Source organism: Eretmochelys imbricata, chromosome 15, assembly GCF_965152235.1.
Source record: "Eretmochelys imbricata isolate rEreImb1 chromosome 15, rEreImb1.hap1, whole genome shotgun sequence".
In the NCBI taxonomy this organism is placed as follows: Eukaryota; Metazoa; Chordata; order Testudines; family Cheloniidae; genus Eretmochelys; species Eretmochelys imbricata.
The window spans coordinates 11,711,403-11,783,491 of record NC_135586.1 but is presented as its reverse complement, the minus strand read 5'-3'; the positions used below and the strand labels follow the sequence as shown (position 1 = coordinate 11,783,491).

The following is a 72,089-nucleotide window of genomic DNA, read 5'->3' as shown; positions in this document are numbered from 1 at the left end:
AACAATAAATGATAAAACACAAACCAAAAGAGAAGTTTACTAATGATGAATTAGATTACCTGAAGCCCACAGATTACCTCCATATCAGAGAGGTAAAGAGCTAATACTTTGAACCATCATCCCATGGGAGGAAATTCCATTTTTAAAGGCTATTCAGAATGGGAAGTGACAGGGCTTATTCTGAGGAGTGACAGTAGAAATGGCGTGGAAACAGGGGCATCTCCACTAAGCCTCTTCTGACCATCCCTCTGCAGTACTATATTCTATCATGGTGGAGGACTCATCAGTGACATCATCCCTCTTTGTACACAGTGGTCTATGTACAGCGGATAAGGGACAAACCAAGCTGAAAACATGCAGCTATTTAACTCCCATATGCAAGAAGCCATGCAGCAGGCTGGTATATTCCCTTCTCTCCATCCCCTGGTTGGGTTGTTATCCGTTTTTAATAATATGGACATTTATTTAAGGAAACTTTACCCTGGGATGGTACTGAATGTGACATATCACTGGTACTAAATCAGGAAGTGTCTGGAAGTGGACAAGATAGGCGTTCACAGGCTTCCAATGGGTTTTGCTGAGATGGCTCTAATAATACGGCAGCTGGAGGACAGCAGATGTGGAGCACTTATTGTCTCTTCTCTAGTGCTAGGTCTTTACACCTTTGTGCACTCTTGTTTATTTTGAGCAATATTTTAATTTGACTAATTTGAGCAATTTCATAGAAGGGGAGCAACAGTGATGACGGTTTGAAAATTAAACCTGTGTGAGGGATTTTAAAAAATAGAAATGTACAGTTTAGAGAGAATGGAAGACAGTAACCCCTGTCTAAAAGGATGTCAAAAAGAAGGTAGGGCTCCTTATCCTTATCAGCTCAGAGGAGCAAATCAAGAAGCAACAAGCTTAATTATGCACAGGAAAAGCTTTATAATTATGTCACAGTTAAGATCTGGACAATAGGTGAGGTTATTTCCTTGCAGGGAGAGAAATGAATGGATATGAACACAAAATACTGTATTCCTAATCTAATTTTCAACCAAGTATCTATTGCTGAATAGAGCTATTGGAAGACAAAAACAGAGTCCAGCTTATAATGCACAAATGTAGCACAACTGAATTCAAAACAAGCAGCTATTTTCAAACCTTCAGCCAATTTGTGGTCTCTGCCTATCTATGCATTTATAACGTGCCCATCCCCATGGTATCTGAGCATTACCAGGATTATAAAAGCAAACAGTACAAAGATTATATTCTGCCCAGGTGATGTCCTGAGAAAATAAGTGAGATAAAGCTGGTCTTTGTTTAGTTTATTAATTCATTATTATTTTAGTTTTCATCATTTGCCATCTTCAGAGGTTACTGTGAGAAAGCTAACAACAAAGATATGGAACTGGCATTTCCATTTCAGAGCGCTAAATTTTACAAGACTGTGTTCTAACTCCTCCCTAAGAGATTAAAAATCCCTGCCCAAGAGTACATGCCTGGAATAGCAACACCTTCAATAACCAAAGGGACAAAGCAGCTGCGTTTTTCTAAGGGCGGTGCAGAGGTGTCACCCTCCTTGTCTGTTTCACATTGCAACACAAAACCTATTTAAACTCAATGACGCTCCCTCTTAAAAACAAGAACATGAGTGTCTTCTGTTACCAGTACATCACGTTTCAGAACGCTCAACAATTAACCCAACGGGACACGGAACTAGGTGTATCTGCAGTGCTTGATAATACTTTCCCTGGGTTCCCTTCCCAACCTAAAATATGTTTCCTGATGAAGTATTATAGTAATAAATGGGAATTTGCCACTTCTGTCACAATTACAAGAACAACTAAATAATGGAACAGACTACCAAGAATGGATGCAGAATCACCATTACATCACTCACAACTAAGTCTATGAGGGATGTTTTAGGAATAATTAAGTCTCCACTGATACAATACTGGGTAACATACTCCAGTAGATGATTTTCTTGAGGTCCCTTCAACCTAAATGATTCCCTGATTGTTCAGGTTATAATAACACCACCATTTACTGGTGGTTGGATTTTGTTTGAAATAAACAATCAATCATTCTAAAACAATGGATGGCTCAGCTCCTGTGGAGATGCTTCGATTGCTCTAGAGCCATAAGCACTATCATATTATTGATTACATTTGATTAAAGAAATTTCAGAGGAAAATGGAAAATATAATCTTCTAATGTATGAGTCTGATATCTATTAGTTCCTGTACAGAATCCTTGAAACATTTCAGCCAGCCTCTTATTTGCGCTTTGTTTTGAAAATTAAAATATAAAAATCTGAACACCACAGCCATCTCCTTGATGTGCAGCATTTTGAAACCTATGGGAAAGCTCTGAGCTACAGCAAACCCTTGGGGTGGGGGGAAAGGTGGGATAGTGAGAGAACTAGAGGAAAGACTATTAGATGAGTATGAATTAGAACAGGTAGTGGGCACATTTAATACACATTACTTAATGGTTCCAGCAGGTTAAAGGCCCCAGAAACATCCCCCAAGGATCATCCCCAACATAAGGGAGATCCATCACAGCATAGAGCCGGCAGAATGGCCCCAAATCACCTATCACTCCAGAGGTAGAAGAGTCCACAAATAGACAATATATAAAATGATCAAGCCACAAGTTTTATTAGCTTGTCAGTAGGACTTCTTAGAAGAGACAGATGGATGGATTGAATTTGAAAACAAGAACAGCAGACCTATCCAAACCAAAAGAAGGAAGGAACAGAAAGACCCAGATAGGAGCACCACAAAAGGGAAGAAATCTTATTTTTCTTCTTTTGGATTAGAAATAAGGATCACATTTGAGCGACTGAGAATTTGGAATAATGAATAGGAAGGAACCTTTGTGTACTGAATGAAAATGTTATTAGCTGAATCTGGAAATAAACATAAGCAAACTTACCCCATACACTGTCCAGATATTTCTTTCAGCTCGTCCCCAATTTCCTTACACATCCAGAACAGAACAATAAATGTTTTTTCACACTAAGTGTAGTTTAGCATGTAATAGGGTGATATATAAAGTATCAGTCATGAAGTCTCACTGAAAGAAAGAAATTATATCTATTTCTATATATTCAGTACAATTTACAGACAATGCTAGATTTGTAAAGGTAACCACCTGCTCTTATCTCAGAGAAAAATACTAATCTAGTCTGCTAGCTAAAACTCTGATTGTTTTGCAGACCACAGACTATCCCAACTCTCTGGGCATGGATACCCTTCTTACCAGGTGATGATGTGACAGAAACCAGAATAGCTACCTGTTCTGGTGACCACAGAGGATGTGGACATAACATGAAGTTTCCAAAAATACTAATGATCATAAGAATCCTCAAGTTTCAGAGTAACAGCCGTGTTAGTCTGTATTCGCAAAAAGAAAAGGAGTACTTGTGGCACCTTAGAGACTAACCAATTTATTTGAGCATAAGCTTTCGTGAGCTACAGCTCACTTCATCAGATGCATACTGTGGAAAGTGTAGAAGATCTTTTTATACACACAAAGCATGAGAAAATACCTCCCCCCACCCCACTCTCCTGCTGGTAATAGCTTATCTAAATTGAAAAGAAAAGGAGTACTTGTGGCACTTTAGAGACTAACCAATTTATCTGAGCATAAGCTTTAATTGGTTAGTCTCTAAGGTGCTAGAAGTACTCCTTTTCTTTTTGCGAATACAGACTAACACGGCTGTTACTCTGAAACTTATCTAAAGTGATCACTCTCCTTACAATGTGTATGATAATCAAGGTGGGCCATTTCCAGCACAAATCCAGGGTTTAACAAGAACGTCGGGGGGGGGGGGGGGTAGGGGGGGAGGAAAAAACAAGGGGAAATAGGTTACCTTGCATAATGACTTAGCCACTCCCAGTCTCTATTCAAGCCTAAGTTAATTGTATCCAATTTGCAAATGAATTCCAATTCAGCAGTCTCTCGCTGGATTTGAAGTTTTTTGTTGTAATATCGCAACTTTCATGTCTGTAATCGCGTGACCAGAGAGATTGAACTGTTCTCCAACTGGTTTATGAATGTTATAATTCTTGACATCTGATTTGTGTCCATTTATTCTTTTACGTAGAGACTGTCCAGTTTGACCAATGTACATGGCAGAGGGGCATTGCTGGCACATGATGGCAGATATCACATTGGTGGATGTGCAGGTGAACGAGCCTCTGATAGTGTGGCTGATATTAGGCCCCGTGATGGTGTCCCCTGAATAGATATGTGGGCACAGTTGGCAACGGGCTTTGTTGCAAGGATAGGTTCCTGGGTTAGTGGTTCTGTTGTGTGGTATGTGGTTGCTGGTGAGTATTTGCTTCAGGTTGGGGGGCTGTCTGTAGGCAAGGACTGGCCTATCTCCCAAGATTTGTGAGAGTGTTGGGTCATCCTTCAGGATAGGTTGTAGATCCTTAATAATGCACACTCTCACAAATCTTGGGAGACCTGGTCTGAGTAAAGCAATAGTTAATCTGATTTCTCTGATATGAGTGTGCCCGGTTACAGAGTATGTGTATGAATGCGAGCGTCTGCATGTGTGTTTTAGAGTGGAAGTAGATCTATAAGTGTTGGCATATGGATGGGTAAGTGTCCTTCAGGGACTGGGACTGTGGCATGAGGAAGTTGTTTATGTTCAATGGGTGTGCATTTGACAATACCAGTGTACAGGAAGTACTCCATCTTCCCAAATGAAAGGCAAAGCTTATGATTAGTCTCTCTCTATGGTCCTTTCTACACTAGGGACATTTTTTAAAATGTTTAACTGTTGCTAACACTGAATCAGCTCACCTAGCATTGGCAATGCTGAAAGCCCTAGTGTAGACAGACTGCTGGTGTTTTAAATGCTATATTTAAACTTCTGCTTAGAGCTCTTTTAATTGCAACAGTGGCAGCAGCAGCCACTGGGCCTTCTATGTTAGTGCTCCCAGTGTTGCTGGGAGCTGGTGGAGCTGAACCAGTGTCAACAATGGCAGGAAATGTGGAAAGTGTCCCTAGTATAGACAGAGTCTATGATTTTATTTTATAAAGACGCAATGAGGATCTGACATGTTCTAACACACAACTTTAGTGCTCATGCACAATAAGGAACAAGCCTTCTGGCTGGTAGCCAGGCCCTCCCTTATTCCCACCCACAAATGGGATCAGTTTGTAGAAAGGGAAAGGAACACACAAAGCAGCTATAACCAATGGGATGCACAAATCAGCAGGGAAAAGATGGAATGTATTCAAGAGTACGCCGTTTTTAAGGGCCACATCTTCCTCTAAGTCAGTGGTCCCCAAACTGTGGGGCACACCCCTCTAGGAGGGCATGGAGGAAAGTTCAAGGGGACACAGCAGGACCTAGGCCAGCCCCCATGGGCAGGGGCGAGGGAGTGCCAGCCAGCCTCACTCTGCCTCCAGCTCTGCTCCGGCTCTGCCCCAGCTTTTGGCCCCGGCCCCAGCTCCTGGCCGAGCGACAGCTCTGCCCCCAGCCCTGGCCCCCTTACTCCTGCCCATGCCCCCCCAGAAGCCACAGCCCCACTCCCAGCCCTGGCTCCCAAATGCAACTCCCAGGGTGAGGCCCAGATGTGGGGGGGAGCGTGACGTGAAACGTTTGGGGACCACTGCTCTAAGAACTAACAGCTCAAAACAGACAGCAATCCAGCTTAACTAGCCAAGTAAGAATCCCTCCCTCATGTAGAAAGAACGAGGAGTACTTGTGGAACCTCAGAGACTAACACATTCATTCATTCATGTAGAGACACTGTAGGAGGCTTTTCCAGAAGAAAGGGGATGTGGCTGGAGCAATGCTGCACTTTGGTTATTCCCTACAGCTAGAAATGTGTCTTGTGGCCAAAACCCCCTGAATCTGTTCTATGCTGTACCGGGGTCCAAACAACCCTCTGGATAGCCATAGGATTGGAAGGAAATAAGAGTGGAAATCATTATTGCATCATCCACTCCCTTGCTCCTCACCTATGTCAGGCATTGCTCCAGTGCTGCTGAGGATCTGGCCTGTAGCCTTTTATTTTATTTAAAGTGAACATAGTATGTTGTATTACACCACCATGGGTTCAGCTCCGGATGCTACAGTTTCAAGCTCAACAGAGTGAAATTGCCTCTGGTGCTTCTCTCAAATTTGGAGTCTCTAGGAACACACAAAGTCCAAGGATAATGACCACAGACACAATCATGAGTACAAAGTACTATCTTTGACAACTATGACAAGCTACATTAAAGCAATAAGTAAAGTTACAATTATCCGTACATATAGAAATCCTACAAAAACCTATGCAATAATTATAACTGTAGTCATAATCATACTCATATCCTCAAAGATATTCTTGGGTCAGATGGACCTCTCACTAATTGATCATCAGTAGAGGGATGGTCCCTGCTGGGGTTTCCCCATGGATATTCCCTTGGGTCTTCCCACTCTTATACAACCAGGGAACCCTCTTTTATATTGTAACTCTGACTAATTCTGTAATTATACATCTAACACCTTATGCATATGCATTAAGGTGTCAACCCTCTTTTCCTTATCTGTTCTTCCACACCCCAGGAATATTGGGGTGCCCCATTTTTCACAGGTTGTTTGTAGTTCCTCTTATTCTCATTAGCATCTACACATAACATGTACTCTGCAGTCAAGACAGACATTCAAAGATGTTACAATCAGGTTTTTCGTCATCTTGGACAATACATTGCAATCCATTGCAATCCATTTTTCAGTAATCTCATCTGTTCGCACATTTTATGCGGTAACCTTGTGACCTTGCTGGCATAGGGTTATTCCTAGGCCACCCAACTCATATTAAGGATTCTTAAGTCTATGACATAGTCTGGCTAAGCTAAAATCTGACAGGTCTCAGCCTGTAGGCCTGTGTTTCAGCCATGCTTTACTAACACTATACTTCTATATTCCTACAATTTAAATCTATTTAGCATACATTGATTGTATATGAAAGAGCACATAAATTGACCATAACATCACATAGTTCATTTTATCATCCATTTATCTTTGTGTTAATTGGCTATAGCCCCTAAGTCTATCTAAAGAACGGGTGCCGTTTCCAGTCCTGCAAATAATATCCCTTCTAAGAAAGGACGCCCTCTTGGATCTCAACTTCCTATTGTTGGAGACCCCAGGGTATGGCCACTAGTTAAGTTGAGGGGATGGAAGGCCATAAGGGTCAAGGAAGTCTTCCTGCTGAAGGCCTAAGGGCTTCTTCTCAACCCCCCTTAATAGAATTCAGGCCTGGCTGGTTTGAGTAAGCTCTTTTGCTCTTAAAACAATGTTGCAGCCGCAGATAATGCCTTATAGTGTAAGGTTTGCTGACACCAAGTTAAAGATAATAGGAGATAGTTACAAGGCCAGACAGAATGCGCTGGTTGTTTAAGTTGCTAGGAATGCTTGTTAAAGGTTGCAGGAAATAAACATTGTTGTAACCCATATAAGGAAGGCAGAGTATTTGTGTAAAGTTTTGATTGGCTAACGTGTAGTGCAGTAGCATTAAGAAATATAAAAGTGTGTGTAATGACCTGCTCTGGTGTGCAGGATTTGAGATTCTATTCTCCCTGTACCTTGTTTGCAGCTGCAAATAAACTTTTCTGCTTCTCCACCCCGTTGTGATTATTGAGTGAAGCACACCGGGTAACGAACCCCTGCTGTTGTTTTGCCTCTCGGCACTGGGTGCCGGTAACACTATCCATTACCATGATGTACCTGTTTCTCTCGAAAAGTACTCTCTCCAAAGAGTAATGGTTTTCATTTGTCAGATGTATTGCCCACTTTCCAGATGACTTCCAGAAGAGACCTGTTTTTACGTCAGGACACATATTAAATTAGGCAGTTCACAGTAAACAACAACATTATGTAGAAACAGTAACAAAATTGTGTACAGGAAAACTAAGCCAATTTGGTGGGGCGAGGGGTTGGATGGAGAGGAACCTCCTGAGATTACATCATTTTTGTTTACTAATAACAAAGGGATAAGGCTGCCATATTACCATCATATGGGTTTAAGTAATCCAATTTTCCTCTCTAAACCAAGAGAAGGAAGTTATTGGGCCTTACTGGGAAATAGAAAACAAATTTTCATTAAAGCTTGTACAGGTAACAGGGACATAATAGGCTCACTTGTCTTCAAGGTAAAACCACCAACACAGGAATTCGTATCCAGTTAACTGGGTCAGGCAGCTCATTAACAGCCTGAAAGCTCAGTACCCGGGAAATTTTTGGCCCAAAATTGATGTGACAGGTCATAACTAGACCTGGCCAATCTTCTCTGTAGCAATACTTGTTTTATTACTTCCATTTGATGTAGTAATTATTATGTATTTAGCTGCATCTTAGAACACAATCACTTGTCCTGGAAAACTTACACCCACAAATTTGTTACACCTAACGTAATAGGCTTCCTGAAATTTGCAAAAGCAAAGCCATCCGGAAGAAGTAAGGGCTATTAAACATATCCCCGAAAGTCCAGAGTACAAACACAAAGACGGCCAAATGAGCTGAGTATTAATAGAACAAGGAAGTTAAGTATTTTGTTGACAGCTTCCTAATATACAAGCCCATAAGATAGGAAGATGTTTAGCCACAAATGCTGAGACAATAGCCTTTGCTAATTTCCCAGTTTAAATTTCTATAACAAGGGAAATGGGTATTCCTAGATAGTGTGCTGCATTTCAAAAGGGTATGTAAAATTTTCAACAAGTTAACGCATCATGCCTTTGTTCACAAATTCTAGTTTATGGGCCAAATCTTGCAGGTCTTTCTCAGGGAAAAATCCCATTAAACCAATGGGAGCCTTGTTTAAATAAGGATGGAAAAAAGAATTTAAGGTCTGGCAAACATATTGTATTGATGTTTTATCTGAGCAGAAACTAAGTTGGGACTGAAGGAATCAACCCATACTGCAGTGTCATGGTTTGTTCTTTCTGGGCTTAGTCCTGAAATCCTTACTCACCGTTTGCTTAGTCTATACTCAGGCCAGCACTTTCTGGAGTGATGGGCATTTTATCTGAGCAAGGACAGAGCTAAGGTACTATGGATGTCAGGATTTAACCCGTGAACAGCCCTAGTTTATTGCTTTATGCATTCCAAACACTTTGAGCATCACTTGGAGACCAAGGTTACCTATCCAAGTTATTGCACTATGTAACCTCCTTTAGCCCTGGGGGACAATGGTGAAAAAGAGATTACTTATCTGTACAGTAACTGATGTTCTTCGAGATGTGTAATCCATGTACATATTCCACAGTTGGTGAATGCACATCCAGTGCACACATGTCGGAGAATTTTCTAGTCAGCGATATCTAACGGGACAGCACATGTACCCCTTCCTTTCCTTGTTCACTTCACAAAAGGTACAACAGGCAGAGCTGCCTCATCACAATCAGTTCCTTCACCTCCACAAGAGGCTGACATCAGGACTCTGAAGTAGCCGGGATGGCAGGTGGGCTGTGGAATATGTATACGGACTGCTCATCACAAAGAATAACATCAGTTCCTGTATGACTAAGTGACCTCTTCTTCTCTGAATGTTTATCTGTGTACATATTCCACAGTTGGTGACTCCCATGCAGTAGTCATCACTGGGGGCAGGTACAGGGAGTCTCTGTAAATACAGACTGTAACACAGCTCTTCCAAATCTTGCATAGTCCCTGGCTACATTCACCAGCTTGTAGTGCTTCATGAATGTATGACCAGGTCACTGTTTTCCAAATATCCTCAACTGGCAAGTTTGTTGCAGAGGCCACGAAGGTGGAGTGTGCCCTGGTGGAGGCAGCTGTCATTCTGTCGGGCAGCTGCCTACCTGCTATCCAGTTACATGACCTGATGCATTCAGTAATCCAGTTGGATATTCTTTACGTAGACATGGGCCATCCTTTGAGTCTCTCTGTGTAAGCAAGAAACCACCTGGGAGATTTTTTTTTTGAAGGCCTTGTCCAGTCCAGGTAGAATATGGCCCAGTGGATGCCCACCGGGTGCAGCCTCTGCTCCACTCTCCCAGTGTGAAGCTTGGAGAAGAACACAAGCAGGTGGATGACCTTGTTGGTGTGGAATTTGGACACCACCTGGGGAAGAAATCTGGGATGTGATCTCATAGAAACTTCGGAGACTCTTTGGACACTATGAATGACTGTATAACGTGGCTCAGCCATCAGAGCCTGCAGTTCCTGGCCCTCCTGACAGATGTAATTGCCAAGAAAAAGGCCACTTTCATGGCTAGATAGGGCAGTGAGCCCACAGCTAGAGGTGCAGAGGGGGCATCCATCAGCTTTGAGAGGATAAGTTTAAAGTCCCACCCTGGGGCCATGTCCCCGACTGGTGGGTACAGTATTGAGATGCCTTTCAGGAACCCCTTTGCCATCAGGTGGGAGAAGACTAAGGACTGGTCACTCGGTGGGTGGATCATGGAAATGGCCACCAGGTGAACCCACAATGAACTCAGAGAGCCCAGAGCTCTTCAGGTGCAGTAAGATCTCCGGTATCCCAGAATGTAAAGGGTATATCTGGTGCTGTTGCACCCAGTGGGTGAACTTCATCCATTTAGAGAGCTAGGTGAACCGAGAGAAATCCTTCCTGCTACTAATAAGGATCTGATGAACGGTTGCTCTCCACTAGCGTCAACCAGTGAGCAGCCATGCTGTCGAGCCGGGGGAGCTTAAGTTCGGGTGCAAGACTGAGCCCTTGTTCCAAACAAGGTAAGGGATCAAGCATAGACAGATTGGCATTACTCCGGAGAGGTCATGGAGATCCCTCAACCACATTTGCCTCAGCCAACCCAGGGATATCAGGATTAATCTGGCTTTCTCTTGCCTGATCTGCCACAGCACTTTGGGGAGCAGGGGAATGACAGGGAATGCATAGAACAGTCTGTTCGTCCATATAAAGAGAAAAGCATCAGAGAGAGAGAGCTGGGACCGTGTCCCCTCCTGCATGAACAGAAGCGGCAACACTTGTTTTTCTCCATTGTTCCAAAAAAAAGTCCATGTGGGGAACCTCCCTGTCGCTGGACGAAGTCCTGAAGGTATCAGGGTTGGAAGGGACCTCAGGTGGTCATCTAGTCCAACCCCATGCTCAAAGCAGGGCCAATCCCCCAACTCCCTAAATGACCCCCTCAAGGATTGAACTCACAACCCTGGGTTTAGCAGGCCAATGCTCAAACCACTGAGCTAAACCTCCCTGCTCATGCGTCCACCACTCGTGAGTGTTCCAAAAGTATCTGCTCAGGCCATGTCCCTTCACATTGTCCATCCCCAGGACAGGGACTGCTGTCAGGATAATGTGCCCTATGGCAATGTCCGAAAGCTGGCCTCCTGGCACAAGAGCTCAGACTTGCTCCCTCCCTGCCTGTTTAAATAGAAGACTGCTGCCATATTGTCCAGCATTACCAAGGAAGGCCAAATATAAACTTTATATGGACCTGTATTCTAGAATATTTATGTGTAAGGCCGTCTCCATAATTGACCACAAGTCCTGAGCCATGACATTGCCCATATGAACTGCTCCCCCGCCACCCATTTGAACATGGAGGTTTCCGTGATCATGGTTTCTGTGGGCAAATTGGGGCTGTATGGGTCCCCCTTGCAAACAGTGTCTAGTGACTGAAGGACTACCGGGGAAGATGCATCGCTCTGCCTAGGTAATGTCTGTCTTTTGTGTACTACCCAAGACAACATCCCTGAAGTCGTCAGAAGCAGAGCCTTGCCTATGGAATAAGAAATGTACATGCCACCGTAGGACCCAATAGTCTGAGCCAGGATCTTACTCACATCACTGGCTGGAACTGCAGGCAGAAACAGAAAGATTGTAGGTAAGCAGTTGTCTGCATGCTGAGTGCAGCCCCAATAAACTTTATCTGCCATGTAGGTGTTAACATGGACTTTCTCTCATTCAACAAGAGGCCCAGACACATGTGAACAACTAGAGAATAGATGTGATGTAGGCCTGGACTCGAGATACTGAGTGGCACCTGACCAGTCAGTCAGTTGTCTAAGTATGGGAACACTTGGACACCTGACTTTCTCAGGCAGGCTGCCACCATTCATAAAAATAAGGGCCCTACAGAGAAAACTACAGGTAAAATACAGTACTGGTAGCGATTGTCATCCAGCACAAACATCAGGAAGTACTTGTGTGCTGGGTATATCATGATGTGAAAATTTGCATCCTTGAGGTTGAGGGCTGCATACCAGTCCTTCTGGTCTAGGGAGTGATGATGGACACGAGAGAGACCATCTTGAACCTGAGTTTCTTGATACAGGTGTTCAAGGCTCTAAGGTCCAATATTGGTCAAAGCTGCCCAGTCTTCTTGGGAAAAAGGAAATACCTTGAATAGAACCTCCTCTAGACCATCCAAAGAAAAGAGGGGGTGCACTTCTTGTTGAAGCAAGCTCTTGTTGGAAGGGTCCCTGATGAGGGATGGTGAAATTGGGGGGAAGGGAGAGGAACTGAATGGCATAGGCTTTCTTGGCCAAATTCCTAATGGTCTGAGATGATGCTGGACCAGGCCTATTGGATGTAAGCCAGACAGTTGCTGAATGGAAGGAAGGGCAAGGATAGCAGAATTAATAGTGTACCGTCTTCAGGCACTGAATCAGATCTGCTGCCTAGTCAATGCTGAAGCAGGGTGGTGCAACTGAGAGGTAGACCTCCCCTGTGGATTTTATTCTCATGGGCTTCTGCCTGTGGCCCAGGGGCTCAGACAGCCTATACTGGAAGAAAGGCTGCCACTGAGGGTTGGGGACTGAAATGCCTCCTTTTGGAAGCCAGGGCATAGAATGCCAATGATCTGCAGGTGGCCCTCGAATGCTAGAGGGATCTCATTGCTTTGTCAGTCTTCTTGTGGAAGAATGAGCAGCCCTTGAATGGCAGGTCCTCAGTAGTCGCTTGTAACTCTTTCAGTGTGCCTACTGAGGCTAGCAGGGGGAGCTGTATGGTGTGACCACCATTGCCATCACCCTTGGCACAGAGTCTCGGCGTAGGGAGGCTCTGACTGGATGGTGGAACCATCAAAGTCACTGGGACCAGGAACCTGCACTGCATTGGGGTGAACATGGGTCCAGAAGTCACACACAGGTCATTGTGCTGAAGGGACACACTGGAGCCGGTGCTGGAGGCAATAGAATGGCTAGCACCAGGGTCAGACTTATACCCAGTACCACACTTGCCAGTGATCTTTCTGATTGCCTTGATACTGAGGAGGCTAAAACAGCCATGACATGGCTGGACAGGGCCTCTATTGCGGACAGATCTGCTCAGCTGATGTTGGCTCCAAAGTGCTCAGGGAAGTTTTCCTAAGTTTTGAGGCACTCAGTGTCTGACAGCCTGGTAGCTTTATGTGGTCTAGAAGCCAGATCCAGGGAGGGTGATTTTTACCTCTTCTCCTTTTAAGACTTATACTCTGAGACTGATCTGTCCACGCTTCCCAGACAAGGAAGCCACAGGCCTGAGTGACCCTATGTCTGGTTTTTAAGTTGATGCTGGGACAGATTTCAACTGTCTCTGGTCCCCCACAGATCCAGCCATCTGGAATCTGGGGTCAGAGTCTGCTCTCACCACCTACTCCATGAGGAAAGCCTTCTGGTGCACCTACCTCTAGTGTTGTGTCTGCTTCAAGAAGGACCTGCAGATTTCACTGCCTCACATGACAGGCAGTTCTTAAAGGCTGGGGACTTGCTATGGTCAGTATGGTGGCTGATACCACCAGTGACAATGGGGAAAGGAGAGGAAGAAATCTAATTTTAAATGTCTAAGGTATTAAAACAAACTAATATAAAAATGTTTCCAATTGTCTAATTCTTCCCTCCCCCCCCCCCTTTTTTTTTTTTTTTTGGTATTATCATATTCTAAAGGTTCTTCTAGAAATCCTGGCCCTGATCATCCTCCGACTTACACTGACTTTACACTAACATGACTGCACTGACTTCAGCTGAAAGAAAAGGAGTACTTGTGGCACCTTAGAGACTAACCAATTTATTTGAGCATGAGCTTTCGTGAGCTACAGCTCACTTCATCAGTTGCATCCGATGAAGTGAGCTGTAGCTCACGAAAGCTCATGCTCAAATAAATTGGTTAGTCTCTAAGGTGCCACGAGTACTCCTTTTCTTTTTGCGAATACAGACTAACACGGCTGTTACTCTGAGACTTCAGCTGAGTTACTCCTGATTTATAACATACATGGAGAATCAAGCATTCAATACATTACTGATGTGAGAGGAAGAAAGCACACAAAGGCCCCGCTCCCATTTGCTCTATCCCAAACTTAGAGCTAAATGACTTGTAATTTCCCTTTTCACCCTTTCATTCCCCAGGCACATTGTTTCCATTAGCTGGAAGGGTGCAAGACTATTTCATTAGGGTTTTCACAGCACTAAGAGAAAGAATGTTTACAACCATATTTATTTCTTATAAATTATGCTTTTGGAGTTTAATAGCTCATGTTTCCTTGGCAACACTTCATTTGCTGTTTCAATAAATTTTGCATGTGTGTTGGGTAAATCCCAGTTGACAAGGTTAGGGTACATTCGGCACCCAGAGAAGTGGCTCATACTTTGGCCAGCTGAGGGCCACACTGGCAACTTGGCAAGGGGAACAAGAGCCTCATCTAAATTTTTATAAATGGTGCAGATCCCTTTATCTTTAACATAGTGAAGGAGAATGTGGGGACCATCAGTCCCAGCATGCAATGCTCTCTCTTCATCAGAGCTAAACACTGTAGTGTAGAACTCCATAGATCTGATCCCTATCTCACTAGCATTGTTTTTGTAATTCCAAAGACATCCTGATATACCCTATACTGGGTGAAAGCAGAACCAGGTCCCATGAGTCAAATTTGCACTTTAGCCTACTCTGACCTACGGAGAAAAATCAAGCCTTCTAACCTTGCTTAATTTCACTCCGTAGACCTCCTTGTTACTAGTGAACAAGCAAAGGCCTTCCTTGAACAAGATGTTTCTTCAAATTCTGAAAAGCTCATACGGCCTTAGCCTGCATTAATTTAAGTCAAAGGCAAAACACCATAGAGGTCATTGTCAGGCTAATGAAGCATAAGCCTTGGCACAATCATCTGCAGTGTGCCTCTTCAGTGCCTCACCTTTCTGTTTAGCAACAAAGATACAGATACTGAAAAGCTGAGAGGAGACACAGAATCAGGAGTCTGTGTGGGTGTCAGCAACATACCTCTGCTCCCAGTCTGCCCTGTGAATTTTCCTCAACCCTTCTTTGGAAGGAACCAAACTTAAAAGTGAGAGAAGAGTTTAGTTTCCGTGTACTTATGTTCCATGGCATCCCTGCGGACTGTTTATGGGGCCACCAGTTGTCATGATGGTGGTTTAAATGATGGTAGATGAAGGCTGGTGATTGTTTTAGGAATATGGACAGCTACACCTGTCTACCAGAAACTGAACTGAGGCTACCCAATTACCTCACATACAATTTATAAACAATTAATCAGCCATCAAATCACTACCAGCATGGACTGGATTTGACTTAGAGAGTTGAAATGCTACTGCAGAGGTAGAAGACACTTTGAGCCATCCAGGTCCCTTTGTTTCTGTTACGTGTTCCAAAGAACACTTTGTTTCCATGTGCAGTACACCCATCCTAATATAGCATTCTTCCCCTTCATAAGCCCACTACAACACTTCACTAGAACAACAGGTGTGGGGGTAAGGGTGTTCCTTTCTATCTGAGCTGGCTATGTTGCTCTCATACACGAACACAATATCCCTAATATTTTGTTCACTGCAAGGAAAATCATGTAGTTAATCCATCAGAATGACCCCATGAGCATCTTCTGTCTGAAGATATCGGAACTATATAGACACTTGGAAATAAATCTGAGAATGATGTAAAAAAAAAAAAAAAAAAGACTAAACTTGCAGATGGAGAAAGTAGCAAACAAGTTTTGTATGAAATGGCGCTGGAGGCGGGCAGGTAACACTGAAAAAGTCACAGATTTGTGTCATGTTCCTCGGAATAAGTAATCTAATTAAGGGCAGATAAATGCTGAAAAGATAGTTTAGTGGACTTTAACCTCCATATCACAGCACAAAAGACGACGTGGTAAGATGAGGCCCTGAAACATAAACCCTTGTATCAGAGGCCCGGTATGAGACCTAAAGCCTGAACTAAAGTAATGGTCAAGACTTTGCTAACATAAAGCAAAGTTAAACTGTGAGCCAGAGGCAGGCACTACTCACAGAAGTTGGCAAGAAGGTTGACGTTGCAATTATACACTGTCATAAAGATACAGCTAAGGGTAGCATAAAATCCCTCCTTTACCTGTAAAGGGTTAAGAAGCTCAGATAACCTGGTTGGCACCTGACCAAAAGGACCAATAAGGGGAGAAGATACTTTCAAATCTGTGGGGCAAAGTTTTTGTTGGGTGTTTCTTTGTGTTCTCTCTGGGTCAGCGAGGAACCAGGACAGGGAAAATACATCTCCTAAACCCATACCTGAACTAAGCACCTAAGATTACAAATTGTAAGTAAAAGGAAGGAAATGAGTTAGATTATCTTTTGTTTTAGCTTGTGAATTTTCCTTAGGCTAAGAGGGAGGTTTATTCCTGGGTCTTTTTGTAAGTTTAAAGTTTTGCCTAGAGGGGAATCCTCTGTGTTTTGAATCTGATTACCCTGTAAAATTACCTTCCATCCTGATTTTACAGAGGTGCTTCTTTTACCTTTTCTTTATAATAAAGTTCTCCTTTTAAGAACCTAACTGGGGTTTTTAGTGTCCTAAAAACCCAAGTATCTGGTCTGTGCTCACCTTGTTTACTCTCAAGCCTCCCCAGGAAAGGAGGTGAAGGGCTTTGGGGGATATTTTGGGGAAACAGGAACTCCAAGTGGTCCTTTTCCTAAATCTTTGTCTAACTCACTTGGTGGTGGCAGCGATACCGTTCCAAGGACAAGGAAGAATTTGTGCCTTTGGGAAGTTTTTAACCTAAGCGGGTAGAGATAAGCTTAGGGGGTCTTTCATGCAGGTCCCCACATCTGTACCCTAGAGTTCAGAGTGGGGAGGGAACCCTGACATACACATACCTAAAAGGTACTAAGCACTAGTGCCAGGATGGTACTAGAACATTCCGGTATGAACACATTCCACACAGATAACAAGGAACATGCTCACTCCTTCTAAAGATAGCATTAAAAGGGTAACATGATGTACAGAGTTGTTTTGTTCAAACCAACATGTACAAGGTGAGAGGCGGCATCCTAACACGTAGAGGGGTTGCACCTCTATACGTTGGGAGTGATGTGTAAATTGGTCAGTCTCTAAGGTGCCACTAGTACTCCTTTTCTTTTTGTTTGTATCTGTGTATAAAAGCGTAGCCCTGAAGAGTTGTCTTTGTCTGGCCTAGGGGGTAGTGATAAGTACCACCAGACTGACTGACTGAGTCCACTGTTAGGGGCACATATCCATAGTATGTCCTGTAGAGTCTGCGGGAAACTATTACTGTGTTTTGTTTGACAATAAACCTGGCCGGGTGCCTTAATACCTTATCGGAGTCTGCGGTCATTGGGGGTTCTCTCAGGGTCTGTTGTGTCAGCTATCTGCGCAGAGCCAGGGCAGCACACAGAGGGAACACATGCACGCAGCCAACTGTTATCAACGTTGAACAGAGCAAAGCATCACACTGGTGATGTCTGGCAACAGAAGACAAGTGTTGGAACAGGGAGTCTTTCATGTAAGGTGCCAGATAATTAGATCATTTATACTCTCATACTGTAGTTCAAATGGTGTCATTTGATATAACAAGGTATATGAAATATTAAATGAGTGCTGACACATGCCCTGTAGAAACCTGAATAGCAGTTACAGACAGCATTCTACACAGTACCCAAAGTTAACCAAAACTGCCAGGAGCTCTGCCCCAATTCTGGGCTCAGTGGGAGCTCTGAGGAGCTGACTCACAGCACTGCTAATCAGGGAGCAGGAGCTCATTGGCACTAAAGCTTAGCCTATACTTTCTAGGCTTGTTTTCACTAGAAAATTTGGCCACATTTCAGGACTCTCATTAACGAGCCTAAAGTTAAACACGACTTAACGGTCAGCATAGACTAGGGCTGTTGGGTTTCAACTCATGCCAGCAGGTTATGGGTAAACCTTACTGAAACCAGCATTACCTATGACCACCTGACCGCAGTTAGCTACACATGACTTGTCCCGATCTACACTGACTGCAAAGTTATGTTCTACATCATAGTAGTTAAAGCAGCTACTCATGTTTGTGTGCTAAATTGACCTAATTTTCTAGTGAAGAAAAGTCCCCCTCAGTTAGCTGTGGGCTCTTGATTAGGTTTGATTGTGACACAGAGCTGTGGAGGGGCAGGTTCTTGATGACCCTATTGAGGTTGTGTATGTGAATAAATTGTCTAGACTATTTTGTGCTGAGCGCAGGTTATATCTCCTCCCTCCAGCCCACCTCACCCCCAAATACCCCAGAATTAATACTCTGAATAGTGCTTTTCAGTAGGGTCCAGGCAAAAATGGAGAATTACCTCTTGCAAAAAAAGGATGCATCTCTTTTGCAGATGGGGAGGTTATTAGGCTCTTTAATCCTAAAATATGAAGTATGGCCTTCAGTACAGCCAGGATTGGGGAAGGGATACTACACTCACCAACCTATCATGGGTACGGGCAGAGGCTCTCATACCTCTGACAATTCCACATCTATTGGGCTCTACCTATTACAAGCAATTAGTATCCTTCTTCCTGTAATATATACTACTAGATGTATTTGAACAGAATTAACTAGATCCACATGATTCAGTCCTTTATTACTTGCTGAATCCATAGTGTGTGCAGCCTGTTTTTCTGTTAGAGGGAAATGGAAGATGTGAAGGGTTCATATGGCAAAAGCATTCTGTGGGGCTTTTCAGATAGCTACAATGCTAAGCCTTATCTTGTTTACAGAACTCCATACAAGTCATTTGCAGCCACCTCACCCAATTTTGGCAGAGGTAGAATATATACTCAATAAAAGCAGCAAAGAGTCCTGTGGCACCTTATATAGACTAACAGACATATTGGAGCATAAGCTTTCGTGAATACTCACTTCGTCGGATGCACGTAGTGGAAATTTCCAGAGGCAGGTCTAAATATGCAAGCAAGAATCAGGCTAGGGATAACGAGGTTAGTTCAATCATGGAGGATGAGGCCCTCTTCCAGCAGTTGAGGTGTGAACACCAAGGGAGGAGAAACTGCTTTTGTAGTTGGCTAGCCATTCACAATCTTTGTTTAATCCTGAGCTGATGTTATCATCAATGTTATAGTTGACATAACTAGGCTAGATTTGAGAATCACTTTTAGTCCCTCATTGTCTTTTGGCAACCGATTGATTCTTGAAGAGGCCAGGTACAGCCATCTCCACTGTCTTCTAGACACACACTTGTCCCTGCTCAGAACAGTATGGGAATAGAATTGGACATTAACATCTTGGAGGGCCACTGTGATGAGGCTGAATGTCAGACACCCCACTTCTGACCTCCCAGGTTAGGCTCATATAACAAAACTTATTCTGACAGTACCCCAGCCAAAATACATGGAGTGGGAAGCAAAGATGCCCTGTTGTCTGTTAAAGATGTCAAGCATCCGTACTTCTTTGGTACATCTGCTATGAGAATGCCTTTTGGTAAGAGTGCTCAGGAACATGTACACAAGAATCAAGCTCATGCTCAAAGTGACTTCTGCCCTCTCTTACTTTATTTTTGCTGGCAGCAATGTTTAAATCGCTTAGATATAGATTCTGTCAACAGATGGTTCCTCAGAGCCTCCTCTGTAAGCAGAAGACTAGATTCTTAACATTGAAAGGTGACAACAGCTCCAAGATCAAAAGAATGGGAAAATGAAACAAAGAAAAATGGCAGTTTTGGAGACAGCCACTATTAAAGCCTGGACAGTCTCAAATTAAAAACAAATAGTTTATACTTTGGGACTTTTTCCTCAAGAATTGCTTCTGGTGCAACAGAACTGTAAAACTTAACTAGGTTTGTCTGTGCTATGCTATAGACATCTGACTGATCACCTTTTCTTTTTCCTCAAATAGCAGTCCATGGACCCTTTCTTCTCTTCGTTCTTCAGCTTGCTCCCCCTCAAACTTCACTGACTTTTCTCCAGAGAGGGAAACTCTGCTTCGCCATTGTCACTCTGTAATCTATGCTTATCTGTTTGGCTTGGTTACCTGAAACAATCAGAAACTTTAGTCAGAGAAAAAAGGTGTTTAACTGTTGCATTTGAACAAGAGCAATAGTGTAAAGATTATAAAATGAATGGAAACCAGATCTGAGAGACAGGTGGAAAGAAAGGGGATAGAACTTAATAAATATAACAAAACAATTAGCATGGGGAACCTCCTGTATTCAAGATTAACTGAATAGAATAGGTGTGAGTAAATGCAACCTGTACTGAAACAATAGAGGGAGCTTAGGTGAGGAAAAGGAAGAAGAAAAGAAAGCAGAGCTGTTCCAAATGGCGAGTTTGTTTAAATGAAGAACCTGTTTAATCTCTTTCACCACACAAACACAAGGAGCCTGATGGATGCAATCAAGATTGCTGTTATTGTGTCATAACAAGCCTCGCTGAACATCAAACATCAGATCAAATTCATCCATGTCACTAATCCTTTGGCTTCAGTGGAAGTACACCAGGAATCAATCTGGTGCATTAGACTACAGCATGATCAATGTAAAACTGTGAGTGCAGCCCCTTTGAAGCTTGCAGACTGTGGCATCAGTCACAAAGGTTCAACAGGGAACTCTATGTGCATTAAATCAGCCTCTCACAGTTCTGCAGAGGGGCCAGAGCACAGAAAGTTTCCAGTGAAAACAGCACTGATATTGCAGAGGAGTTTCACCAGATGGATTCATAAATAATCAGCTGCAATGTTCAGTCCCCATCTTTCCAGGATCCATGAGTAGTTTGATTTCCTGACAGACTCCACACACTGGGTGCATCAGATCATTTGTCTCCTACCTTTCTTTTTCTGAAGTAGGCAGTTTTCTCCTATTGTTTATGGAGCACAACACTGTGCTTAGTACTCTACAAACATATCAGGAGGCATAGTCCTTGCCCCCCAAAAGCTGACTTTGTAAACTTCTTTAACAATTACTTTCACCTACCATTATAATATCAGATACCATGATTAAAATATTCCAAATCAATTCCATTCAGAAGACAGAGAACTGGTCTGGTCCAGGGTATTGGGAGTCGGAAAGCCTGAAGCCTATACCTGACTGTATCACTAATTCACGATATGAACATGGGCAAATGACTTGACTTCTGCACCTTTGTTTCCTCAATTGTAGAAGAGGGATAATGATGCTAACCCTCCTTTGTAAGGCACTTTGCACTCTATATTATTAGATACTAAATTAATCTATATATTGATGACCCTTATGGCTTTTAAAAATCATCCATATAAATATATCAGAGCCTTTCCTGTCCATTGCAAGGCAAACACCTTGCCTTCTTGCATCCTTTCCCCTTTGTGGGTACAACAACTCCCACAAAGCATATTCATCTCACTCTCTCTTTTTCTGATCGTACTTACTGTACCTATTATCCACTATCACTATTTTACCAGGAGATGAGCAGGTCTTGCATTTGCACTTCATGAGGAGGCCAGCCATGAGTTACTGTAACTTCTTCACTGTCATCTTGTCTGGATTCCTCTCCTCCTGTCTCTACACGAGATAAATGAAGACATTAATCTCCTTGGCCCACAGCAGCTTTTTAACTGGCCTCTGTCCTGCGAGCTCCCCTGCCCATCTCCAGAACACTACCTGAGCAGGCTGCACATTCACCTACTGTTCCATCTCTGAACACCCCCCAGAGCCTCTCTTTATGGATATTTCTAAACTGCAGTCATGAAGTATAACATACCAAGCTAGTTTAAATCTGTCTCTTGCTGAGGCTCTGGCTGAAACCTGCTCCTCTATGCACACCCTATTCATGGCCCCCCTAAGTCACGAGACTTTCTCATCAACCTCCTCTCTGCACTGGCCAAAATGGCCATCTACTAATGAAGGAGGATTTAGAGGCTCTCTAACTTGTCTTTGACTGTTGGGCCTTTTTCCATTCCCTGGCCATTTCATGCATCTGGGCAGAGACTCCTCTGGGTAATATTCACTGTCTCCTTGGACTCCTTCATGGAGCAGTGGATATTTCTGGGGATACTGAGCAGTGAATCTCAATCTGCTTCCCCTGTTTCACACCTTTGACCCCACTCCCATTCCCATTTCATGATCTGTTGTCCGTTCAGTTTATTCCTGGCTCCGTGGCCCCTCTCCACATCCTTCCAGGATTTCAGATAGGCTAGCACCTTTCATGATCACTAAATTCACTTACATTGGGGATTATCCCTGCTGACTGTCAGACATTTCCTTCCAGCCCCACACTGTTAGCATACGGTAAGTCAGTTACAGCCCTTCCACCCCAGAGATTGCTGCATTTAAGCATGTATGCATACAGTTCTAAAGCATTTGGAATCCTTATAGATGAATTAACACTCTGGAAATGTAAATTATATTCATACCATATCTGAACAAAGGATATATTTCCGAACCAAATGTTTTAAAAATCCAGATTCAGACTTGGCAAACAGTTATACAAACATCTTTCAAATTTAAAACAGTGTGGCACCTACAGAGCAGTTTCTGTGCCAGTCACTTAAGATGCCCGAAGAACTATCCTTGATTTTATTACTAGCATAAGACTTCAGATCTCATCTACAGAGCACAGTACAGACTCCATGTAAAAACAAACTACTCCACTAGGTGGTAGTATTGCCCAGTAAAAGCTGAGTTGCCCTATGCACAGAAAGAAAAGGAGTACTTGTGGCACCTTAGAGACTAACCAATTTATTTGAGCATAAGCTTTCTAAGGTGCCACAAGTACTCCTTTTCTTTTTGCGAATACAGACTAACACGGCTGCTACTCTGAAAACTACGCACAGAGCTAGCTATCTGCTCAGCATTGCTGCATGCCACTTCTCCTGCTCCTAACTCCCTCCCCTCAGGGTTTTACTGACCCCTGGTCCCTTGTGCTTCTTAATTGCTAGAAAGCAGTGTAATCCCTTATTAGTCTGACATCTCTGGTTATTAGTATCAGATTGTTACTGAGGGGCTGGCTGTCCTGTACCCATTAACAAAAAGAGGACATAGGGAGGAGGGAGACGAGGGATGCAAAGCTGAGCAATAAATCAGGCCTATCTAGAAACTCTACAGAATTCTTTATTATTAGTGATATTGAAATGGAATTACCTCAGCCAGTGAGGAAAGCTGTGCAATTATAGACCCACATCTCCCAATTATGCAAGTCCCTGAAGTCTGATTGGCTGAAGGGGACTGATTTGCATATTGATTGTAAAGTTATTTCTCAACATCCCAATAGGCAAATAGTTCTACTCTTATTGCCTGATGACAATGATCAAGCCAATGAACCTCAAATCCTACCCCAATCACAAGTTTCTATACTACACCTTTCATATCAGGAACCCTGGAATCCTACACAAATCTCAGGGGTTGCAAAATTCTCTTGTTTTGCCTCTCAGATCAGGATTGCCACCAGTGCCCAATGATTTCTCTAATTAATTTCCTGTTCCCAGCTCAAAATGCAATAAAAGTTGTGTGATTTCAGGTTTTTAGCCTAGCACATGAGTTCTCAGCCTAAGGGTCATGACTCAGCCTCTCTGTACAGCTAGATGAGAGGAGGTATCCCAAAACTATGCGGGGAAGGATCCCAACATGTTTTCCCGATGAAACACACTGTGGTATGAAAAAAAATTGAGAATCAATGGCCTGGAGAGATACTAGGAGATAGACACAAGGCTTCAGGGTTCTCTATCAGGACACACAAAAATGCATGCACTTCACTTGTACTTCATTTCTTCTTGTTCACCATATCTGAGGGAGTTTGGTAACTGATTATTTTGGTAGTTATTTAATTGAGATAACCCCTGTCCCTTTATCAAGACCCTCTCCTCTGTTCCTTTTGAGGCTGCGGCTATATGGAACAGGAGATCTGAGTTGCATATACGTATCCTGGCTCCATAGCAGATGCAGAGAAGACAGAAATTATGCTTATTAGCTAATGCTTCTGGCAGATTTCTGCAGCTGCTTAATGCCACTGAAATGCAGTAGCTTGCAAGCTAGTTTCTAACAGAGCTCTGGAAAATTTGCAGACATTAAGAACAGAGACTATTTGTTCTGCTGTTGTGTAGAGTTAGTTACTCCCATGACTGCATGGGGAACAAGAAATTCTTTTGAAATACACAGAGTCTAGAGAAGCAGCTTTCATAACAGTGTATTCATCCACAGGGTTACTGCAGGCAAAACATACGCACTGCTATACCAGAGGTACTCGCATGTACGTTCATACACACACACACCTGCCACGTGATGCCATTCCTACCACACAGCTACATTCCCACACATCCCTACGCACATTCAAGTGCATCAGACACTGTCCTACACGAAATCTCACACACCTCTGCATTTATTCAAATGTACATGCACATAAGCGCACACCCCTACAAACACTCCTACACATATACACATTCACGCATACTCAAGCCAAAGGCACCAGATCTTTTTATGTCCATTAATGTTAGAATTGAAGTCCTTACCCGAAGGACATGGTCCAAGGTTTTCCCAACAAGCTATATATGGTCAATATTGGAAGAAGATCCATTCTAACAGAACATTCAAACAGCATTCTGAGTCACATGCAATTTTGGAGCAACAGGCTCAAGCCACCCATTTTACCTGGACACATCATCCATCTCTCTCCCCATCTGTTCATGACTCCAACATTAGCAGTTTTGTTTTGTGAGACAATGGGTCAGCTTCTCAGGCTTTATAAGGCATTTCTGTCTAATGGAGCAAAAACTGGTTTACATGCCCATCTGAAAAGGGCAGAGAGAAATCCTCAGATGGCATATAGTTTATTCCTTGCCACTTCCCCTGCATAGCCTTTGGCACAGGGGTAATGCTGGAGTGGACTGTACTCCAGTGATTCCTCAGGTGCCATAACAAGTCCCTGTATACTATTGCAGGTAGCTGTACATTATTTACTGCATTTATTGAGGCTGCTCTAAATTATTTTGGGGGCCAGGCAGATCCAAAGATGGCGAAGCACAAAGTCACCTTTCCTAGCCCCCCAAGTCTTGCACCAAGGACAGCTACACCAGACCCAAAGACTGAAGCCAATGTTACCATTGCAGGACAGTATCAACTTAAACATATTTCCTACTTCAGCACAATCATTTATTGGCTGGGTAAATCTATATAATTTATCTAATTTATGTATTTATAATATGGCCATTTATATATCTGAGTGCCTCCCAAACTGCAATGCATTTATCCTCGATTCTTCTGTGCGGTAGAGCAGTTCCACTGTCCCTATTTTACAGATAGAGGAACTGAGGCACACAGAGACTAAGTGACTTTCAAAAAGTCACAGAGGGTGTTATTGGCAGAACAGGAGAATTGAACCCAGGTCTCTGACTAGCACCCCAACCACTGGACAATTCTTCTTCTGTCTTTGGGTCAGATGAAATCTTACTTCTATTTTTGGTCATTTGTTTCTGCAGGAAAGTTCATCTCAGATGCTATATGGGTTGGTCACTGAGATTCCTAGGTTTTTTACACACTGTCCTGCTGGGCTGATTAAGGCAGAAGCCAGGTAGGTTGCCTGAGATAACGCAGTGATTCAGTGCTTCATCCAGGATATCAGAACCCTCCTCTCTCCTTCAAACCTTTTCCCCAGTTACTTGACCATATTGCATTTTAAAGTTGTGAACTCCTGCAACCCGATTCTGCTTGCTTCACCTTTGTGGTATCTTCCGGAAGGGATTTCACCTAGGGCTGGCCATTATTGACCTATAATGGCTGCATCTTCTTTTTTGTTAACATGTTTCACCTTTCAGGTTAGGCATTTCGTGGAGCTGCTGGAATTACTAAGGTATGTTCCCATCATCAGTGATAGACTGGAAACAGGAATGGGGGAGGCAGAAGGGGGGGAAACTCAGATTGCTGGTTGAGGTACAGAACTATATCCCCCTCAGCCGCATGAAGCTCACGCATGTAACATACCATAGACGTCTGTGTGGTCAATGACTGCGCTGGATTATTCATCATGGAAATGAGAGGAACCTGACAGTAAAAGAGGATGGACAGAGCAATAAAGAAAAGAACCCATGCCACCAGGGAACACAACTGGACTATGGCTTATTCTGCTTTTATTATGGCCAAATGCTGCCTATGGTGACAGGCACATTAGGAAATATATGAGAGAGATCAGATAGATAAGAACACAGATAAGCTGAGACCTAGTTGAGCATTCTATATCAAGGTAAACTGAAAACTGAGATTTTTGAATCTTTGGCGGCTTCTTTTTCATTCCCCCACCACACACACCATTCTCCCTCCTCCTTAATGGGAACATTTCCTGATGTGGGTCACATGACAGCCCCCGTTCCCCACCACAATCACCCTAGCAACCGTCTCCAGTACAATGACATCACGCCATCTCCTAGGTAACAGTTCCTAGTACAATGACATCATGACATCACCATAGTGATGCTCCATGAGGCCAGGGAGAAAATATTTTAAGTGGGTGGATTGTGGGAAAGAAAACAGAAAGAGGATTCTGTTGGGGGAAGCTGGATAAAAGATACCTAGGGAATGAAAGATAAAGCATGAAACTGGTAAGGAGAAAGAGAATGGAGGAGAAAGAGGAGAGGGGGATGGGAAATGGAGTGGAAGGTATGGGTGAGGAGGAATCTTAGAACACTTTATGTAAAAAAACAATAAAGACACTCTGATCTACCTTAACCAATAAATTATTTAGGTCAGACTGTGGCTTGAGATATTGGAGCAGAGCGAGGAGGGGCCACACAGCAAGCAGGAGTCTCTACCGGAATTGCCAGAATTCCTCCAGGAAAGCGCTGACTGGAATGAGAGTGTAGTCACCCAGAGTGCAGCAAGTCCAGCAGAGGAAGGGCTGTGTCACAGTCCTACCCTTGACCATCCCCACTGGGGAGCTAGTGTAGCAGTGACATTAACCTGGCAGCACTCATACTCCTGTGCAGGGCAACAGAGTGAAGGCTCAGTTGTTGTCCTCTCTCTGCCCTTTGTGGATCCATACAGGACCAGCCACAATCTGGCCAATTATTGCTAAAAATGTCCTGTTTCCATTGACCAGAATGGTCAGACCTCCACAGAGAGGGGAATCAAGAGGTCAGTTGTGCCTCTTTCCTCTTCCCTACCTTTCTAGATCTTTCCCCCCTGCTTACATACTTTCAAATGTTTGGGTTTGTTGAAAGTTTAACCTTCGTTCTGAATTAGTTTGCTTATTAATTCTGGACAGTCTCAGGTAGTGGGTAATACTGACAGCAGCCTCTTCAAGCTGCAGATGTAAACCCCATGGGGAAAAATAGCTTACTCTAGCACGTGGAACTCTGATCCTAGTGATACCACAGAGTGCCATCAGTGTACACAGCCTCGTGCAGAAGGCGAAGTACAAATAACAGGTCCGTGCTTTCAATCTACAGCAATTAGGACAGTGTCCTTGAATAAAGTTTAACTGCCATCAAGAGTTAGGTCCACCATAAACTTGCAGAACCCAAGAAGTACTGTCTTTAGCTTGGAGACAGAAAAACAACAATAAAACATTTGTTTCTTAGTTCTGGGCTGACTTGGTGTTGTGTTGCTGTTGCACTGTGTTATAACATCACAACATGATGCAATAATATGGCACTGCAACAAATTACAACATTTTGGATATTCATGTTCTGAAAAGTAACCTCATCATGGAAGCTAATGAATTAAAGAAAAGATCCATTTATCCCCTCAAGCTTCTGAGAAAACAGCAGATCCTACCTGTTTTTCAACCTAGTGCGCAGACACTGTGATAAAAGCCATGGGTTAAGAATGAGTGTGTGCACATTTTTCTAGCCATGGCGGGCATAACCTTGCCTTCAGTGCTATTGTTATCTCATGACTTGAGGAAAATCCCAACTCAATTTCACACACACACACACACACACACACCCCCCCATAAGGTTTCTGTTCAGCTACATGCCCTGAAGACGCCTCCTCCACCTTTCCTTCCCACAAGAGGGCTTAACAAAGGACAAGAAAACTACCAAACAAATTTGCAATGTGATAACGTGACTGACTTCTTTGACCAAAAGGGACAGAGTTCATTTCTGGTCATTAGAGAAACTCAAGTCACAGAATTCAGATTTCAACTACCACCAAAGTTCAGGACTTTTGGGATCAGGCTTTGGGTTTGGATTTCAAACGTGCCCAATCAGAGAGGGGGGTGGGGGGGAGGAGATGGGGTTAGAAACAGGTTTTGGTTCAGGCCTAATTCTCAGATAAGCAGAATGGAAAGGTCAGTGCTACTGGAACTTGTGAAAATGTCTATACATTTCAACTGAAAGGAAGATGGGGGGTTGGGGCTAAGTATATCAGATGTTTTGTAGCAATAATCAGTAACTAAACAATCTCACATCAGGTACTCCTGCACCAGACCATTATTATTTGATTTGCAGCAGTGCTTTTAACATACTAGTCACTTTGAAACACACACACACAGGCAAGTATAGTATAGCCTGGCTCCTATGAGTAGGGCATTTTGAGATACAGCCCTACTGCAGTAATTCCCACAAGAGTCTCATTGCGAAACTCTGCAGTCATCAGGCTGGAAATATTCCAGGCGCTTAATCACAGGCAGGGTGAGAGTGGAGAGAAAGAAAATCTCAGGGAGATAGCAGCAGCACAAGGATAGATACGGGGAATGAGGGAGAAAAACAAGAAAAGGAGATGGGGAGAGGAAAGGGAGAAAGAAAGTCTCACATACTGTTGACCAAAAATAAACACCCTATCTGAGAGACAGGTGCAGGAAAGCAGGGCCAGCTTCAATTCAGCAAGGTTATTTTTGTCCCCCTCCCTCCCTGAAAAATGCACTCAGAGAATAGCAAATTACACATGCCCCATGTACAATTCATGCCTGTTCCACAACAGTTCTCCTAGAATCAGGTAGCCCAGCCCATCACCCAAGGTTTTCACAAGTTCCAAATGCTGCCTCTGCAGAAGGAAAAGTAAAAGGGAGATAATCTTAGAGAGCCCAGCACCAACATGAAGGGAAAAGAATGCAAGAGAGAACAGCAAGTGGGAGAAAGGAAAAAACATGTTTTACAGGTTTGAGCTGTAAGGCTGCGGCAGCTACATGAATGGAGACTTATGTTTCATTCTAGGCTGTCATATCTCCAAAAATAGGTATTTTTAAGGACACAGAAATGGTGGCAAAATATAAGCCAGTTTCAGTTTTACTGCTGATGCCCTTAGATTTTGAGTTCCTATAAAGATAGAAGACAACACACATGTGTACTTCTCAGAAACTGCCAGGGTTCTGCTCCTAGGTGGTGAGGAGAAATGGGCTAACCAAAGAAAAGAAAATTCACTACAAGGTTTTCTTAAATACGTTTTCTTAAGTCATTAGAATGAATGAATATATACAAATGCCTAATACGTTAAAATTACCATGGAAAATACTACATTTTATATTTGCACATACAGGTATAATGCAGCCATTAAGTATGAGCCAAATTCTGCTCTTATTTACAAGCAGAATTTGGTCCACTAGATATCACAGGGAAAATCCACTTTAAGGATATGAACAGCAGCAATTTAGTGTGATGTATTAATAAAACCTAATTAACGTGGAGACTCAAAGCCTCCTTTATCAGTTGCTACAGTGCCTGTGGAGTTTTAAGTACATAGGAAATGGGGGTATAATGCTAAGAGTTTTTTTTTTTTTTTTTCCAGTAAATGTGTATTGCAGTAAGACAAAGCAGACTCCAGAGAAAAAGCCATTCCGGTTGGAGATTAGAACCCAGACATAATTGTGACTGGCATTGGGATAGATGAATGAATAATGTGTAAAGTTTCCCACCAGATACACAATGCCATCAGCACTTCCTATTAAAGCCACAAGCAACCATTAGAAATGTTTTGGAGAATTAAGCAATATACATGGCATACAAACAGAATAAATAATCATGTGTGAAATGCTTAAGATTGAAATACGAAGATAAACTCAAAACCATCTCCTACACTCCCATTGTGAACCTTTTGCAACTGATACTAATCACAGTGACATTTCATGGCACAAATTGTGTGTCATGCCTGTGTGACATATTGTGGAAACATATTGCATGAAGGTTATGAATAGCTATGTATCACTGTGGGCCAGAGATTAGATGTGGCTCCAAGGGGGAGAGTTGCCAGAGGTCTGCCAAAAAATAAAAACAGTGGGATGATTAAGGTGCATCACCCTAGGTTATAAACACCTCCAGAGAGGTACCGCCTCCTAAGGAGGCATGCATATACTGTTTCAATTTTTTTTCCCCCAGAAACAGGCAAAAAGGGCTTTTGATTTAAAAAGGCTAGGTTTAAACTGACTCAGGTCCTTCTTTCTGAACCAGCAAGCGGACAGGGTTCCACAAGACTGATGGATGACTCCAGGTACGTTTAGTGTGTGTCAATCTGTTTATAGTTTTTATTATCTTTATGCTTAAGGTAAATGCATTAATAGAAATATGCTTGCTTAGAAAGATGGGTGGTAACTTGTAACTGGGCAATACATAGTTCATAGCCCTTTTATACTATTCATAGTCCTTGGAGAGAGAGCAAAGGACAGGCACTGACCTTTTTAGGCAGTCTGGTTTGATGGGTATATCACAGTGTAAGGCAGGGAGCTGTGCAGCCTTAAAACCCCCTATCAGAAGGGAGAGATGTAGGTCTCCACCCAAGAGAGGTGACAGTTGGGAGCCAGAAACCTTAAGTGAATGTCCTTGAGGGTCCATAAAGGGGGAATATAAGTGTGGTTACCCTGAAACTGTAAAACCTGTTAGTTGCAGATTCTTTCGTCCCCAGAAAGGCTAAATTGACCAGTTAAATATTGTAAATTCCAGGCTCTCTACATGTCATACTGACTGAGGATAACATGCCTGCAACAAAAGACAGCAGGACAAAAGACAGGTAGGCCAGGGTGCTGAAGGTCTGATTCTGATTTCATTTACACTGTGTAAGGGCTTTCCTACACTTGGAAATTTACTGAAATAGCTAATTTTGGAATAATTATTAATAATTAATTAATAATTATTAATTCCACTTCCAAAGTCAGAAAAAGGCACTTTTATTCTGGAATAAGAGCGCCCACACAGGGAGCTATTCCAGAATACCTATTTTGGTAAATTTCCAACTGTAAACAAGTCTTTAAGGACTGACTGCACTGAAAACAATGAAGTTACACATCAGTAATATAATTAGTCTGAGATCAGATTCAGGCCCTAACATATCTCATTATAGAATTTTTATTTCTGTTAAGAACTCACTCAAATCAAAAGAAAAAGTGGTAGCTGTGAGGATATTATTCTGAAAAGATATGTAACATCTCAAGCTTAATTATCTAGATCATATGAAATTGCTTAAAATTTTTAACTAATTTACCTGTTATTTTTATGCCATTTGTTCACATTTTGCATCTCAGTTTGGGCAAGAAGAACTTAAAAATTTCACTAATTTTTATAGTTTGCTTTTAGTCAATTTCACTTTCAACTTCTCATGCACTACCATTATAATCTGATATTGGCTTTGAAAAACAAGGAAACATTTGTGGTTTTTTGGGGGGACGGGACTCTTTTCCTTGGAATAAAAAAAAGGCAGGAAATAACGACGTTTGTTTTTAGTTATGCTTTTTTTTTTTTTTTTTTTTAAGAACAAAACCTACATTTGCAATCAAAATATAGCCTGACAATATCGCTAAGATACCCAGCTACTTGGGCAGGCAGACCTTTACACCTGCATGGAGCTCCTCTGGATACAATGGGGTTCCATGCAGCTGAAGCAGTCCACACACGATGTCACTTACATGATCAGAGTCTTATTAGACCCAAAAAGTCAAACTTTCCCCTCTAGGTTTTGGCTGTACACCTTGTCAGAGTTTCAGGCTAGTAGAGTGTTGGCCAGCTGTCACCAGGTATCAAAGAAAAGCTCAGGCATGGAAATTGGATAAGGGGCCTGTTGAGTTCATACTCCTTATCCTTCAGTTTCTAACCAGAACAAAGAAATAAGCCTAAAAATGCACAACCAAATGTTTTTACACTCAATCAGGAAAATGAAATGGCTTACCTGTTTCTTTTCCCATCTGAATGTACACATTATGGAATTTTTCATAAATCAATGGAAATTTTAGATACGTAGTCTTTACAGATTGCTTTGTATTCCAATGAGTGGCACTGATTCATAAAATGAGGCAGAATAGCACTCTCTATTATGTTTTTGTAAACTTGAAATACTGTTGATTTTTATTATAAAGACATACTTTTTACAATTTCTTTTATGTTTGATACAATGTTAACTACAAAAATGGAAGAAATATTAATTCAAGGAAAGAGAATTGCTAGGGCAAATAACTGAAAACCAAGAGAACTGCAAACCTCAGATATGGAAGCCAGGACAAGGGTTAACTCAAGGTATAAAACCACTTTTGTGCACTAATGTTGGCAGATTCTTTTTATTTATTGGTATCATCAAACCAGTATAACATGAGTGCCAGCATATGCTTTAAATCCAAGTCAGCCATGCCTTGAGACCCCTTGCTGGGGAATCTTTATAGGCAAGGAAGCCTTAATGGGACATCTGTTAGAGTCAGCAAATACAATACTTAGCAAGCTAGAGGGGGCACTACTGAGCAACAAGAGATATTCCTTCCCTAAGGACATGTTGGAATTCCAACATGGCTACACTACATCACCATGCTGGCCAACCAGCAAAATACTTGGGAGACAGCTACACTATTTCCAGCCAAACATACTCATGCCACCTGCTTCCATCTCTGAATTCAGGCTGCAAAAACAGTAATGTGAGATCTTTACTTCAGCACTGCTCTGGTTGCTATGGCGACAGGAAGCTGCTGCAGATGGTCCCTGATTGTCTCTTATAGTCCTCACAACACACAGCCCCTGGCAGCACACATCAAGAATTCACATAATCTGACTAAAGTACTAAGGTCCTTATTCAATTTATATTCAGCCCTCTTTCAGGCAAAACTCACTGAAGTAATTGGGAATGTGCTGGAGTACAAATTAAGGATGCCAGAATTTGGGTCTCTACTATTTTTTTAAGACACAGTAAACATGGAGACTACGTGTTATTTTCTCATCCCAGACAGAGCACTTTCTTTGTCTTTAATACAGCAGAGCCAGTGAATCTGTTTCTATGCCCATCCACCAGCCCTTGCAGAGCTGGGCTTCAGGAACCATTGACACTACTGCAGACACTGATGCTGCTGCAACGCACCCTCTATATAAAAAGAACAGGAGTACTTGGGGCACCTTAGAGACTAACCAATTTATTTGAGCATAAGCTTTCGTGAGCTACAGCTCACTTTATCAGATCACAAAAGCTTATGCTCAAATAAATTGGTTAATCTCTAAGGTGCCACAAGTACTCCTTTTCTTTTAGCCATTAGGAGGAATCCCCGAGCTATCACCTGAGCTGGAACAAGGGCTGTACCGGGGGAAAGGATTGTGCCCAGACTAGGAAGGTGTCCAGCTCCAGTCTGTGAAAGAAACATATTGAAACATCTCTAAGGGTGAGATTTTATCTATATTCCGTTTTTATTACTGTACTAGACTTAGACTGGTGTGTTTTATTTTATTTTGCTTGGTAATTCACTTTGTTCTGTCTGTTACTAATTGGAACCACTTAAATCCTCTTTTCTGTATTTAATAAACTCACTTTTTACTTATTAATTAATACTTGAGGGTCAAACAGCTGTGCATCTCTCTCTATCAGTGTTATAGAGGGTGAACAATTTATGAGTTTACCCTGTATAAGCTTTATACAGGGTAAAACAGATTTATTTAGGGTTTGGACCCCTTTGGGAGTTGCGCATCTGAGCGTTAAAGACAGGCACACTTCTGTAAGCGGTTTTCAGTTAAGCCTACAGTTGTTAGGGTATGTGGTTCACACTTGGGTCTGGGTTTGCAGCAGGCTAGCGGATCTGGCTCAAACTAGGCAGGGCACTGAAGTCCTAAGCTGTCTGGGCAGGAAAGCAGGGGCAGAAGTAGTCTTGGCACATCAGGTGGCAGCTCCCAGGGGGTTTCTATGATCCAACCCATCACAGCTGCAACAACAGAGCTCAGCTAGGGGGTAAAATTTCTCTCAAACTCCATATAATCCTCCAAAATGCATGGGACATATGCTAGAAGGACTTACCCATTAGCACAAAGAATCATGACTCAATCCAGATCCCCTTGCTCAGCAGCAGGCTCTTCGTTAGAGAGGTTTGGGTAGGGTCATTCCTCAGAAGTTTAAATTATGTTTCAGATTCTTGAAATGCCATAGATTTTAAGTCCTACTAATAATACATGCTCAGTTGGAATGGAGGCATTGGCTCAGATATTCACTTGTGCCCATTCAGAGCTCCAATCAATGCAACCAACTGGGGTGCAAAAGTGGCTATACAGCGATGCTTGCACTCCCCCAATCACTAAGGCTGTCTCAGGTTGCTCTAAATTATGTTGGCTTATAACACCATCTCTAAGGAGCCATTATGCCAACTACAGCTGCCTAAACCACAACATGCTCCAGCCACACACACCCTCCCATCCATGAAACACCCCCTACATTAGTGTAAGCTAGGAGAGTGCAGTGTGGAGCCTACTTCACCTGCTGTGCACAAGCTGGGGATACCCCAACACTAGCAGATTCCTCACAGCTGCCCTCTTCGATAATCTTTATGTTCCCTTTACAACACTGAAGGTGTGGAAAGGCATTGGAGCAGGGTCTAGGATCCAGCCTGGTGATTGCGGTGTTATTTGAGCTACACAGACATCTCATCAAAAAATGAAATTCACCTAGAGTAATGGATACAACTACTAAAAGTATCACTGTGGTTTTTGAGGCTTCCAGTATGATCCTACTGGAACACATGTGGAACCTGTGGATTTGTTTATTTCTTCCCTTCGACCCATTACCAAACTGAAAAGTTCTTCAGACAGCTTACCAGAACAGTCCAACTACTAGCAGACTGCCCCCAAAGTGGGTTTGACCATTTTCAGTGGATGTCACAACACACCAAATATAGTTCACATTCCTTTAGATACAAAATTGTAGGCATGTAATCCCTGGGAAAATGATCTTCAAGAACAAAAGCATATATGTGCCGGTCATTAGATTGTAGATACTACCCTGCCACACCTTTCACCATTAATATACTCTGGGCTGTACAGCCAAATACAAAGCAAAAAATAAGCACTCATATGGCCACAACTTCCAAATTGGGTCAGAAGAATTTATCTGCAAGAGTGAAGTCTGGTAGAACCAGCTATTCACAGCTATCCAAAACATACTTCAACTATTAATGGTTATTCCAAAACTATGGAGTTTAATAATCGGTTGCATAAGTGCTGCCAGTGAACCTGATGCTTGCAGGAACGATGTAATACCATTAACCAATCAGAGCTTGCTGAGGTCTGATTACAAGAAATATCTCTGGGAGTGGTACTTATGGCGATGACAAAAAAGAACATGGCAGCATGGATACAACATTGCCTGACTTACCTGGGGCATCTGACCACCACAGAATTTGGATGTTAACCGTACTGTTAAAGCAAAACTGCTTCACCATCCACTTAACTAGCTGGAACTCAGGATTATTAACAGATGGATGGAAGGGTTTCTTGTATATTAATTCACATACCCAGTCTTTCATTTAATTGTGTCTTTATATTGTAAACCCTTCAAGACAGGGATTCCATTTTGTCTTTGTACAGTGTCCAGCACAATGCAGCCCCAATCATGACTGGATTGTTGAGTACTATGTTATATAATAATGAGAATGAAAGACAAGGGAGAAAAACCCAAACACACACAGAATGTGGCAAAATCTAGTGGCAGATAACCTAGCCCCTTATGGAATTAGGAGTTGTCTAAATGCAGTCATATCCAAATGTTATAGAGGAAACATTAAAGGACCAGAAAAACAACAACACATACGTAAATACCATCCTTCACACTCATGCCCAACACCGATGTGCAACTAACTATAGAATATTTAAGACATTATCATCTATAATGAGTGTATCTTTAGCCTTCCCATTTATGACAAGAAAAAATGAGCATCTCTAATTGCAACAGACAGTGAGTTCCACAGCTGAGGCTCATAGTTATATCCTAGTTCTTATCGCCTCTAGTTTACAACTGAGGGAAATCTAATAGCTTGCTGATTCTAACTATAAAATCCATCAAAGACTCCTACTGGCAATGAGGATGAGAATCCTGGGCCTTGATCCCAAATCATTAATACTGATAGCCATGTGTCCTAGATTGATATGTGTCCCTTTCCAACTAAGTTATTCTCAACCACCACCCCAGATCTCTGCAGCACCTGAAATGTTGAAGTCACAGTAGGACATCTGCTCACAATTTGCTCCTTCCACAAGTCTTTACGCTCTTTCTTCTACACCATACCTTATGCATGGACACTCTTCCTTAACTGATCCATAGAGCTACAGCCCTTACCTTCAAATCTCTCCTGAGGGCTTACTTCTGCTGTGACCCCGACAAGAAACCAGACAACATATGAAGCGAGGCTGAAGAGCACTTGGGAAAAGTCCATGTTTATGGAACTAAAAACAAAAAAGCAAATATCCATAAAATGGCATGTTTGATTTGTTTTCCTTCACTTTCCCACCTTTTTTACGCTGCTTGTCTTCTTGGAGCGGACACTCTGTCTACCTGTTTGTACTGGGCCGAGCACAAATGGGCCTTGATCCCAAATTAAGCCTCTGGGGCTTGCTGTAATATAAATATTAAATAATTTATTTATATCAATTATGATTTCCCAACTGAGTACTTAATACGTCGCAGAGGCATACCATACTATATCATTTTCTCTAACACGAAAACCTCTAGCAGTGACTGTTTTTCAAGTTAGTGATCCCACATGAGGCATATATAACATTTGCTTTTCTAGGAAACACTTGAACATCTAATTAAACTATCTTCTGAAGAGCAAGCCTTATGAAAAACTGAAAGCAGATTGGAATTATGCACAATTTCCAGTGGGAGTTAACTTTTACTGTGTCTAGCTTGAATACCAATGCAGTGTATTCCTACTACGCTTGAAATAAATACCCCATCCTACTGCATAATCTCCATAGTTTTCATGCTAACTAAATTGTGTTTTGTTTTCTCTTTATTTTGCAAGTGTGCAACAGGTTCAGTCATTTGGCCAATTTCTAGACTTGATTACATATTACAATCAGGTGTTAATAAAACTTTCGAAGATTTTGCATGGTTCATGTATAAGATGTGTATGCATAGCCAATTTCAAACAGGGACAAAATATGTCATTAAGATTGGTGCATCAAATTGCATCAATGAAAGAGCAAGAGAGTCTTGAAGAACACCACCACTGGATGCGGAGCTGGTAGGCTTTTGTAGCATAGCTTTTAACCCCTGGGCATGTGTCTAGATTGGATCACATTCTGAGAAATCTTGACCTCTTATGAAATTTGGAGATGGGCATATTTCAGCCTCTAAACTTCTTTTTTATTTCCATTTATAATTATCCGCTTAACATAACTGCTCTCTTTAATATTGCTAATACAAATATTTCTGATGTACACGCAATGTTTCCGAGCTTAGATTTAAGTAAACACAACAGAAGAAAGACAGAGCAAGGAAAACAGCTGATGCGCGGTAGTACCTTGAACAGGGAATACACATTGTCTTATGACATTTATGCATAGCTAGATAGGCCTCCCATCTAAACAATTATTGCTATTTATATTGCAATAGCACATAAAAGCCCCAGTCAGGATTGGGGTCTCATTGTGCTAGGCACTGTACAAATACCTAGAAAGAGATAGTCTCTGCCCTGAAGAGTTTACAATCTAAACAGAAAAAACAAATGGAGAGGGGGCAGGATACAACTAGCAAAATGAAGGAAATACTAGTTAATGAAAAACAGTCTCAAACACAGTAAAAACATGAAACACTATAGCATACAGTCCCTCTACATACAGTATGTTAAGTCTAACAAGCATGCCACAACCCCGGAATTACTGCACTGATTGTAACCCTTCTATATCAAACAAAAGTGAAAGACAAAACAGAAAAGCTGGGGTTAATTAAAAGCACAATAGAATAAAGGCAAGAATCAAACAAATAGATGTAAAAAAAATCGTAATTTGCCTTTTTTCTATTAAGCCGGGTTGGTGTTTTTGTTTTTTGGGGTTTTTTTTTTGGAAGACTGGAACTAATAAAATCTAATGGCCAAGTGTCTCTCTGACCATTTGTCCAAGAGATGAACTTAAGATTTGAAGATTGCCATGCTGCTAAGCTACAGCAGGAAACCAGGATGGGATCTACTACTACTTCTCGGAATTCACTTACTCCTGAGGACATTCTGCGCCAAAAAATAAAAATTCGGTGCACAATATTTTAAAATTCTGTAAATGTTATTTGTCAAATAAACGTGGAGGCTCCAGCTTGGCATTGGGGAGCACAGGCCACCGGCTGCACAGAGGTAGATCATCACGCTGTAGCTCTTCCCCCCTCCCCCCGGGACATGGCTCAGCAGTGAGGCTGCACCAAACCCTGACACAGCCCAAGAACCAAGCCTGCCCCAGAAACACCTCAGGGCCCTGCCCCTCCGTACCAGGTGCACCAGGTGTGGGCGGGCAGGCTCAGCCCAGCAGTATCCAAGTGTGGAGGGGCTTCGGGGGGGGGAGGGGTGTGTGGAATTCAGGTGTGGGTAGAGAAGGTTCTGTGTGGGGTAATCTGGGTGCAGGAGGCTCAGTGGGGGATCCGGGGGCAGAGATCTAGATGCACAGGAACTTGTTGGAGGATTCTGCGTGCAACAATAATGGAACTCTGCAGGGGAGTCCAGGTGAAGGTGGTTGGGGCTCAGCAGGGCAGGGTCTGGGTGTGCAGGGGATCGACAGGGGAATCTGGGTGTGGAGAGTTCAGTGGGGGGTCCAGATACTGGGGGAGTGGAGCTCAGTGGGGTGGTGACCAGGTGAGGGTGGCTCATCTGGGTGCTGGGGGAGTGGAACTCAGCAGAGGGGGTTCTGGGTGTGTGTGTGGGGTGTGGTTTGGTGGGAGGATCTGGGTATGAGGGAGTCTGGATACACGGGGGTTGGGGGGTGGATGGGGGAGGAGCTTCCTGTACAGTGATCCGTCCCCCTGCAGCTGAGGAGCAATGGATGGGGAGTTTGGAGAGTTTCCTGCAGCCTGGGGAGAAATCTGGGAGTGGGTCTGACCCAGCCCCAGATGCCATGCAGGGGAAAAGAAAGTCCCATCTTCCCCAGGCCAGCCACGACTAGCAGCTGAGCCTGGCGCAGGGTAGGAGCCACCAGCTGGGTCTTCCCCAGTCCTACCTCCTGCCCCACAGTGATTTACCTCTCTGCCGGCTGCCCTGGGCACCTGAAATATATTGCTGGGGAGGGCTGCATGACTGCTCGTGGCTTCCCTTTGCTTCCCTGTCAGAAAGTAATTTTTCTGCGGGGAAGCAAAGAAATCTGCTGGGGACATGAATTCTGTGCATGTACAGTGGTGCATAATTCGTGCAGGAGTAATTCACTGTCCACTACCAAAAGAGCCATGGACATAATCAGAGAGAGAATCCTGAGGTGTTTTGAGTTTGTTGCCTAGAAAACGTGAGAAATACCATTTTAAATTAAAAACTTGGTTTTCAAATATATATATATATATATTTATTTCAAGCTTTTGGGTGGCTGAGCTGAGCTCATTGACGAGCCTAAAATAGTCTTAAGCCTGAAAATGTTTCTAAATTATTGTTGTCGATCCATGTACGTTTTTCTTTCACTTATCAAATGAAACTTATCTTTTTCTCTAATAAATCTGCCCACTCAGCTGAGCTCTGAGGGATCTCATTGGTTAAGAGCTAAAACAAAAGTAGATTTCCTGAGCAAATCCTCCCATGGATGCCTCAAATTCCAAAGCTAGAAGCTATTTAGTTTTAGGTTAATAAAGTTTTGAAAACATTTTGGTTTCAAAACTGAGGTGCACAAAGCAATAGCTGAATCATAGCAACATAGCTGGAGTTTAAATTATCAGCCCCACCATCAATTATATTACCATGACAATTAAGTAACTATCTGAAATAAGCCACACATAAAAGAGCCTCTGTAACATTCATGAAGCAGCAGTAGATGATATTGTGCTGCATTACCCACTGTTACAGCCTGGCCTAGTAACCCACTGTACGGTCACCAATCAGTTGCAAGTGGACCTAATTACTGGGTCTTATGTGCCGGTAAAGCAACTGGGTCTGGATAGGTCTACTCACCGTTTCCAGATCTGGGTCTCCAGCAGGGGTCTCCAACCTTTTTATGAACAAGATCACTTTTTTAAATGTAAGTGCAACCCAGGATCTACCCTGCCCCTTCCCTGAGGTCCCAGCCTGCTCACTCCATTCCCGCCCCCCACTGCTTGCTCTCCCCCACCTTTACTCACTTTCACTAGGCTGGGGCAGGGGTTCATGAGGAGGTGCAGGCTCTGCACTGAAGGGTTCGGAATGTGGGAGGGGGCTCCGGGCTGAGCCTGGGGCAAATGGTAGAGGTGCAGGAGGGTGCGGGCTCTGGGAAGGAGTTGGGGTGCAGGAGGGGAGTTGGGGTGCAGGTTCTGGGAGGGGTCTCCCAGTCTGCAGCGCAGTGGGGCTAAGGCCCCAGCCCCACTCAGGCACACTGGCACCTCCACCCCATCATGAGCTGAGCCAAACACCACACCTTGCCAGCTAGTAGTGCACCACATGGCCATGCCGCTCCCGGAAGGGGCCAACATGCTCCTGCAGCCCCCGGGGGGGGAGGGGGGGGCAAATGGCTCTGCGTGCTGCCCCTCTCTGCAGGCACCACTCCCATAGACCACAGCTCCCCGTTCCTGGCCAATGGGAGCTGCGGGGGCAGTGCTTGCAGGCAGGAGCAGCACATGGAGACCCCTGCCTCACCCGCGGGGGCATGCTGGCCACTTCCAGGAGTGGTATGCGGCAGGCATGAAGCCTGCTTTAGCGGCAGCCCCACTGAGCTGCCACAGCTGGAGATCGCGATCAACTGGTCAGTGACCACTGGTCAATAGGGTACATACCCAGGCTCAGACCTCCTGTTTGATGACGACCTTCCTTGGGCCACAGCTGCTCAGCCACTTTAACTGCCCCCCCCGCCCCCAGCAAACCAATGTCTGAGACCTCCAAACGCTCCTAGTCACTTATCCAAACTCCCCCAGAGCTCCATCTAGTCTGTTGGCTCTCTGGGCTTCTACATTTATCCGTATGGGTAAAATACGGCAGGAAAGCCAAGAACACCGGCTTAGCAAAGCAATTTCTTAACCATAGTCATTTTACTCTTAAAAAGCACTTAAGGGTTGCAGATCTTTGAAAAATAAGATCTGAACTACACTACAGGTTTGTCAGCATTTTGGGCTGGGCAGAGTCCCTCCTACCTTCTCTCCTGCACTTCCTGCCTACTTGTGGCAGTGGTTGGCCCCCTGCACAGAGAAGCACCCACTTTTAAAATGAGTCTCTGTCTCTTTTGCCGTGTGATCCACATCGCATGCATGTCCTTTCCCCTTGTGGAATCCTGTATAGGAAAATCCATTGTTCCATGGGGATAGGCCAGTAGTTCAAAGACAGAATCAATAGCCCTAGATTGCCATCTTGAAAAACTATCATCAAGAAGCCATCAAAAAGTTGTCTAGACTTTTTCCTGGATAGTGCATTGTCTGGAATACATTACAGTAAATTGCCATGGACAAGTTTATACATGTGATAAGTGCAGTAAATAATACAAAATGAAGTTTAAAATTGGATATAGACACATCCCACTGTCACACCCATCCCTTATGTGGTGCCATCCCTTATGTGGTGGGGGTGTCATGTCTGGAGGCAGAGGCATAAGGACAAGGTGGCAAGAAGTAGTTATGTTTTTTATAAACCTATTTTAGAAATAAAAGTGTTGCAGATTGTCTGCATAGCCTTGATCTTGTTTAAGGCTTCCCTCAAATTTACAGAACCTGCCTTTGGTCCTGGGAACTTGTTACACATCTGTTCCCTCCATAACTTTCCCAGTAAAGCTATCAATGACAGGAAAAGAAATAGCTTCTATTTATTGAACCAGGTGGAGACAGTCTGGCAGAACAGCTCCCTCAGAACTTCAGATTCTGAATGACTTATGGTGACAAAACATTTGCAAACTGATAGAGCCTTATCTCAAAGATCAGCAAAAATAAACTACACACTTCGCCCTCCTAAGCATGTAGCCATTGGGTGTGTCTGGTGATTTGCAAATCCCTTCAATTAAACACAGAAAGCCAATATTTAAATTGGATTTTCAGTGACCTTTTCTATTCTAGAGAGATAACCACATACGGTGGAACAAATTTATCTAAAAGTACTGAGTTTGATAATTTAAAGTCCTGAAGCTTACTCTATTTTACTGGCCAGTGGCAACAGAGGTAGCAGAGTTTATATTAGATGGCTCTTCTACTAAATGAACTAGATTCCGATTTCAGTTACATCAAAGTAAAACCAAACTAACCTCACTAAAGTCAACAGAGTTACTCCAGATTTACACAGTGAGATCATATCTGATCTAATATGTCCACCAATTTAAACATCAGCCAAGTGACAAGATATTAAAAAGGTACATTGCAAAATGGCAGTTTTAGTAACTAAGAAGTAATATCAGATCTGAAAAATATCAAGTTCGCTAACTTTCACTTTTGACCCTTTGAGTCACTCAGCAATAGAGCTTTTCATTTTCAAAGCTCTTTACAAACATTCACTAAATAATCTGAAGAACAAAAATCAAATCAGTGATAGGGAAAAATAATTTAGTTAAGCAAAAATAAACTAAAATTAGGATAATTTAATGGCTGTTCATGAGAACTACAAGTTTTCAGACAGCCAAAGATTCACAATTGCATTTCTTATTTTGAATGCAAAATGAAACTGAATTGTCATGTGGAGCCAGAGAACACCATGTTGGCCCCCCCAAGTTCCCTACTATTAGAGTACCAAAAAGATATTTTAAACAGCAATCAAATGTGCATATTCACTCCTTAAAATAGACGATAATCACAGTCATATGATAACATCTGGATCACGTCTTCAGTGTAACATCACACACAACAAAATGAGCTATCAAATAAAACTAAGGAATTCATTTCTTTTGGGAGCAGCAAACAGAAGCCTGCATTCATAATTCATAACATTTACAGAATAACTAACCCTCATATAATCTATCAAGTTTGTCCACCACCACCACAATATTCTTACCAACAACAGTGAAACTTTCAAGGACTATTGTCCCAAAATGCACTTGTTGGACTTGTTGCCAGTGACTGACTAATTTCTGTGCCTCTGATTCATGAGTCACCCAGGGTGTGGAGAACTATTAAAACAAACAAAAGAGAAATTATGCTTTGATACTCTAGTATAATATGAATGGAGACTGGTAATGCCAAAAGATATTCCTTGCACTGTTCTTTACTTAAAGCCTCAGGTATCTCAAGCAATTAGATTAACTTTACATAAAGACAAAATCAGAATAATTCTTAAACCGTGGAAACCAACCATTTCCCCCATCAGTCATACCACAATGAACCTACCTTCAGTAAAGCATGTTGGAAAGGGATCACACCCTCATTGAAATACTTTCAGGACAGTACCAACAAAATCAAAATATCAAAGTGACAAACTTGGGGTGACCAAAGCGAAATGATATTTCACATTAGAGCAGCAACTTTAATAAAGGTGTCACATACAGGAGGGCTGCCCAGAGGCTGAACTTTATTTCCTGTTCCCAGTCACCCAAAATCAGATCAGGATTACAAAAAGAGTATATCCCGTCACACAGTGGGATTCAGTAACCATTGATTCCAGTGGTTATTACAGTAAGAACCAATGTTGCAATATACTTTATGTTTTGAGACTTTAAACTTTGGCAAAAAGTGGTTGTTTAAATTAGCTGTAACTATCCTTTGGATGACAGGTTTCAGAGTGATAGCTGTGTTAGTCTGTATCAGCAGAAACAATGAGTCCTTGGGGGCACCTTAGAGACTAATATTTATTTGAGCATAAGCTTTCGTGAGCTACAGCTCACCTCATCAGATGCATGGAGTGAAAAATTCAGTAAGCAGAATATATAGCACATGAAAAGATGGGAATTACCTTACCAAGAGGGGGATCAGTGTTAACTAGCCAATTCAATTGAGGTGGAAGTGGCCTATTCTCAACAGTTCACAAGAAGGGGTGAATACCAACGGAGTGAAAATTACTTTTGTAGTGCTAGCGAGATGCAATGCAATCAGGGTGGCCCATTTCCAACAGTTGACAAGAAGGTGTGAGTATCAGCAGAAGGAAAATTACTTTTTGTAGTGCCCATCCACTCCCAGTCTTTATTCAGGCCTAATTTGATGGTGTCCAGTTTGCAAATTAATTCCAGTTCTACAGTTTCTCGTTGGAGTCTATTTTTGAAGTTTTTTGTTATTGAAGAATTGGCACTTTTAAGTCTGTTGTTGAGTGTCCAGGGACATTGAAGTGTTCTTCTGGTTTTTGAATGATACAATTCTCGGTTTTTGAATGTTATAATTCTTGACATCTGATTTGTGTCCATTTATTCTTTTCCGTAGAGACTGTCTGGTTTGGCCAATGTACATGGCAGAGGGGCATTGCTGGCACACGATGGCATATATCACATTGGTAGATGTGCAGGTGAACGAGCCCCTGATGGTGTGGCTGATGTCAAGTCCTATGATCGTGTCCCTTGAATAGATATGTGGACAGAGTTGGCAACAGGGTTTGTTGCAGGGATTGGTTCCTGTGTTAGTATTTTTGTTGTCTGGCGAGTATTTGCTTCAGGTTGGGGGCCTGTCTGTAAGCGAGGACTGGCCTGTGTCCCAAAGTCTGTGAGAGCAAAGGATAGTCCTTCCAGATAAGTTGTAGATCCTTGATGATGTGCTGGAGAGGTTTTAGTTGAGGGATGTAGGTGACGGCTAGTGGCGTTCTGTTACTTTCTTTGTTGGGCCTGTCCTGTAGTAGGTGACTTCTAGGTACCCTTCTGGCGCTGTCAATCTGTTTCTTCACTTCACCAGGTGGGTAATTAGGCCTGAATAAAGACTGGGAGTGGATGGGCACTACAAAAAGTAATTTTCCCTCTGCTGATACTCACACCTTCTTGTCAACTGTTGGAAATGGGCCACCCTGATTGCATTGCATCTCGCTAGCACTACAAAAGTAATTTTCACTCCGTTGGTATTCACCCCTTCTTGTGAACTGTTGAGAATAGGCCACTTCCACCTCAATTGAATTGGCTTGTTAGCACTGGTCCCGCACTTGGTAAGGTAATTCCCATCGTTTCATGTGCTATAATATATATTCTGCTTACTGAATTTTTCACTCCATGCATCTGAGAAAGTGGATTTTAGCCCACGAAAGCTTATGCCCAAATAAATTTGTTAGTTTCTAAGGTGCCACAAGGACTCTTCATTGTTTTATCCTTTGGATGGCTTTTATAGCTATTTGTCAGCTCAAAATATATCAAATGCAGCCAAATAAGGCTTTTCAGGGATGTAGCAATAATTCCATTAATTAAAGGAAATGTGAAAGGGGTAAGGAGAATATATGAAAACTCCAGATCCTAATGATTGTGTCATTTACTCCAAGTACACCACTGAAGACTCTCTATTAGACATGGGACAAAATCCTTAGATCAGACTAGAACAAACATTCTCTCTATAGCCAAGGAGCAACATCCCTTTACCTTTCATCTCCTATAAAAAGGATCAGAGCTGACATTAGGCAGGTCCCACTCAGAGCTGGTCTACACTAGGAACTTACCCCTGAGAGACATAGCTGTACTAATGTGTGAAAAATCGACAATCCTGATATAGCTAATACCAACATAACCATCAGTGTAGATAGCACTAGGTCAACGGAAGAATTCTTCACTGACCTAGCTACAATCTCTCCAGGAGATACAGCTGTGCAGCTGTAGCATTTCAACCATAGACATTCTCTTTGTTCAAATATTTTACCCTATACACAGAGTTATATGACCCTTAGAGGACTTACAGACTCTCACAATCACACTGTGAAGTTGAATGACCAGGTGGTGTGGAATAATACCCTGGTTGCGTGCCATTACCAAGGAAACATAGGATATAAATTCTAGAAGCTAGATCTGCAGAGGTGAATGAAAAGGCAATGAAGGTCACTTTTGGAACAATCTGATGAAAGCAAAACAAAAATTTATTTATTTTTTTAAAGTACACTGAAGGGCTGAATTCTTAGCCCCAAAAGGCTCAGTGATCTTGCGCAGTATGATGGATGGAGATGAGACTGGGGACGGTCAGGGGACAAGGAGCAGGGGGGCTTAAATAGGGGGTGGGGTCTTGGGAGGGGTGGTTAGGAGCAAGGGGGTCTCTGGAAGGGGTAGTCAGGGGACAAGGAGTGGGGGGAGGATTGGATGGGTCGGGGGTTCTGAGGGGTCAGTCAGGGGGCGGAAAGTAGGATAGGGGGCAGGATAGGGGGCAGGGCCAGGATAGGGGATAGGGGGCAGGGCCAGGCTGTTTGGGGAGGCACAGCCTTCCCTACCTGGCCCTCCATACAATTTTGAACCCTGATGTGGCCCTTGGGCCAAAAAAATTTGCCCACCCCTGCATTAGGCGTTCTCATCTCTCCCACCTATTTTAACTTCGTTTCTAAATTGTGTTCAGTATAGACTAAACTTAAATTGTCTCACTAGTTGTATTTTGGAAACATTGTAACTCTATGCTGACATTTTCTAAACAAATTTTAAAAAACTGTTAGCATTGAAATACCATTGACATGATGGCAAGTAGTTCACAGCCACGGAAACGAAAGGCATGGACAGTCAAAGAAAAATTGGAAGCTCTGGACAGACTGAAATCAGGAATGAGGCAAACGAAGGTCTCAAAAGAACTAGGAGTGCGGGAAACAACATTAAGAGGGTGGATCAAAGATGAGGAAAAATTACGATCAATGCTAGTTGAACTGGATGGAAAGTGCAGGCCTGGAAAGGAAGCGCCTAAAAACTGCCCAGGATAACCAATTAGATAAGAGTAGTATTTACATGGTTTACCCAAGAATGATCCAACAGCATGCCAATTTCCAGTGACATTATAAGGAAACAAGAGGAGAAATTGAAGAAGGATCTCAATTTTAGACGCTCAGCCGAGAATGCTTCTGCACACTAAGGTAATGAATTTAAAGCTAGTAGTGGATGGCTTAATCGTTTTAAAAAACATCATGGCATTCGGCAAGTTGCAATTTCAGGAGAGATGCGCTCCACAGATATAAAAGCTTGTGACAAATACCCGCTAAAGTTACAAGAAGTCATCGAGGGTGACTATGCTCCGGAGCAAATCTATAATGCCGATGAAACCGGCTTATGTTTCCATATGCTGCCAGATAGAACACTTGTTTCTAGGACCGAAGAAGCAAAGGCCTAAGGTTTTAAGGTGATAAAAGAGAGAGTAACAATACTTTTCTGCGTGAATAAAACCGGTTCACATAAACTTAAACCTCTGTGCATAGGCAAATCCAGGTCACCTAGGCTTTCCACCATAAGAACATGGATTTGCTTTCATTCATTTATCACCATTCAAAAAGTGCCTGTATGACATCGGATATTTTCGAGGAATGGTTTAAGAAATATTTTGGACCAGCTGTCCGGAGCCACCTACGCAGACAAAACCTGGAGCCAAAGGCATTGCTCCTACTTGACAACTGTTCTGCCCGCCCCCCCAGTTGAGACCTTAACCAGCAAAGACGGGAAGATAAAGGTGAGCTACCTTCTTAAGAACACGACATCCAAAATACAGCCCCTAGATAAAGGCATTATAGCCACATTTAAAATGAACTATTGTAAAGCCTTTGTAAAGAAAATTGTTGAGAACAGTAACATAATGGGATGTAATCAAGAAATTGAATTTGCTGGATGTATTTAACTTAAGCGAGACAGCCTGGCTAGGAATCACTCCATCAATGATAGAGACATGTTGGCATCGTGGTCTCAAAAGCGCTTTTGTAGCTGAAAGCGAGGACAACCAAGATGAGGAAGATGACGAAGATGAGAACAACTTTGAAGGTTTTACGGAAGAAGAGGCCATGGAGGCAGAACAAGTCTACAGGAAACTTATGGCTCAAACTGGAATAGCTGATGTTCAAGAGTGGATGGAGATGGATGCCATGTGTCCAACCTATGAACCGACTTACAGATGAAAATATAATTCATAATTTTGCCCCTCAACCACCTGGTGCCTCAGAAAATGTGTCTAACCCTGAGGATAGTGACAAAGAGCCACCGCCCAAAGCTGCTGATGCAGTTGTAGGGTTAGATATTGGTCTTAAGTGGCTAGAAAGCCAGGATGTGGATAGACTGCAAATACTGCAGTTAAAATCCATAACTGACCTGGTGAAGAAGGCAGCTCGCGGTAGTATGAAGCAACAAAGTATAACAAGTTTTTTTTTTTTAATTAAAAAAATGTTAAGGGGTGCATCTTAAATAAGAAAGCATCTTGTACCCCCAAAAGAGGGTATTTACCATTTTATCAACGTCTCTAAAACTGGATTACTTTACCTTTTTTAGCTTCATTTTAACCTTTTCTATAAGTAAAAACTCCCATCTCCAAAATGTTTTCAAACTGCAGTCTATTTAATAGTTAACAGTTCATATTACAGTACTTCAAAAATCTGCATATAACATAGTTGGCTAAGTGACAAAGTGGTCCATGCTCCTATTTGCTAAAATACCAAAATCTTTTTTTACAACTATGTGTAAGGACGTGAAATTAAAAGCGTTTTCTGATATTTTATGTAAATTTTGCATTTTCCTAAGCATTACACGCAGAACAATTGATGTATAATGAAACCTAGCCCACATGGTTGCATTTAGCAGTGTTTAGTTTACCTGTGTTAATACATTGTATCTTTTAAGTAAGCTTATAAAAATAATTGTTGTAATTAAAGGAGATAATTTAACCACTGTAGAACAGATCTATTTACTGCATACACCGTGTTAGTTCTAACAAAAATGATTTGCTGACTAATAATGGAAATGCTCGAGGCCAAAGCAAGTTCGATAGAACGCGGTTTCACCTATAACGTGGTAAGATTTTTTGGCTCCCAAGGACCGCATTATATCCGGGTAGAAGTGTACTATTAAACTTCACATATTTGATGTAGTAACTTCCCAGACAGTTGGGTGAGGCTTGAAAAAGACTAGATGAATGAATTGGCTCATATAGAACTCAAAAGAATTTTGGGCAGGTACTTGGGATGAGGCCTCAGAATAACCTTGTCCTATGATACATTGTACAAGGGGGACATGCAATGAGGTCCCAAATCAAATCTCCCCTACCCTTCAAATTGATACAACAGCTGCCAAAAAGCCAGTCTTCACTGGTAGGTAGTAAAGGGAGCAGGTGAGCAAGTTTCTAAGGGCTCCAACAGAAGGATCCATCAACCTTGTTAATATTACACTGTGGTCACAAGAGAATCAGGAAAAAAAATTCATTAGATGAAATAAAACACCTAGATTAGTACATCATGAAAAAAAACAAGCATGTCTAAATTAAGAGTAAAATGAGTTTTTAAATCAATGGTTCAGTCACTAATTTATACAAATTCCCTGAAAACTAAGAACTACTGAATGTAATTTATATAGGCATTGAAAGATTTTGATAAAGTCTCTCATAAGAGCTCAAGAAAATAGTTACCTCAGGGCATTCCTTTAGTATTTGAAAAAGTGAATTTCCCCATATTCCTGCAAATGTTTAAGGGAAGAAGCATCACCACCTCATGCATACCCCTCTCCTGTTCACAGCCCTATTTTCCCTCCCAGCCAAATTCATGCCACACAGAGTATTCACACACCTTCAATTATAGTCTTTAACTATCCAAGGTAATTCTTGTAGGAAGTAGACTCTTCAATCCCTGCAAGGCTGCTACCTCCCCACATAACTTCTTAGATCACTCCTTCTCCCTCCTCAAATTGCTCATAGATATGACCATACAACTGCTGTCTCCTCCTAAAAACACTCAATCATTTTTAATATAACTGCATGCTAACAGTATTACTAATGTTTTTAACTGTAGTGTACGCAGAAATGGAGGTGTTTTTAATACTGCATCAGGTAAGCATAGCTGAAAAAGCGTAATTGGACTTAGTAGGTTTTAACACAGAAAGGACATAGGACGAAGCTGCTCAGAACAGCAGCTGTTTGTGAAACAACCACAGCCTTGCACAGCAGAAACTGGATGAGTAAAGTATGCTACTCATTAGCTGAATATTCCTCCCTCTACATATTACATTGTTAGCTGTGAGCAACCAGTGAGAGAAGCAGAGTGTGAAGCAATTCCTCTCTGACACCTCTGTGGCTGACTGACCAGTTGTTGGGTCAGAAAAAAGTGTCTTTATTCAGCCAGGACTAAGCCAGCTCAACTCCACTCCAGAGTGGGACTCTGCTGCCTAGGACTCTCAGGAACTTCAGGGGCTGCCTGGATGGCCCAGTGATTTCAGGCTGAATTTAAACCACACGGTGAGAGGTGATGGCCTGTTACGGATAAAAATGTGGCTGAGGTAGGAAGAGAAAATGACTAAATAGGTTAATGCAAGAGCAGACAAGGAATCAATACATATTAACTAATTTGTAAGAGGAGATATAGCAATTAAGTGAATTTGAGAATCAGATTTAAGTTAGTTTGAAAGGAACTCCTTAAGATCCAACACTAATTAAGCAACATGATTGCATTTTGTTTGGATAGACAAGTGCAACATAAGGCTATGATTTCAGTTAAAGAAACTTAATTCAGAATTCGTTAATGGGTATAAGCAACTCGGTTGAGATTTCTAAGAAAAAAAATCTACAGTCATTATGGACAGAAGCAATAAATACAAGTCTTTTTGTACCTAATTAGTAAGTCAACAAGTAATGCTCTTTAGAATCTTGTAAACATTAACCGGCAGGCTTGCATTACAGCTGCACTGAATATGCAATTGGCAGCCCCAATGGGATATAGGTGAGCAATGTTACGTATTTAGTTTGGATTGCTACATTCTCTTCAATGTATTTAGGACAATTTAAATTTTTGCAAGCTGGACACCTCTATAAATCTCCATTCTTATGAAAAGATGACAGGACAGCTCACGTAGAGATAATATTTCCGAAGCAGCATTTTATTTTATTCTTTTAATTCCAAAACATTAAATTTAGAAGTCTGGCATCTCAGAGAGTCATCGATCTTAACATGGGCTAACACTGACATGGCGCTGTCAGAATACAGACAACTAAACAGCCAAAGAGTTTACAAAAAATAAATTCATGATTTTTCAAAACAACTGCAAAAAAGGTTACAAGTATCAAAACTTTTAAGTAGATGCACTGCATTAAATGAAAGTCTGTGCACATCATAAGTTAAAGAGGCAAAAAACAAGTTGCTACCAAAACCTCACATTCTGAATAGTTTGTAAACTGATAAATAGAACTAAGTTGTCACTTCACATCAGCTTAACTGTTTTCATCGGTTGAAAAAGTTTTTAGGGTGGCTAATTTGCTTTGCATGCACAAGATGTACTGCTTAACAAAACACTATCAGCTTGTTTCAAATGGAAAATTTAAAGATTAGATTTCTCATTAATTCACTTTCTATTATTCTTGCCCATATTTTATGATCAACAGGCAAACTAAAATGCCTCTTTAATATGCATCTTTCTGCACCACTCAAGTGCAACTATGATAAACAGGGCAGCTCAATCAATCAATCCAGCAATGCTCATGAAGACTTATCCAAAACTGCCTCCTGATAAAGTGGACTGCAGATCTGAACAGCTGTGCTGACAATACAGATATGCTTAGCACTAGATATTTAGTGAGACTGGCAAGGAAATATTGTGGGATGGTGATAATGGGGATGGTGAAGTGGATGATGGAGGGCTAGGATGAAAGCTCTTTAGTTATTGCCCTCTCCTGCTTCCTCATCCTGCTGGTCACTTGTCCAGAGAGTGAGGTTGTCTCGAAGTAACTGCATGATAAGTGTGGAGTCCTTGTAGGAATCCTCATTTAGTGTGTCCAGCTCAGCTATGGCATCATCAAAGGCTTGTTTGGCTAAAAGGCAGGCCTGCTCAGGTGCATTCTGGATTTCATAGTAGAACACTGAGAAGTTGAGCGCCAACCCAAGCCTTATCGGGTGAGTGGGCTGCATGTGCTCTTTGCTGATTTCAAAAGCCTCTTTATAGGCAGCCTCTGAAGCTTCCACAACACTGTTCTTCTTCTCACCAGCAGCAACTTCTGCCAAATAGCGGTAGTAATCTCCTTTCATTTTCAGATAAAAGACCTTGCTCTCATACTGGAAGTCATTGCAATTCTTGATCAAGAACTTATCTAAGAGGGCCAGAACATCATTGCAGACTGTCTCCAGCTCCTTTTCAATCTTCTCCCTGTAAGCTTTAACTTTTTCCAGCTTTTTCTCATTCCCATCCGCCATAGTTTTCTGCTCTATGCTGCTGATGACTCGCCAGGAAGATCGTCTAGCCCCAACCACATTCTTGTAGGCTACAGACAGCAAGTTTCTATCTTCATTGGAGAGGGGCTCATTCAGCTCAGTCACCTGCAAATATACACAGAAAGATCAACTTAAAATAGCTTGACATTGAGGAAGAAGAGAATGCAATCCTCATTCAATATTTCCATCATACCAACTTAGAAACTGCAAGGGGAAAAAAATTCCTTCTAGACATGATGGTGTTCTTGTTCAGTTTAACCAAAATTGAAGACCTTAGTGCAAGTCAATTCCTTTAAGAAAATTCATATTTCACTTTAAACTTCACCATATCACCTCCCTAAGGTATTTGTAAACATTTATATACTACGCTTTTAAGTCTTATCAAGGAGACTTTATTAAGAACAGCCACTGAACAGTGTTCATCTAACTGGCAAGATGCAGAAGTATTCAAGAGGAAGACAACTGATTTGGAAAGTCTTTCCAAAAAGGCAAATACACTACACTTTTCCTATTGAATTCAAATGCGTTATACTGCCAAATCGCCTAGCCACAGTATAGGGCAGCCAGACAATTCATTTCCTCTCTATATTCAAGGTGTGTACTAAGGAGACAGTATGCTCAGCCACTGGAGGAGAACTGGGTTGTACTGCTCCACAACACGTCCTTTATTGTGTCTTATGGATTTAATTCATACAATATGATTAAAATTTGTCCTGTTTTCAGCTAAAATGGTGGTTATAACCCATGATTTTGAAGCTAGGCAAGGGAAGAAATTATATAAAATGGAGTAGGTTGGAAGGTTCAAAAGATAGAGGAATGTCCGTTGGGAGTAAAAAATAAAAAAGTTAAACACATATTGCAATAATTACAAATGAATTGTTACAACTTTTATACTGACTCATGACTATAGTAACATTTTTAAATATTGCATGTTTATAATACATTTAATTTACTGCACTTTACTATAGTTTGTGAAGAAAGTTTCTGAACTCTATAGATTAGGATTAGTTCTATTTTAGCAAACAATTGGAGGTTCTAAACTAGAGAATGGTTCTTGATGAATGCAAGTGTTTTGACTTATCTAAGTTTACAATACTAAGCATACTTCATTAGCAACACTATATTAAAAATTTATGACAACTGTGGAAAAAAACTAATGTGGCAAAGGAAATGGTTGCTTCCCACTGCCACTGAGATGAAGCCAAAAAGAAATTTTTATATTTACACTGCAATACACAGGCATGCTACAAATAACTAAATCAGACATTTAAAGTTCTCCTCACCAAATTCAAGAGGATAACTTATATTTCTAGAGTACCGCAGTAACCGATAAACTATTCAAGAATGGCATCTAATTTTTCAGATACAAAACAGTTCATCTTAATGAAATATTAGAATTCTCATGGCACCAATGGTTGCACCACATTTAGAACCTCTGAAGACACACTAACTTCTTTAGTATTTACTTGCTACCCATTCCTCCATAATGCACTGCTTCTACAGCTCAGTGACTCAAAGACAGAGTATGCTGCTCCCTATCACTTTCCAAGGCAACCTATGGAAAGCTAGGTTCCCAAGAACCAGCTACAGTCCTCTTTAATGACATCTTCATTTAAAAAGACAATTTGAATAATAACCTAAGCAAAACTATTGGTTGTGCTTGCAATTTAGAGAAACGATACACCATGTTTAGCCTCAGTTCACTGTATCTATAGCATATTTCTTAAAGCTAATGTAACCCATCAGCTGTCCAATTTCTTTCCATGCTCATGCTTCTCATACTCCTGCCTTTATATCTTTCCCCCTCAGTTTCTCTCTCCTTTCCAAGCCCTTTCTTTCCACTTCAAACTTAAGCATCCCCAATTCCCCGCAACTGTGTGCATAATGAAAATTTTAAAAGTGTGAAAGTTGAAAATAAAGTGCATTATAACACGTGGATACTGGACAGCAAATTAGTATACATTAATTACAAAGCCATTTGACAAAAATAACTGAAGAACTCTCCCTCGCCAATCACACAGAAACTCAAGTTATGTGTATATACCCATCCTTAAGCAAAAGAGTGAGCAACTAGAATACTCAGGGGACTGTTGCAAAAGTGAAACTGACTATCAGACCAACACAGGAAAGCTCATAGACTCGAAAGATCTCAACTGAGAACACCTTCCCCCAAGCCCCTGACAACTAACAACTTTAAAAACTGAATTAAGTGTCTCAGCGGATCTTAATTTCCACATAAAGCTACATAATTTCCACATAGTCTACACAACAGCCAGGATCCAAACCACACGTGGTTTTATAGATCAAAACGAACACAATTTATTACACCTACAAGAAAAATAGGAGGCTGTGCAACTTCGAGAACACAGGTCTAACATGCTCCACACAAGAAGCACCAGTTAGTGAGCCACTAGATTCTGCATCACCTGAAACTCCAAAAAGGTGTTTAGGGGCACAAACAAGTCACAAACATGAGGCTAAATGCAGCCTGTATTACACAAGAGGAAGGTTGCGCCCTCCTTGCCAGAGGTATCTGTGAGAAAAAACATTATCCAGGATCCTCTCACAGATAGGCACCTAATGGATTTGATTTAAAAAAAAAAAAAGGACAGAACTGGGTATCACCAGCACATACGGCTACATAGCTCAAACTGTCTAACTATTTCTCCTAGTTACCTATTATGTACTGACCAGGAGGAACTGACAGAACAGTATCCAGTGGCATGCCACATAAGCAGCAACCTCAAGGCAAATAAGCAGTTTCCTCAACACCACAGTCTGGAGACCTCTCAAGTCATTTCTGCAAGCAGGTCAACTGGAACAGAGGCTGCTGAAAGATACAGAAGAAGCAGTATGGACATCTAATTCATATCCATTGCTGTAATACCACTAAGCAAGGAGACCAACAGTGTCTTTGTATCATACTCCAATGCCAGATTAAGTGGGTGGTTCCAAAGGTAATCAGAAGATTTTGGTCTGCCATACATAAATTTCAAAATTTTTTTCCTATTAAAGGAAGTCTAAGAACAGCTTAGTAACTTCAACATCCCAAAAATAGTTTGACAAACAGGGCTTGCTTTCCACACAGCTGTTCTATAGATACAGTCCCTTTGCAAATCCATACTGGGGAAGTCATTTGGCAAAACATGCAATTCCCACAGTGAGTGCAAAGCCAGGGTCATGAAGGACAATTAGCATTCAATTTGAAAGAAGCAAGTATCTTTTTTTTTTGTTTGTTTTTTTGTTTTTTACAAGAAGTCACGGTATTAAAAAGGTGATAAAAAGCCTAAAAAGCGTTGAGTACTTTTTTTTGTTACTTTATGATTTATTAAGGTAGCCTGAAAGAGAACGAATTTTTGTTAAAAGATTCATTCTGCCCCCTACCTTGTTTAAAAAATAAAATAAAATAAATAAATAATTTTTCTGTCCTTAAAAGCTACAGATGGTGGAACAAGAAGTAAGATTTTAAGATTGCAAGTACCAAGGAAGTGAAACCTGACTGACTCAGTTATTTTTATTCTTAGTTCAAAACTGTTATTAACACCTGCTTAACTACAATATTTGAGAGAAGAGAGCTTTATCAAGGATTCAGCACCCATTCCTTTAATTAAGGGATTAACTTCCAGAAAATATCTGAAACCTGCAGTGTGTGTGAGAGAGAAAGAGTGCTTTCAGGCTGTCTTTATAAATCAAGGAAACAAAAAAAAGTACAAAAAAAAAAGTTTCATTTTTTTGCAGGGTACCTTTAACTATCTCACCCTGTAGTGGGCCCAACACCACTTCACATTTGCCTTTGTCAGACATGACAGGTATGGAATCTTGTAGGTTGTATGCTGAAGCTATCTATGCATCACCATGAATCTTCAACCTGGAATCATATTCTGAAAATATTTTTTTAGATAAGCAATACATACAAGTGAAAACAACACACCCACACCATTCCCAAATCTATCTGTCCCCTGCCCCACCTCCCTCACCACAGGGTTATAATCAGATTAGTTTCATGTAGAAACTGACACGGACATGATTACCTTCAAAATAGGCATGGGCACATTCACCTCTGTACAGAATTGTGACTATAATACAGTATGTGGTACATACACTGCATTAAACTCAGTGTAGAACTGTAGTGACCATACACTGTTAAATCTCAACACAGTTTTGGAAAGACCTGTTTTTCATCAAGGGCTGCCCGAGTGGAGTAAAACTCCACTGTAACCTCAGCTGTTTGGCCTGTCAGTTGTCTACAACTGAAGAAAAGGGCCTCAAAATCTGCAACTCAGCAGCAGCTCATGGTAGGAGGAGGCTATTCAGTGTACTGAATTAATTTCAGCACTGCTCTTGTTCTGCTCATGGCAGGAGTTCTCTACATTAGTGTCTCTCAGTCTTTTTGATTCCAGGGACCAGCTTGCTGTCTTCCTAAACTGTGTAAGGGAAATCTCAGGGACCGGCACTGGTCTACAAAGCAGTCCTTGAGAAACACTGCTCTACATTTCTGAAGCAGCACTCCCTGCCTTTCTGTGATCAACTGATGGGTACCCCTCCTTTCTAATGTCACCCTTGCCCTATGTCCCAGGATATCATTTTTTCTGTCCATCTTCTTTTTCCTGACCAGCTTTCTTCTAGTTTGTGTTTTTCGAAGGGTTTTTTTTGAACTATTTTATTGTTCACTCACTCAGATAGCCTTCTAAATGGATGGACAACAAACAGGAGTCTCAAGGTTCCAATCACATTACTCCTGCAGTTTACTTCAGTGCATGAAGAGTGAGAGAAGCAGGGTGTTACAGGCCTGCAGATTTAAGTTGCTTCAGTAACCAACAGCATTTGGGTATACTGTGGGAGCAGAAATGGAAGGCAGGTGGCTATCAAGAAGTCACCTCCTGCTTTACCCACTGCAGGAATAAATTTCCATTAATGGTGGATGATACACATTCTGATGTAATGTAGAGGTCTGTGGCATGCAGACAGCTTCTCAACCCCACCATCTCCCACACATGGTTGAAAAACACTGTCTTGAAAGACAGAAGGCAGCTTCTCTTCCCCTATACCCATAGCCATCTCTTGTTGGAGATAGAGGACTCTTGGGCTTTGCAGTGGGTAAACATTACCTATTACCTGATGGTCAGCAAAAAGCATGCTCTCACATTACTATGGTAAAAGCCACAGCAGTGCTAGGAGTATGATAAGGCGCCACTGAGAGTGCGTCTTCATCCAGTTAACTCAGGCTCTTATTCAGGTGTTGCCCCTAACACGCCCCCCCCCAATCCATGTAAGACTGGAAATTTGACCAATTCAAAAATAACTGGTCAATTGCCCAGTCAGGCTTGATCAGATAATGTCAGAAATGGTCAAATTATTTTCAAGCACTAGTTTATTAGAACATAAACAACGGTAATAAAAGGAATAAGACTTTATGGTCCCCAATAAGATTAGCCTCAGATAGAATTTTATTGTTTTGCATTTTTCTGAGTTAAAATACCCCCGTTAAGTAACTTGTTTTTCGTAAATGAGGTATAAGTATCTAACTCCCCCTCCCCACCCCCCCGAGAAAAAAAAGAATGGCACCATGATGCAATCAAAAAAATAGGCTGGCACCTATATCAGGATATGCTTGCTGAATATTTGACCGTCAAATAGGCAGCGGTCAAGTAACCTTTTTGACTAGGCAACTGACGAGCTTGCCAAGCCTGCATCCACACAGAAAATCCACTCACCTGAGTCTACCTGCGCTTTCAACTCAGGCTAGCTGGCCTTTCTGATAGCGTGGATTAAAGTCCAGCTGCCAATTTAATTCAAGGTAGTAACCCACCCACTGTGCAGTGGGGACATCCACTAAATTATTTGAGTTTGACAGTTCTCCAATACCTTTCTACAATTTGACACCCTTCTCCCCAGGTCTGACTAACTGGGCACCCAAGTTCTCCCACAACTGGCTCAGAAAGATTCCAGAGAGGCTCAGTTTACCATAGCACAAAGAACATGGGATAGGACCCCAAAAGTCCTAGAGAAACTCAGGTGACAAATAGCATCAGTGAGAACGCAGTAATCTGGGTATGGCTTTGCAGTGTGGCTGCTCACACCTGGGCCAGGCTAACTTGGATGCCAATCTCACAAGTTAACTCTGTATTGAAACCATACCCTTAGTATCAAACCAGCACAAAGCACTAGACAGTCTTGCAGCAGGCAGGGGTACTCCTCGTTGTTTTTACTTACATCAAAAGCATCCCTGCTACCTGCTTCTCCACACACACAATATTACCAAAAAGGGACAATCACTGGAAAAAGAAAGAAGAGCCAGAGGATGTAATCCTGAAAGTGCAAATCTGTCAAAATTCTTTAACACCTAATGTGAAAAAGGAAATTTCAACAGCTCCCTAAAAATTAAGTTAGAGCCCTATTTTAGATAGATAGACAAAAATACTGATAAAAACTGAAAATGATGTGCTTACCATATTCATTTATGTTCTATATATTTTTTCCATCTGCAGTGAGCCTTGGCAAGGAGTTCAGTAGTCCACATATCTCACAAGAATTACTCAAGATTACTTCCTCTCAAAATTAATAATTCAGTTCTACTTAACTTACTCATTTCTAATTAGTGTATAAGATGTGTCACTAAATAGCAACACAGACTAATCAAAATCTTGAGCAAAATGTACAAGAATTCATATATTTTGAGTTCTACAACTCATGGTGTATATAGCAGAATAAGCTTAACTCCTTTTTTTTTATTAGTCAATATTTCATACCATTTCTGAAATTCATTTGAACAACAAAACATTTAATGCAATATTGCTTCTTCATATAATTTTTCAAACATCAGACATGTGAAGTGCCATTCTTATACTAAAAGCATATTTTTATTTACTCTGTTTTTTCACAGCTATGGCCTGTTCCTGTTCTCTGTATAATAATTAAAAACATCAATACGGAAGTCCAGCAGAAGAAGGAATGTTAGTTTGCTGGAGCCCTAGAGAAGGGTTTTATTAAATGAATGTGCCACACCCCTTGGCAAAATGCCATTTTACAGAGGTACATTTGACTGTATTTCTCATGGAGGGAACTTTAGGGTTCTGAAAGAAAACCAAACTCACTGTCTATGTCACACTGCAGTCTTATCTTCCTCTCTTGCTACTCATCATGGTAGGTGGGAAAAGGCTGGCATTCAGCCAAGAAGAAAAACTCGACGGCAGTTAATAATTGTTCTATTGCTTTAACAAATATACAGTATTTCCTATAAGGTTTAAATTATTAGAATTGCTACATCAACTAGCTTTTTACAAAACTACCATTAACTTGAAACATGCTGTTAAAGTCTTTAGTCTCTTTGGCAGAAAATGTGGAATGTATTTCTCCCACTATACACAAGTGTTTTTGAATCCTCATATTAAGAAATGTCTTAGTTTAAGAATATTCATGTCAGTTTACATTTTTGCATGTAATTGTCAGAGAAACTTATGTACAGAGGAAAATATTTGCTTTTTTTTTTTAAACAGGGGAAGGGCTACTTTAAAGGACAGAAGCTTTTTACTTAGGTTATACGTACTGAAATTAGAGGAAATGTGTTAGTTGTGTGTAACTGTAAGAGCCCACATAATACATTTTTATATGAAAGGCAATATAAGCTCCCACTCTTTCCCCAAAACCTGCCCAAAATGGATGTTCTAAGTTACAGCATGTTCTAGAATGAACACCTGCAAAAAAGTATCCAGATAACCAACACTTTATTAAAAATATATTTGGAGAAACTGGAGTGAACTACTTTTGTATTCAAGGAATAACTAAAGTTATTTCACCATGTGTAATAAAGTGGAAACATTTTAACTTCCATTTTAGTTTGTTTTTTAATTGCTTATGTGAGGTATATATTAAAGAAGCAATTAGCACCTTTGTCAAAATTCAATGCATTGAGCCAAATATTGAAGTAAGAGCCCGAAAGGAACTGCACTGTCATATGCATTATTGGAGGGCAAAGGAAATACGGTAAAGCAAAGGCGAATGATTTTGAAACAAGATGGAATGATAAAAAAAATAGGAAAATATTTTTAAATTTAAAATGGTCTATTAGACAAACACTAATTATCTGCAGCATTTCCTGAAAGATGGTAGCTCCACTCTGCTTTTGTGTTCTAATTTCATGCATTCCAATATTTGAATAGGAAACTTTAAATAGTAAAAATATTTCAGCTGTCGTTTTTGTATTTCTAAATGTATCCCAGTTTTACAAAGTATTTCCTGGATCACCAACAGACTTCACTAAAACCTGTATATGTGCTTGTCTAATTCAGTATTTTTTTAGAATGAGCAATAAAAGGTATTTCTAAGGATAGAGTCATTCCCACTTCAATTAGCAAATCTAGTAGTGCCATTAATATAATTTCTCACTTCAAACATAATAGCTCTGTTACAGATATATGCAAAAGCCCTTCTGTGTAAGAACTGTATTAGCCAAATAACAGGTTGTGCTGTACTAGATTACATACAAAGCAGACCATAAAAATCAGTACCGAACAGAATTTGAGAGGTTTTTTAATTTTTATTTTAAGGTGTGTGATATAAACGGAGAATTTGATGCATCGTAACATTTTTGATCTTGGACAGATTGATTTTGTTATGATATGAACTCCATTTGAAACCCAGTTCTTTGGGCAGGGACTGTCTATTTATTTAGACAACACCACCCCACAACATGGCTATGAACTGGCGGGGCATTTGGGGGCTAACACCGTACAAATTAATATGATCATAAATAAGAATTAGGTAGAGCAGACGAGCTGGAAGGATGCTGAATGTTAATTCAACATTTAATTTTAAAAAGCTAGAATACTCTTCACTGGATCTCACATATAGTAAGAGAAGTTTAGACATGAGACTTTCGGTTTGCTAATTTATTACCTGTTCAGTACAAGTTACTGTTAAATGCTTCGTTTTAAAAAGGAGCAGGTTTAATCCACCTTTAAATATTATTTGAATACATTTCAGTATTCAAAATTATGTACAGATTGTAGGCAATATAGCACTGAGAAAAAGAAAGGCATGTCTTGAAGGATCTTGTGCTGTGAGTGATTATGTTCCCGGATGCAGCTATTACATGATCTTTGAACGAAAGCTCCCCAGGTTGGCGAGTAAGGCCTCCTCCAGTCATGCCTTCTTGATGCAACAGAAACATCTAGAAAGGAAAAGGTCCTCTTGCCATGTTAGGCTTCTCCAGACCCACCTCTAAACACAGAAACTGACCGGGCCCCACACACAGCACCATCAGCCCACGCCTACAGCTTTAAGACTGGTCCCAGGTTAGCTGGACGCGCTAAACCAACGCTCCAAGGTCAAACCCAGCATCTCCCGCCCACCCCAGAGGATGGGGGGCCCTGGGCCGGCGTCAGACAGGGGCGGGGCAGGATCGATGGGGAAGAGGAAGTTTCCCCCAGCAAGGACAGGACGAGACAGTATTAGTCCATCCGCTTGCCCCGGACACTCACCGCTGAGAGAGAAGGAAGAGAGGCACCCAAGTACAGCCCCTCTGTGAGGAAGTGTCCGTAGCGTACGGGGGAGGGGGGACCTGGAGAGCGGAAGGGCTGCACACCCCGCTGCAGCAATGGGGATTTTGGCTCCGTCGGCTGAAAATAGACCGGCCCCCTCCACTCCCAGCTTTGCCGAGATAAAGCCCAGGCTCCCAGTGCCGAGTTATAAGGCGCCACCCAGGACTCTTGAGGGGACACAGCAGCGAGCGTGCCGTGGTACCGGACCCCACCCCGCCCTGCCTCCCTCCGGTGGGACCCAGCGGCCCGCCACAGCCGCCTCACCCGCCGGGGCCTCAACTCCGCCTTCGAGCAGCTTCCCGCTCTCCCTCCGCGTGGGAACCGCCGCCGCCAACACCTTTCTCCCCACTCACCGCCTTCATGGCTGAGGCCATGTCGTCGTATCTTTCCGCCTGCTCGGCCAGGCGGGCTCGCTGCAGCAGCTGCTCTCGGTCCCCCATGGCCGCTTCCGTGGTGACTGCCGGGCTGGGCACTCGGCGGCACCCCTCTCACGCGGGGACTGAGGGGAGAGGTGGCGCTTCACGGGCTACCTGGCGCGCGAACGCGCTCACTCCGCGGCCGTTGGCGCCTTGCGCTCAGTGACCGTCGGGCTTTTCAGCGGCCGTTGGCGCGTCGCGCTCGCCGGGCAGGGGTTAGTGGGTACCTCAGTGACCGTAGCGGAGCGAAGATCGCGCGCTCGCTCTGTTCCCTCACCAGCGTGTACAGCTCGCGAGTCGCGCCTGTCTCTCCCCGCTCTGTGCCTCGCGCACTGTTACCGCCCCCCGCGCCTGCGCCCTGTGAGAGCCAGGGGTGGGCGGAGTTCAGGAGACTGCAGGGGAGGGGAGGAGGCGCTGCTCCCCCGCGTTCTATTTCTAGGTGACGTCACTTACTATAAATAACCAGGACTCGACTGGGGCAAACGCATGCGCACTACGAATGCTGCATTTTACTGCTGCAAAGGTGGAGGTGGGAGACAGGGAGGGGGTATTGCAGAGCAGCTGAGGGAAGGAGGCGGTGCTGGGTCTGGCCTGCTGCCCATGCATACACACTGTAGCTATAGCACTGACGGTAGCTGTCGCTAACCCCTTGAGAAAGTAAGGGCCTGGCTGACATGAAATCCATTGACCACTGCAGAGAATCCCCACTAGCCAATATCCAGGCAACCCTCAGCTGGTGGCTAATGCCTCAGAAGGTCAAACAGCAGTGTCAGCTGTATGCCAACAGCATTCATGCAAAGCATCATACCTTGCCTTACAAATGTGAGAGATTTTTCTCCTCTGTACAATTTTGCACAATGTTTCTCCTGTGTACAGCCATTGCTTGTGGGGTATTTTCTCCAGTGCATGATTTTGGCTGTGTATGACTGTCATTTTGTATGAGTAATAAAACACAAGAGTTCTCCCTTCAATATAAGCTTTGTATTTTTCACATACTATTTTTTTTCTTCCATTTCACTGAAACTGTTGGTCACTGTAAACCCTGCATACCAGCTATTACGACCCTCCAATAATGGGGTCAGTGGGAATATGCCGGTCACATGATGCTGCCTAAAAGTGATGGCACTAATTTATATTTTAGTATATATTTTATTTCATAGTGATTAGATATTTATTTACAGAATTGACAAAGTAAATGATGTACATAAAAACTACCTCTAATGGGCAATATTACAGAAGTCCTGCAGATGCTGGCCATGCCTGCAGAAATGTTAGCTACCACATTGTTCATCTGCAGAAATAAAAGTTAAAATAAAATCAAGATCAACCCAAAGCTAACCCAAATGTAGCTGTCTTGTTCATCCCTGAAGCTCACTGTAGTCAGGGCAGACCAGCAGTGGATTGTTATCCCACTTCACGCTTCCAAAAAGCTCAGTCTCATGCATTGCAGTGTTGTTAAAAAAGGTGTGTGCTTATTCCCTACCCACTCCCAAAACATGCCCATTTATTACTTTCAAATATAGATTCTGTACAGTTTTTAGTATTCTGTTAGGGCTGCATTTCCTTTAGTAAGTGGATACTGTGACAAAGCTCTGTCCTTGCCTCCGCGGGTCCCGCGTTTCCTGGCAGATTTCGCTAGTCTCAGAGGCTCACCGTGACCCTGCACATAACCCTTCTCTCTCTAGAAACAAGGGTCACAGTCTACTAAGCCATTTTCATCATAAGCCAGCAAGGGAGGTGAGGAGAAGTTATCCTTCCTTGCACAGTCTCTGTTGTCTCTCAGTCTCAGTGATTAATCAGGGGGCAAAGGTGTGGGGGGGGGAGCCCAGGCCCACCCTCTACTCCGGGCTCCAGCCCAGGGACCCTAATAGTATCAGCTCCGGTAGCTGACCTTTTAGAAACATGACACGTACAATTCCCTTGGCTACTTCCCCCACAGCAGCCCTCAATTCCTCAAGCTCCACTTCACCCTTACCTCAGGGCCTCCTTCCTTGTGCCTGATATGGTGTGTACTACTCAGCCTCTCCAACAGCGCAACTTCCTCCCACAACTCCTGACATGCACACCCACCTGACTAACTGGGAGGCTTTTAATTAGTTTCAGCCAGACCCTGATTGGCTTCAGGTGTCCCAATCAACCTAGCCTTCTCCCTGCCTTCTGGAAAGTTCTTAATTGGCCCCAGGTGCCTTAATTGACCTGGAGCAGCTGCCATTTCACTTATCCTGGTATCAGGGATTTGTTTAACCTGGAGCTAATATATCTATCTCCCACTATTTTTCTATAGCAATCTGGCCTTGCCCTGTCACATATCCACCCCCCTCTGCTCAACACCATAGAGTTGGGCAACTTGGGACGCCAGGCAGTATGCTCGTGACAGACCATCAGCGTTGCCAGGGTGGCATCCAGCCCTGTGCCGTATGTGGAACTGGAATAGTTGGAGGGATAAGAACCACCTGGTGACCCTTGCATTCTTTTTCTTATTCCGCTGCATCCACTGGAAGGGTGCATGGTCCGTCACAAGAGTAAATCACCGTCCTAAGAGGTAATAACGCAGTGTCTCCATAGCCCATTTGACAGCAAGGCATTTTCTCTTGACTACTGCGTATTTCTGTTCTCTTGGGAGAAGCTTTCTGCTTAGGTAGAGGATCGGGTGTTCCTCTTCTCCCTCCATTTGCGACAGAACTATCCCCAACCCCACCTCAGAAGCGTCTGTTTGTAAAATAAATTCCCTGTTAAAGTCTGGGGCTATGAGTACGGGGTCATTACAGAGGGCTGTCCGAAGATCTGTAAATGCCCCCTCTGCTGTGTCGGTCCACTTTACCATGTCTGGACCTCGGGCCTTCACCAGGTCCATTAGGGGACTTGCCCTAGTGGCAAAGTGGGGAATAAACCATTGGTAGTAGCCTACCACGCCTAGGAACGCATGGACCTGCTTCTTTCGTGTCGGCCAGGGCCATTTTGAATTGCCTCTAGCTTATTCGTTTGGGGCTTCACTATGCCCCTTCCCACAATATATCCCAGGTACCTAGCATCTGCTAGCCCTATGGCGCATTTAGCAGGATTAGCAGTGAGGTCAGCCCGCCTTAAGGTGCACAGTACTGCCTCAACTTTCTCCAAGTGAGTTCCCCAGTCTGGTGTATGGATGATGACATCATCTAGGTATGCAGCTGCATAACTAGTATGGGGGCGCAGCAGCTTATCCATGAGGCGCTGGAATGTGGCTGGGGTCCCATGTAGCCCAAAAGGGAGGACGGTGTACTGGAATAGCCCATCCGCGGTGGAGAATGCTGTCTTTTCTTTAGCTTCTTTGGTCAGAGGAATCTGCCAGTACACTTTTGTCAGATCCAGTATAGTCAAGAATCGGACACTACCCAGTCGGTCAACCAGTTCGTCGATGCGCGGTATGGGGTATGCATCAAACTGGGATATTTCATTCAGTCGGCGAAAGTTATTACAGAATCTCATGGTACCGTCAGGTTTAGGCACTAGAACAATGGGACTGGACCACTGACTAAGATCCTTCAATAACCCCTGATTCTAACATTTTCTTTACTTTGGTCTTGATTTCTTCTCTTTTGGCTGCTGAGGTTCGCTAGGGTCTCAATGTTACCTTGGCTCCGGGGATCGTGCGGATATGGTGATAGGTCTCAGTCATCCACCCTGGTTTTGTAGAGAACACATCTTGGTTGCGATTAATCATGTCGGCTGCCTGGATCTTTTGGATTGGCGTCGAGTTGGATGATATCCTCACTTGCTCGTGTAAGTTATCCTCCTGGGGAAGGGTCTCCTGCATGACTAAGTATGCCTCTCGATCGTGCCAAGGTTTTAGAAGATTGATGTGGTAAATTTGTTCCGATTTCCAGCAGCCTGGCTGCCACACCTTACAGTTCACCTCTCCCACAGCTTTGATTATTTCGTAGGGTCCCTGCCACTGGGCCAACAGTTTACTTTCTGCTGTGGGCACCAGTACCATCACCCGATCCCCTGGTTGGAACCGTCGAAGCTTCGCTTGGTGGTTATAATGGGTTCGTTGGGTCTCCTGTGCTCTCTCCAAGTGTTCCCGTACAATGGGCATAACTCGGGCTATCCAATCTCTCATCTGCAGTACATGCTCAACTATGTTCCTTGCGGGATTTGGCTCCTCTGGCTATATCCAATGTGCCCCAAGGGTGGCGCCCATATAGCAGTTCGAATGGAGAGAAACCCATGGAGGCTTGCAGAACCTCCCGGATGGCGAACATAAGGTAAGGCAATAGGGTATCCCAATCTTTCCCATCCCGGCTCACCACTTTCCTGATCAGGACCTTCAGGGTCCTATTAAACCTTTCCACAAGGCCATCTGTTCGCAGGTGGTATACAGAGGTCCGTAGGGCTTGTACATGGAGCAATGAACAGAGATCTTTCATCAACTTGGACATGAAACGTGTCCCTTGATCAGTCAGTATCTCTTTGGGTAGCCCAACCCGGGCAAAGATCTGTATTAGCTCCTTAGCTATTGTCTTGCAAGCTGTGTTGCGCAGGTGAACAGCTTCCGGGTACCGGGTTGCATAGTCCAGTACCACAAGCACATGTTGGTGGCCCCGAGCTGTCTTCTCTTGGGGCCCTACCAGATCCATGGCTATCCATTTGAAAGGAACCTCTATTATTGGAAGAGGTATCAAAGGAGCCTGCAAGTACGGGCGAGGGGTATGTAACTGACACTCCGGACAAGAGGTGCAGTATCGCCGGACATCTTCATGTACTCCTGGCCAGAAGAACCTCCGCAGGATCCGTGCCTGGGTTTTCTCTACTCCTAGGTGTCCTCCAAACAGGTGACTGTGGGCGAGACTCTATGGCTTTTTGATGTTTTCGTGACACCAGAGTTGTTGTATCTCTTGCTCCTGCATTTGCACCATGCGGTACAGGAGATCTTTCTTTACTATAAAGTAAGGTTCGGGACCCCGGACCTTTCCATCCACGGGTATCCCATCGATCTCGGCCACCTCTTTCCTGGTGTTATCATATCTGGGGTCCTCCGCCTGGTCCCACCCAAAAGTCTCTCTCCCGGGACTAACCTGCCCAAGCTCCCAGGGGCCAGCTTCTGCTTCTTCCAACAGCTCGCTGCCGTCATGGCTGGGGGCAGCTTCTGGCTCACCTTCTGTGGTGGAAGTTTCTCTGTTGGCTGCTCGCGTCCATCTGCCTACTAGGGAGGTCTTCTGGCCCTGGGTCAGGATCCGGGTTCCCAAGGCCTTCGCGGCCTTCCTCTCTTTTTTTGTCTTCTGGGTCTTTCGGGGGGCTGAGAACAGATCCTGAGAAATCTCAGCGAACATCGGGGGTTGACATTCCCCCAGTGACAATTCGCTGTCCTCAGGGTCCCCACCTCCCTCCAGCTTCTCCAGGGTGAGTAAATTATCAAACCCTGGATAGTCCCTCCCAATGACTACACGATATGGGAGTTTAGGAACTACGCCCACGGTCACCTCAATGGCGTTTCCCTGAACCTCCATCTCCACTGGGATGGTGGGGTAATGGCTCACGGCCCCACACACACATGTCACTGCTACGCGTTTGGCTTGTAGTAGCTGACTATTTTTTACCAGCTTACCCGATATGAGGGTGATAGCACTCCCAGAATCCACAAGCACTGCAGTCTCCGCTCCATTTATCTTCACTGGCCTGGTGTAAATATGCGGGGCTAATGCGACCCCCACGAGGTGGATAAGGGAGCATTGGACCTCCCAATCCCCCAAGTTACATTGCATAGGCTCCTCGGTGCTGGGATACTGTGCTGCTATGTGTCTCCACTCCCCACATGCATAACATCTGTAATTACTTTTAATCACTCCCCTATCTCGGGGGTTTAGTCCCAGGGTTCCCCCCACTCAGGCCAATCCCTTCCTTCTGGGGTCCCCACTGGTTTTTGACCCCCCCTTCTTCCACCTAGGACTCCCCGGGGGTTTGGCTGCTCAACCTTCCAGGGTTGGGGTTGGGTGCTTGCTTCAAAAGGGGCCTTCCTTGGGTAGTCGGGTCAGTTCCCTAGCTGTCATCCGTCTTTCTACCAGCGTGATCATCTCATCGTACATGGACAGATCGTTCTGGCCTACCCATTAGCGGAGATCTAGCGGCAGTCCCCGGATGTAATGGTCTATGACCAGGGTCTCCAAAATCTCCTCTGGCCTGCACACCTTCGGCTGTAACCACTTCCGCGCGAGGTATATGAGGTCGAATAGCTGGGACCTCTGGGGTTTGTTCTCCTGGTATTTGTTCTCCTGGTATTTCCACTCATGGAACCTCTGGGCCCTTACCGCTGCCGTTACCCCTGATTGTGCTAGGATCTCTGCCTTGAGACGGGTATAGTCAGTGGCATCCGTGGCAGGCAAGTCAAAATAGGCCTTCTGGACCTCTCCACACAAAAAAGGGGCGAGAATGCTGGCCCACTGCTCCTGCGGCCACGCCTCACACTGAGCAGTCCTTTCGAATGAAAGGAGATATGCCTCTACATCATCCCCTGACGTCATCTTTGGCAGACAACCAGTGGCCCTCAGGGTTCGCGTCCCATCGGACCCCCGGGCCTGGGTGCTGAGGATCTTCAGCTGGTCCACCACCTCTCTCAAGAGGGCACGATCTTGGGTCGCCTGGCTCATCAATAATATGCTGTAGCCGCATAGACTCCTGTTGTGCCATTGCCTGAACCCGGGTGGCCTCCTGCTGGGCTGCCATGGCTTGTACCAGAGCTCTTACCACCTCCTCCATTGTGGCACTACCCACAATGCACAAAGCAAACAAACAAACCAAAACAAAAAAAAAATCCAAAACCCCAGTGCACTTTTTTTTAAAAACCTCTTTCTTCCGCCACGCTGTGTACGAAGTCCCACTCCTGACACCAGTTGTGACAAAGCTCTGTCCTTGCCTCCATGGGTCCCGTGTTTCCTGGCGGATTTCGCTAGTCTCAGAGGCTCACCGTGACCCTGCACATAACCTTTCTCTCTCTAGAGACAAGGGTCACAGTCTACTAAGCCATTTTCATCATAAGCCAGCGAGGGAGGTGAGGAGAAGTTATCTTTCCTTCCACAATCTCTGTTGTCTCCCAGTCTCAGTGATTAATCGGAGGCAAAGGTGTGTGGGGGGGAGCCCAGGTCCACCCTCTACTCCGGGCTCCTGCCCAGGGACCCTAATAGTATCAGCTCTGGTAGCTGACCTTTTAGAAACATGACATGTACAATTCCCTTGGCTACTTCCCCCACAGCAGCCCTCAATTCCTCAAGCTCCACTTCACCCTTACCTCAGGGCCTCCTTCCTTGTGCCTGATATGGTGTGTACTACTCAGCCTCTCCAACAGCGCAACTTCCTCCCGCAGCTCCTGACATGCACACCCACCTGACTAACTGGGAGGCTTTTAACTAGTTTCAGCCAGACCCTGATTGGCTTCAGGTGTCCCAATCAACCTAGCCTTCTCCCTGCCTTCTGGAAAGTTCTTAATTGGCCCCAGGTGTCTTAATTGACCTGGAGCAGCTGCCATTTCACTTATCCTGGTACCAGGGATTTGTTTAGCCTGGAGCTAATATATCTATCTCCCACTACTTTTCTATATTCTTCCATTGACCTAATGCTGTCTACACCAGCGGTTAGATTGGCATAGCTACATATCTCAGGAGTGTGATTTTTCACAGCTCGAAGAGATGGAGCTATGCCAGAGTAAGTTCCAAGTGTAGACCAGCCCTAAGTGTAGTCATACCCTGAGGCACACACAGGTGAAAAGTGTCCAAGGTGTCTCAGAAGGTGAGTGACAGAGTTACTAGACCACACTGCCTCCCTAAAAATGCAGGATGACATACAGACTCTACCAACAAGAATGGGAAAAGCTCATTCATATGAGTTATAGGCAGGGGGTGAATTCTGCTTGCATTCATGCCAAGTACAATCCCATTGTTTTCACTGTTGTAACCAAGAGTACAATTTGGCCTATTATGTCAATCTTAAATTTTAGCCTTATCTTCAAATTCCCTAGGAGTTTAGGTTAAACCCTTAATGTTAATTGTAATTAGTTTTTAAAAGGGACTAAATACATTTTATGGTCAATAACAACAAACTGTAATTAGGCATAAAATATGGGTGATAAAATCTTATGTTTAAAAATATAACTGATTGTCAATAGGATTTTGACTTGTCCCAATGTGCAGCATTGGACGAGAGACAGGTGCATTATGGGGTGAAGGATCTGTCTTCCTCTGAAGAATCAACCATGCACATATCATGGCTGGTGCCAAGATATTGGTCTTGATAGGCCAATGGTCGAATAAGGCTTGGCAAATCCTGGGTCCTTTAGTGTAGTTCTTTTGTGACTTAATTTTCTTTTCTTGTTTAGCATATATTTTTAAGAGAAGGCAGCGTTATCAGTTCTAAAACCATAGCAGAATGAATATGATCAGTCCAATCCTTACTCATGCAAGAGTCCCACTGATGTCAAAAGGAGCTTTCTGTGAGTGGGATCAGGTTTTGAAAAAGGGGTAATTAGACTTTTTGGAGATATTCTTATTTATTCTTACATTAATCTGTAATAATAAAAGATGGGCCCAAACCAAAACCACAGATCAAATACCCAAACTTTGGAAAGAGCTGGATCCAGGGACAAACTTTGCAGCTTGGGTTCTCTCTAGTAATAATTAGCCGGCCCCATAAATTGTGCCTACACTTTTGGAAACTTGCAGTGTACTTTCGAGTCATGTGAAGCTGTTTCAGACTCTTGAGGAACACACATGAACATGTACTTTTAAAACTGGTGTATTTATTTAAACTGCTAACCCAGATAATCTGTATTAGTCTGTCATATGAATGTAGATTTACCCACAAAAAACTAACTCTCTCATGAAATGGCTTTTAAAAAGTTGCTTCCCCTGTGTAATGGCCATTCTTCAGTCTAAAATATCTCAAGTATGGGACTCACCCCAGCAGCGCTTCCCGCTGGTTGCTCTGGGAATTAGCTCAGTCCAGCTCCGGTGCGCCCTCTGCAGGTGGCATCTTGCCCATTATCTGCTCTACTCTGCTGTTTCGGACCTGCGTTGCTCCCCCGCTTCAACGATATTCTCTGGCAGTGCCCACTACTTCTTTCTCCCCGCTTTCTGGAGTCACGGCAGTCCTTTGGCTTGCACCCGCCACAGGAGCCAACCACAACTCAAAGTCTAGCCCCTCACTTCAGGGGCAAGTTGCAGTCTGTATTGGCCATGCTCCTCCCTGGCCAGGTGCAGTGCAAAATGGGGACCCAGGCCCACCCGCTACTCTGGGTCCCAACCCAAGGACCCTCTAGCAGCAGCCTCTGTGCCCTCCTTCTCTCCCCTTGTCTGCCTATCATCCCTGAACCTCTTCCCCTTAGCCCTTGCACCTTCTTGACCCTTTTTGGCAGGGGCCTGCAGCCTAGCAGGTAACCAGCCAGAGCTCACCATCCGCTCCCCTGAACCTGCCCAACACTGGACTCTCTCAGGTGCTATCCCTGGGAGACAATCCTCCTCCCTGAGGTAAGTGGG

General features: G+C 43.0%; 1 protein-coding gene across 1 annotated transcript; it reads right to left on the bottom strand.

Moving 5' to 3' along the window:
* Positions 1–51,282: 51,282 nt before the first annotated feature.
* YWHAH (tyrosine 3-monooxygenase/tryptophan 5-monooxygenase activation protein eta) lies at positions 51,283–62,922 on the bottom strand. The gene is made up of 2 exons (XM_077834880.1): positions 62,527–62,922; positions 51,283–52,739 (listed from the first exon to the last, which is right to left on the bottom strand). Exons 1-2 carry the CDS (start codon positions 62,611–62,613, stop codon positions 52,083–52,085), a joined length of 744 nt encoding a protein of 247 aa, XP_077691006.1. The 5' UTR covers positions 62,614–62,922; the 3' UTR covers positions 51,283–52,082.
* Positions 62,923–72,089: the final 9,167 nt, after the last annotated feature.

Bases quoted from the DNA above. Each gene is read 5' to 3' on its own strand.
- YWHAH (XM_077834880.1), bottom strand. From the start codon at position 62,613: ATGGGGGACCGAGAGCAGCTGCTGCAGCGAGCCCGCCTGGCCGAGCAG. The intron at 52,740-62,526 runs GTGAGTGGGGAG...GTATATTTGCAG, and splicing joins TGGCCTCAGCCATGAAGGCG to GTGACTGAGCTGAATGAGCC.